This window comes from Myxocyprinus asiaticus, chromosome 8, assembly GCF_019703515.2.
Source record: "Myxocyprinus asiaticus isolate MX2 ecotype Aquarium Trade chromosome 8, UBuf_Myxa_2, whole genome shotgun sequence".
Taxonomy (NCBI): domain Eukaryota; kingdom Metazoa; phylum Chordata; class Actinopteri; order Cypriniformes; family Catostomidae; genus Myxocyprinus; species Myxocyprinus asiaticus.
In genome coordinates this window covers 33295975-33368063 of record NC_059351.1, presented here as the reverse complement: position 1 = coordinate 33368063, position 72089 = coordinate 33295975, and the positions used below count along the sequence as shown (strand labels likewise).

General features: G+C 40.1%; 1 protein-coding gene across 1 annotated transcript; it reads right to left on the bottom strand.

Moving 5' to 3' along the window:
- Positions 1–14802: 14802 nt before the first annotated feature.
- Positions 14803–52345, bottom strand: klf12a (Kruppel-like factor 12a). Its single transcript, XM_051704421.1, has 6 exons — positions 52186–52345; positions 36544–36625; positions 26157–26721; positions 22903–23041; positions 16637–16794; positions 14803–16487 (listed from the first exon to the last, which is right to left on the bottom strand). Exons 2-6 carry the CDS (start codon positions 36607–36609, stop codon positions 16294–16296), a joined length of 1122 nt encoding a protein of 373 aa, XP_051560381.1. The 5' UTR covers positions 36610–36625; positions 52186–52345; the 3' UTR covers positions 14803–16293.
- Positions 52346–72089: the final 19744 nt, after the last annotated feature.

The following is a 72089-nucleotide window of genomic DNA, read 5'->3' as shown; positions in this document are numbered from 1 at the left end:
GACCATCAAGACCATAGTAGGCATGGGCGATACCACTTATATTCTTTTCGATCCGATACCAAGTACTTTTAGGCCAATACTGCCGATATCGTTACCAATACCGATACCTCTATTAAACTGAATCTTTACAAATTATTTGGATAAAATTAATAATATTATTGTTACTTAAATTCTTTATATATTTATGGGCCTAAACAGAAAATTATTAGGCTTCTTTGTTTACCCTTTAAAACTTAGTTAGTATAAGCCAAATATAAAACCTCTAAATTATTATTACTAAAACCAAGTTACCATATGGATACGACAGTAATGCTGTAGTAAAACCTTTGTTAATTGTATCAAAACTTTGGTTACTGCCAAAAGGAAGAAGAAGAAAACTACAGTCGTGGTTACTACAGTCATGGTTAATACAATATTACTACAATAAACCCATGGTAAGTTTTCATAAGGGTATCACTTATTAACGAGGATTACAGATCATTATCAATGTTTTAACAACTCTGAATTTAAATAAACCTGTAAAAATTGTCAAACAAGCCCATTATAATACGTCACGTCTAGGTTTGTCATTACTTGGTGTGAATAACTCCAGATGCTGTTTTTCTGTCATTATCTCAGGAAAACATTGCTCCCTCTTTGAACGAGCGCTATGACTGAAAGGGTGAGCGCTGACTGCTAGTGTATTTTAACATTTCTGTGCGTCAAGATGAGTGGAAGAAAAAATAGTTCCGGTGCCATACAACAGTTCGCTAATATAATTCTTTTTTTCCACTTCGAAGCTTATGAGATCCATTAATATTCATGTTATCTAAGTAATAAAACTTAAAAAAAACTTCAGAATCTATATTTTTATGTGACGATCGATATTCTTGATACCACATCAGTAACGGAAGTATTGATACTTTAGTATTGATCCGCCCATCCCTAGACCATAGGCTGAGGCCGAGATCCAGACTAAGACTTTAAATGTTGAGACCAAGACCCAGACCAAGACACTGAGTAACGAGACCCAGACCCAGACCAAGACCACCTTTATATGGTCTCAAGACATCTTGGGACCAAGACCACAAGATCAAGACCCCACCTCTGGTTCCAAAGATGGCCGACAGTGGACTGGCTTGCTAGAAAGAATTTGGTTAAGATAGAGTAAATTGTGGATCAATGTTGACTCAATATGTGAACTGTTTCAAACAATTCAGTCCAATTTGATGAACTGCTTCAACTCGTTCACTAAAAAGAACCGGTTCAAGAGAACGATTCAATTATGAACTGGATATCACTACAAGAGACACAGACTTCCCAAATAACAGAGGGAAGCCATGATCCAGAAATCCAGAGGAGATTTCAAGAGTGAAAAATCCAGAGACCCAAATCAGATTAAAGGACTCCTGGCATTAAAATGATCCAGAAGCCCAGAGACCCAACTCAGATTACAGAACTCCAGGCAAGAAAAATACAGAAGACCCACCAAAGGAGCCTGAATCAATTGGACAGAATGGACTTAAAACTCCAACTTAAAACTGGACTTAAAATTGGTTGCAGAAGGACTGATCATCCAAAGAGAACTGTAAGATTTATCCACTTTCAGATACTAAGGACAATGATCTCCTCTACACACCTACTGTAGATGGTACACATGGGGCAAAGGATGTGCCCACACACTGAAAAAATTAACATAGACTCACCAAGAAATGCAATACACACGCACTCACACATGCACGCTAAACCCAAGAGAATGTTTATCTTCCATAGTACCAATTTATAGAGGACTCTATGATAAGAGGGCCTGAGGGGATGGAGCAGAAACCCAGTGGCAAGAGGTGGTGCCTAAATGTGACTTTTGGACCATCAAAGTGCTGGCACCCGTTTACTTGCACTATAAAGACCTGACAGAGCTCTGTCTTCTAAAAAACTGTTTTTGTGTTCTGCTGAAGAAAGACAGTCATACACATCTGGGATGGCTTCAGGGTAAGTGAATAATGAGAGAATTTTCATTTTTAGGTGAACTATTCTTTTAAATATCATAGTAACAGATTCATCTTTGTCACAGTAACATCTGGATGATGATAACATGAATGACTTTAAATGATTATAGCATGGAAACAATGGTGGGACACCATGCGCCATCTCAGATAAAGGGGCATGTGACCTTAGTTATAATACAGACGGGTATTTGTCTGAACAATTGGTATCACCACACCATTTGGGTGCCCACACCTGGAACAAAATCGGGTGACTAGACCTTGAGATTGTTATTCTTCTAATTCTAATTACATGAAGAGCACAGCCTCATTTACATGATGGGTGGCATGTTATTTTAGAATGCAGTTAAAATGTTAGGGTTAAGAATGTTCAACATTCAGTCTGACTCCACTGAATCCAGAGTGCTTCATGTACTTTGTTACTGCTACACTACAATAAAGACTTTAGAATCTTCAGCTCAAGACCAAGATGTCCATCCTTCCATCTTGTAATTTTTTCTTACACATGACACAGGTAATTTCGATGCCTGTTTTTACTGTTGTTGAATCCATGCCAGAAGACGGCCATGTCACAACATATAGATTTTTAGGCACCTCAATATCGACTAGTAGCCCTCTTGCTTTCCCCACTGTTGCGAGTGGAATCAACGGTTCTATGCTCAGAGGTACAGAGTCTCCTCACCAAGGATGCAGTATAGATAGAGAGAGGTGTACGATGCTCAAAGTGGACTTTACAGCCGCTACTTCCTAGTCCCCCCCTAGGTTGCGGGCTACGCCCTATTCTGGACTTGAGGCGCTTGCACCATGCTCTTACAATGTTCCCATTCCATTTGTCTCATGTGCACCCTCTGGACTGGATGTGCCAATCGACCTGAAAGACGCATACTTTCATGTTCATGCAGCCCTTCGCCACAAGTCATTCTTGAGATTCGTCTTCGAGGGGACTACTTCTTACCAGTTCAAAGTCCTGCCATTTGGCTTGTCCTTAGCTCCTCACACATTCATGAAATTTGTCGATGCGGCACTCACTCAGCTAAGGTTGAGCAGAGTTCGCATCCTGAAATACCTTGATGACTGGTTGCTTTTAGAGCAGTCAGAGAGAATGGCGTGCAAACACAGGAATCTTCGGCCTTAGTGTCAACTGGGTGAAGAGCACGTTGACCCTTAGTCATCAGATTTCATTCTTAAAAATGAATCTTGACTCAGTGACTATGTAGTCACGTCTAACCGTCGACAACACTCAGTCTATCCTTTGCTGCTTGATGAGCTTCAAGATGGGGAGGGCATTTCTCTGCAATATTTTAAGCAAGCCCTGGGGTTCATGGCCGCTGCGGTGCACAGGTGTGCAGACAGGGTCACGCCCAATGCTGGACTTCTGATGCGAGAGGCATCTCCTATCCACCCCTCATAGAGTCTGTTATCTCTTATTGTGCTATGGTGTGGTTTAATAGTGTAGCCAAGTGGAAAAACTGAATGTAATTTAACTCTAGTCATAAATTGGACGTTGCCCCTTTAAGAACCAGAGTTCTGCGACACCTGCTTTTCAGCACTCTCTTGTGTTCGAGACGTGAGAACATTTGTTGTGCAAGAGAGCTCCTAGTTTTGTTCATCACTGTTTTTTTTTTTTTAAACAGCCGTCAGATAACCCCCCCCCCACACACACACACATTACAACCCACATTTGCTAAATTTTTGGTACCAGGAGCAGGGTATCTGACTGTTGGGGGCCAATAGGTCCATTTTTTGTTCTTTTTGAAATACGGCAGAGGTGAAGATAGGTGCCAGTGAGACACAGTGAACGGCAGAGGTGAAGATAGTTGTCCAATGAACAGGCGTCGGCCAGTGGTGACATGGCAAAGTGACAAGACTGCTGGACGAGAGAGAGAGAGAGTGCACCTGATTTCCGCTGATTCCACAGGGGTACTGTTTGATGAGACACCTATCTAGTGACTGTCTAAAAGAGAACATATTATACAGACATTTGGCAACATATCCTTTTGTTCCAGACAAAAAAAACAAAACAAAAAAAACATTACGGACTGATTAAGAGATTTTTTGCCCACAAGTGAACTTTCACTAGTTTTTACTGAGTCAAACTGAGATAATTTAAAAATTTCAAAATGTCACAGTCTGATGATGATAATCCAGTATTACAAAACACTGATGATGAACATGGTGCAGGTAATAGTATGCATGATGTTCAGGGACAGATTCAATAACTCAACAGAAAGCATGACGAGATCATGGCAGCTATTGACAATTTGAGTTTAGAGCCTACCAGGTCTTATGTTTATGTACCAAGAGAACGTCACATTCAACCATTCAGTGGTGATTTTAGCAAAGATGGGAGATATGTTGATGAGTTTATTGAAGAAGTAGAGAGGGTGTTACATGCTAGAAATCAGACCAACAAGGACCAGTTAGACCTCGTACTATCCTTCCTCAAGGGTGCAGCCTTAGAAGAGGTCAGATCACGATGGGTAATGAACCAAAGTGACCATGTGACCTCTTTGTGTACCTGAGAGAAGCTTTTCAAGAAAAACGCAGTGTCTCTCAGTTATTACAAACATTCTATAGCCATAAACAAATAGAGGGCTAGGATGTTCGTGCTTACTCTCATGCTTTGTCTCAAATTCTGAGTTCTATCCTGAAATGCAATATCAAGTGTGAATTTAGCAATCCGAGATCAAATCATTGAGGGGATTAGGGACGCAGGCCTTAGAAGGGAGCTTCTTAAGCTTGTGAGAGACAAGCTACAGTCAACACTAATTGAAGTGCGAGATGAAGCCCTTATGTGGTCTTTAGAAGATCCTAGATTAGTCAGCAACAGAAGTGTTGTGTCTGAGACAGTAGAAGCTCAGTGTGCTCCTGTTGGTATACCTGAGAAAAACCCTGCTACTCTTGAAGAAGTTTTAAAATTGTAGCAGAACAAGGAAAAGGTATAGCAGAGCTAACACAAGCTGCCGAGAAACTCACTTTGCAGTGCACTGTCAGAACCTGTGGCTCATTGTAATCCCAAGATGCAGAGGTTTACAGATGATGGTCAGCCTAGGGCTGGGTGGTTGTTCTGATTTTTACGATTAATTTGAATTTGCGTTTTTGACACAATTTTTTAATTTTTCTTAAATCGAGAAATCGAGATTTTGCAAAAAAAATATTAATAAGGAAGAGAAAAAGAATTCATAGCGCTTGTCTTAATGCTGCTCTTGATCTGATCAGCTGCACATGTGTGAGCACGCTCTAAATGAATGTGACAAGTTAAAGCTAGGGTGTGCAATCTTTTCCAGAATTTTTTTTTTGTTATACTGGTTGAAAGTCTCTTCACATCCTGATAGCAATCAATAATTTAAGTGGTCTAAATGTAAAAAAAAAACAAATAAATAAATAAATAAATATATATATATATATATATATATATATATATATATATGTATCTTCTGTGGAAGGGACAGGACTAAAAAATGATTGACCAATCATTGCCTTCGGTCCGAATGTAATGATAGGATGTCCTTCCTGTCTGTCAATCTATATTTGCATACCGCTGCGCAACTTGTTCGTGCAGACAATCACACATCATCAGCGTGGTTTCCTTGACGCTGTGCAGCACGAGAATGGAAGGCGAACTGCAGCTACTTTATGTTCCTCCTGAACCAGTAAAAGGAAACAAGAAAAGACTGTTAGAAACTTTTACAATGAAAAAACGTATGGATCAAGAGCGCGCTAAAAGCATAATTAACATTGGCGTTGCTTTGCCATGCTGGAGGCAACTGCGGGACTCAAAGAGTCTGAAAAATGACGCCATGGTTGCTGTTTTTCTTTTAGACAGGTAATTACATGGTTTGATTTGTTTTTTATATATTTTGTTAATGTAATGAAGTATTTAGCTCATGTAGTTTGTGTACCTTTACGAATTATCTCAACGCTAACAGCAGCTATGGTGTAAAATGAAACTATTTTTATGTTTTCAAAGTTATGAAAACACTGCAACATCCACACCTTTGGTGCATGGATTCATAAGGCCACCACCACCAACTGTTTCGACTATTTCCCAAAACAGTGAGTAAAATGTCATGTTTTTACTTGAATAAAAAAAATAAAATGTGTGAGAGGAGGCATGGCTTTGGAGACACCTGTGAAGCAAGGGCGGGCTATATGCTTTCAAAGCTAGCTTGCTAACTGCTAGCCTCTCTGGATTACACACCCTAGTTTTAACAACACGGAGACTGATATTAAAGACAACGGTAATATATTCCCAGTACGATTGTACACAGTGTGATCGTAGCTCAGCTTCGTCCATCATGCAGGTATCCACCGGCTTAAGACCATTACTGGCCTCAGCATGCGCTTGTTGATAAACGATCTCCTTTCTTTTCTTTTTACCTATAATAAAGCGTTAATTACGTGACAGTTATGAGTGCTTAATTTCAAATCATGCAAAGGCTATATATGGGAGAATCAAACATCCGCTGCTCCTTTTGCCATGATGATACAGATAGATTGCTAATTATTGCTTTATTCTGTGACGTGTTTTAAGTGTACTGCATCTATAGCCAACATTTGGCAAGCGATCATTTTGACAAACTTTGCGAGTTGAATAAATTAATTCATATTGCTGCGCTGCTCAGCATGAACCGCTAGAGAGCGCGTCTCTATCTACAGGGGTTTATGAATATAAACACAAATTGTTTGATATATAATGAGTACTTTCTAGATAAACTTTATAATTCATTGATATTGATTTCTAGACAGACTTGGTTTAGATCAAATTAATACCTTCACTAGAAGCTAAGAATTATTTTGCAGTTTTCTTATTCTATTATTTCTGAACATCTGGGTTTATTAGATTTTAATTTATTTTACATTTACACTCTGTTGACAACTTCTCCCTGTGGTGCATTTGGTGCATTTGTAAATTTTTCTTGCGCACCTTTGTTTTTTATAATGAAAAGAACTTCGATTTCTCTAGCCAGGTTGCCTTGCATTCTAATAAAGAACATACAATTTGAATGATGTTAGAGTACATTTAAAAGTTTAAAAAAATAGAATTGTGAATTGTCCATAAGTTTGATAAAAATATTTTTGCCATATCGCCCAGCCCTTGGTCAGCCAATATGTTTCCGATGTAATGTGAAGGACACATAGCTAAGAGGCGTGTGAAGAAAAACAAACAAACTGTCACAGAGAATGTTAAATCATCAGTGCAGCAGAGAAACTTGCACCCTCGCTTGCCATCTAAAAACAGCCCAGCTCAGTGCAACTGAGCAAAGATGGATCGCTCAATTAGCCGTCTTTGATTTTGAGGTGAAATACCACTCAGGATGGCATAATGCAGCTGCTGATTCCCTCTCTAAGCAGCCATCAGCAGGGAAGCCTGCCACTACTGAGGATGCAGAATATGATGACTGCATTGCCATCTGCAATATAATAAACAAATGAACAGCCTTAGAGCCTGACTTAGTGATGGCTGGTGAAAAGTGCTGTTGGGTTAGAAAGATTTGTGCTTTAGTGTGTGGAGTAGAGGAAGGCAGTAACCCTCAAGGAAGTACGCCTACTCTGCTGGGTTATACAACAGCTGAACTGAAGGATTTTCAAATTAAAGATCCCACTCTCGGTTCCTTCAGAACCTTTTGGGAACGTAAACAAAAGCCCACCTCTCGTGAGAGATCTGGTGTATCAAAGTCTGTACTGTCACTGATAAAGCAGTAGAAATGTATTAGAGAGCTAGATGGCTTGCTTTATGGCATTGTGAATGACCAACATTGTGGTGAATGTCAACAGCTGCTCTTAACCTCATGTCTAAAAGAACAGGTCTTTGAAAATGTTCATTACTGTATGGGACATCAGGGCATCAAGCGCACGTTAAACCTTTTGAGGCAAAAATGCTTCTGGGTTGGTATGTATAATGATGTGGAGCAGTGGATTAAAAAAGTGTCAAAGGTGCATCTTAACCAAGATGCCACAGCCAAGGATATAACCTTTTCTGGCTTCAAGGCCCCTTGAAGTAGTGGCAGTAGATTTTACTCTGCTAAACCCGCAACACACCCTATCGGCCTCAGTGCTCAGTGCGAGTGCTTTAACAATGCTTTATGATCTATTATGTACACTCCCTCCTGAAAAGAAAAAGCGTTGGCCAGAACACCTTCCTGAGTTGGTTTATGCTTATAATGTAACACTACATGCAACCACTGAATACACACCACATTACTTGCTGTTTGGAGTCAACCCGCATCTTCCAGTAGATGCACTGCTAGGTCAAGAGCAAACTGTGGAAAATATGACTGGTCAGTGATTCACCAAATCAGATTGAAAGAAGCTCACGAGAAAATCAGGAAATACGCCGAATACAAGGCTGCTGAGAGACTTGACCCTGTGAATGACAAGGTCTATTGCCCTGTGATTGATGTGGGTCAACAGGTATATTTGCGTTACAGACCTTTGTGTAGGAACAAAATACAAGATTCGTGGGGTCCTACTGTATACAGGGTCATAGATGTTCAGGATGCCACGCATACTATTGTGCCCCTTGAGGGTGGTCCTATAAAGAGAGTCCATAGAGTTGACTTGTGCCTTTGTGTGAACTCTGTTCTTGAGGTGACTGAAACCTTTCTCCCACAACACCACAATCGAGGGGAGAATCTGTTTCTGAGCAGGTTGAGGTTGTGCATTCTTATCCTGATTTTGTTGTGTTAGAAGAGGTCATCCTAGTCTGCAAGAGACAGAGAGTGTGAACCCTGAAAACCCTGTGTCAGACGTTGAAGCCCTAATAGGTAAACCTGTACTGATTTCAGAGAACATTGAACAACAAGGTTCGGTACCAGAGAGAGTTGAGTCTAGCAATGACACATCTCCTAGAGTGTCCGGTCCAGAGAGGGTTGAGCCTTACACTGTCATGGCTCCTAGAGTGTCTGAACCAGAGATGAAAAAGCTTGTACCAGCACCAAGAAGAACTAAAAGAGCCAATGCTGGCATACACTTAAACCCATTTAATGAGCCAAAATCAGCATGCAGTGCTGTTTCATTCAGTCCTGAAGTATTCTCTCAGGTGTTAAAAGCCTGGGTAGTGTGTTCTTTAGAGAAGCTGTTAAAGAAGTGAAAAAATATGTATTAAGTCATTGGGGACAATGATTTTTTGCAGGGGAGAATGTAGCCAAGTGGAGAAATTTCATGTAATTTAAATCTAGTCATAAATTGGACGTGACCCCTTTAAGAACCGGAGTTTTGCGACACCTGCTTTTTGGCACTGTCTCGTGTTAGAGACGTGAGAACATACACTGTGCAAGAGAGCTCCCAGTTTTGTTCATCGTTTGAGAATTATTTGGGTAAAAATAAAATTTTACACAAAATACTTATAAATTGCAATAAATATGTGTTCAGAAGAGTCATACAGTATATACAGGGGTTAAATTGGATTTTGGAAGAGGGAGAACTCTAAAATCGGGTTATGTCGCAATGTTTGAAGTACTTACTGAATAGTACAACTATTTGGTCTCTTGGTAGGGCTCATACAGTACATGATCTTATATCAAAATATAGATCTCCTTAAAAATATTTTGTATTGGGGGCCTGGGTAGTTCAGTGCTAAAAGACGCTGGCTACCACCCCTGGAATTCGCTAGTTCGCTAGTTCGAATCCTAGGGTGTGCTGAGTGACTCCAGCCAGGTCTCCTAAGCAACCAAATTGGCCCGGTTGCTAGGGAGGGTAGAGTCACGTGGGGCAAACCCCTCGTGGTCGCTATAATGTGGTTTGTTCTCGGTGGGGCGCGTGGTGAGTTGAGCGTGGATGCCGTGGTGGATGGTGTGAAGCCTCAACACATGCTATGTCTCCTTGGCAACGCGCTCAACAAGCCACGTGATAAGATGCGCAGGTTGCCGGTCTCAGACGTGGAGGCAGCTGAAATTCGTCCTCCGCCACCCAGACTGAGGCGAATCACTACGCAACCACAAGGACTTAAAAGCGCATAGGGAATTGCGCATTCCAAATTGGGTGAAAAAGGGGAAAAATCTAATATATATATATATATATATATATATATATATATATATATATATATATATATATATATATGTATATATGTATATATATTGTATTATATTATTTAAGAATATTGATAATTATGTACAGTCATACTTAAAAATTCAAGTTTATTGAACTTAACGATCATTGATATTTTTGAGTTCGCTGAACTTTTTAAATTAAGTTCATGGAACTTAAGATCCAACTTGAATTGTTAACTAATTTGCCTGAAGCTGAGTAAACTCAAAAATGCTTTGCAGCTGGTTGCCTTACTTTTTTAAGTTTACTCAGCTTTTTTACAGTGTAATAAAATTTTAATAAAATACATGGTTGTCTAAATATGGATTTATTAATAGGCCTGTTTGGGCTGCAATTCTTAGAAGTGTTTTCTTTCAGATGAATCGATTTGACTGGGATTCTATTTTAATGATTTTAATTATCATTATTTGTGTATGTAATTATTCAACTTAATTGTGAAAATTAAGAATTTAACTTTTGATAAAAATCAGACGACAGCTGGGACAAGTTACCTTCTTGCCCATTGGGAGTCATCTTATAAAACCTGCTAAATTTACATCTAATGTTACGATTTAAAAGTAAATGCACATTGTTCTTAATGGGGGAAATAAACACCTCCTGCACAACTACCTTTTACTCAAATTGTTATTCTGATAATATAATTGGTAATGAAAACATTTGCATTAAATTATAAGAGTTTAAAATTCTTCACTGCCTCATGAAGAAGCATTTTCACTATAGTGAATCCCACTGTATATTTGCTAGAAAAACATTTCCAAAATAAAAAAATAAATAAATGCTGAATCAACAAAAATGGAGCACACATCAGTATACAAATAACAGTGAAACCTTTTACAGTGTGTTGGTCGAGTGGTCTTTTGTTCTCAAGTTGTAGGCATATGATATTTTGATCTGATGTCGCTTTGGATGTGATTAATTCCTAATTCAAAACCCTTTCCGCTATTCAGCTTTTTAACAAAACTAAGCAAATCGCTACTGCATATCATTGGATCTAAGAAACGGGTGAGCAGTTGATTCCATATAGACCTTTTTCACAGACTTTGATGACACGTTTCCGCCTTATTTAGCAGCGTAAACCTTGCTAATTTTTATATGATACATTTTTTAAATATTGAGTGTAAATTTATAACATTATGCTTTACCCTGGAATTAGTTTTAAAAAAACAATTACCACAGCTGCGAGGGGGTTTCTATTACAGCTGCTGAGAGAGTGACAGTAAATTTGGCATCTTCTCCCAGTTTTCTGTCTTAATCCACTGTGTGGTGAGCAGGGCGGTGCCGAGCAGCGTCTGGGCAGAGCGAGGCCGGGAAGATAAGTGGCGAATGACTTCCACCGGCGTGCCACACCGGCCTCGCGTTCCAGTGAGGGGAGGTGGGAGTACTTAAGGAGAACAGACAGCGGCAGACGGGAGAGAGATGTACGAAGCTTGTCCGTGTGTTTGAGTGTTTTTTTGATTTGATGCAGCTGGCTGAAAAGCAGTTCGTGTTTTGTTTCTTTGTACGCTGAAAAGTGTCATTAAATGTCTATGTGCTTGTCAAGCCGGTCCCAGATTCCTCCTTACCTTCCTAATTGTTACACACCGCTCTCTATTTTTTTTCCAACTCTGGAAAGTCATTAAAACATAAGAGTGTATTTTTTCTTTGGTCTTGGAGCAAATGGGTAAATGAAAATAATATTTGTTGTGTTTTCCCATTCACTTCCATTCACCGCTGTCAAAGTTTACCCTGTAAATGTTAACTTTTGCGTTCCAAAACCCGGAGTGTGAAAAAGGTCTATTACGTGATTTCTATGAATCAGAGATTGGACCACGGCGCGGTACAGAAGCAGAATGCGCGTCTGTGTGGGGGTGCGCGGTCTGGTGCCGCTCTAGTAAATACTGATTCTACCAGTGTCCGCAACTGACTAGAACGAAGTATAATGAGCTTGAAATATTTTTGAACAAGTTCACTCGCTAAATAGAGATGGAATGTGGGGATCAAACAAAAACTGCATCGGAGAATACAATAAATGGGATGAATTGACAAACAAGCATTTTTTTTTTCTTTTTGGAATCAAAGGTGCCGGAATGCCGTTCCGGACTGTACCTGCCCAATTTAACCCCTGAATATTTACAGATCGAGGATTTGTTATGGGTTATTTTTAAGGGATGCATATGGATTGCATGTGTGGAGTTTGACCACATTTTGTGCACATATGCAAGAACTGGATATGTAAATTTAGAATTAATCATCTTATTTAATTATTTATAGCCCAGGCTGTTTTCCAATTGAGTGAGCGTATGTAATGAAAAAAATTGTTTAACATTTATACATGTCCTTAAAGCCTGGTTAAAAATGTATAAAATGCTTTGAGTGATTTAAGCATGTGTTAAATTCTATAATAGCATTACACTGACCAGTAAAAAACAGGCTGACAAACCTGTTAAAACTACTTCCAAGGTTATTGGAGTGCAACAATCTCAGCTTAATGAAATCTATAAAAAGCGAGTAGAGAGAAAGTGTATTCAATATTCGATTGTTCTGATTATCCACTTTATAAAGAATTTGATCCCCTGCCTTCAGGCCATATATATAGAATGCCTGGGGGAAGAACAAAAAGATTTAGGAACTCATTCCTTCATGTAAGCATTGGCATGTTAAATTAGTTGTAGTTTCTGACTTATTTTAATTTTATTTGTATAAGGTACATACCTTTTTTAAGTTTATTCTGATGAATCCCTATTGCTCTTGACCTGGATATTGATTTCTTTTTTTTATTAACTTGTGTGTATGGATGTTTTTAAAGTTTTTAATGTGACACTTGTGCAAATGAAATTTCCCGTGGAGATTAATAATAAAACTGAACTAAAGAAATAAATGTGCAACGCACATTCCTGGACACCTGAACTGCAGCGCATATCTGCTTTTGTGTCAGGATGTGATGCAAGGAGAATGGAGGCTTCATCCTTAGACAGTTCTAATGATTTGGGAGCTGCTCAAAGAAGCAGAGATCTAGCTTTTTGCGCCCCCGGAAACCACGCATTGTCGCCTTTGGTACTCCATGACCCAGGCTCCACTGGGCTTGGATGCCCTGGCCCACAGATGACCGGTGTAGAGCAAAATCCGTGAAGACAGGGCAACCGTACTATTGTTTACGCTAGAGTGGCCAGAGTGACCAACCTTGGTTTCCAGAGCCAATGGAACTATTGGAATCCCCCTCATGGAGGATTCCACTGAGGAGGGATCTACTCATGCAGACAAGAGGCATAATCTGGCATCCACGTCTAGAAATTGTGGAAGCTTCATGTGAGGCCCCTGAACGGGGCTTGTCTGACACACGTCTGATGAGTGCTCAGCACCATACTTCATTTTAGAGCCCCCTCTTTGAAGCGGCTGTATGCTTTAAATTTTTACTGATTGGTGTTCCTCTTGAGGCGAGGACCCAGTACACTTCTCTGTGCAGTCAATACTTCTATTTTTACAAGAGCGATTGGATTCGGGACTCACCCCATCCACACTTAAGGTGTATGTTGCCACTAATAGGGACTAGATATGACCACCTAGGTGTGTCCAATTTTTGCAAGGAGCAAGACGGCTGAGGCCCCCTCGCCCTGCTACTGTCCCGGTCTGGGAGCTGGTGCTGAATGCACTTACGAGTCACCATTTGAGTCACTTGCCACAGTAAGCTTACATGTACTCTCTTTAAAGACTGTGCTGCTTCTCACTTTGGCTTTTGTAAAGTGTGTTGGGGATCTTCAGGCCTTCTCGGTTAATGACTCTAGTTTAGAGTTTGGACCGAAATTGTTAAAAGCTGTTCTCAAGCCTAAGGAAGGTTATATGCCCAAGGTGCTGGCCACTACCTTCAGGGCTCAGGTTATTACCCTGCAGGCTTTATCCCCTCCTCCTTTCGCATTGAACGAGGCGCACAAGTTCTAGTTCCCTCCTTTCAGGGAATCAGGGTTACAGTTGCAATGGTAAAGTTTTCTTCTCATCTTTTTGGATTTCTGCTTAATGATTTCATGTGGAATAAATATTCTATCATTTTATATCAATGATTATGTCAGAACAATGGTTTGGAGTAGAAGCATAATAAATATATCATTAGAAAGCTTAGACTTTCCTTCTTACTATAAAGCATAAAACTCAAAATGATGGAGCAGGTCACATATGCTCTTTACAGTGACCAGTGTTTAAAAGCCATTATTAACCATTCATGGTGTCATGCTCCATACAAACTGTGGGTGATTACTGTCAAGTAGGCCAGGGAGTGCCCCATATGCCTATAAGTGTCCCCAAAAAGTATTTGGATGCTTACGTCACACTCAAACTTTATGAATAAAAGAAATAAAGACAGCATAAGCAGGCCTTTTTACAAAAACAAGTCTGTGAGGTTTTAAATGAAAAAAATAGTAAAAATAAAAACAAATATATATATATATATATATATATATATATATATATATATATATATATATATAATTTTTTTTTTTTTGGAAAATGTTCTGGTTGTCAAACATCAGTGCAACATGGTCCATAGTTAATGTGGTACCTACACCTGTGGTTACACTGCAGACACCTTTGTGAACGAGAGTAACTGATTTCATATGCAGTATACGGTCCACTATGATTAACTTGGGACAAGTTGCTTATAAGTAATTGCAAAATGGCAAGTTAATTCCCAGAAAAGGTCTAGAATAATTTGTTTTCAAATGCTGCTTGGTTTGATATGGTTTTTGTTATTATATAATGTAATGCATATAAAATGCAGCAAATACATGAACATGCAGAATAACATTATAAACCAAGTTTGCTGAGAGTCAAGATCATCACTGTCACTCTTTCAGTGTTTCTGAACTAAAATGGATTTTTTCCCCCTAAAAATAAATGAATTAAATAAAACATCTCTACACCCATATTTTGTTAACTGTGTTATCAGTGCTTATTACCTATAAACTATGATTCGGTTTTATTCTATAATTAGATGATCACACATTCACATGTATTTGTGCTCTGATGGTTGCCTTTTGAGTCAAGCAAGTCTATTCTGTACATACAGTACAAATTGGTGCTTTTATTCATGCCTTAAACTAACATATACTGTATTTATGTATAAATTCACAGTTAAATCCATATAAAATGAAATGTTTGCCATAACTTCATTTACAGATACATCATTGTAAAAGAGAAATTAAAAGGAATGCCCATTTGACGATCATTTACACTCATGATTATTAGTCACTGGGTTCCCTGTAAAATACTTTACATTTTAGCATCACATATTTATGTACAGAACAAATATATGACATACAATACAAACAAACAAAATTATATACCACATGGTAAAGTCTATAAAATATACAGACATCTGCTACACTAGTTTTGTGCACAAATGATGCAAGGAAAGTTTAAAAGGGTGTGAGAGAACTTCTCTACCTCTCTCCCATTCGACTGACACATGAGAGGACAAAACACTACTTTACAGTAATGGTATGGCCTTCTCCTCACATTCAGTTTACAATTCACAATAAAGTGATAATTAAATTTGGAGCCCATGTTGAGTTTGAAACTACAATGTGAACTTGTAATAAATACATGATTGGGATATTGTAATGTGTTCTGTTTGTTTGCCTTATTTTCTTTGTCTTTGTTTTGTCTTATTGTGATGTTTTCTTTTGTGTGTGTGTGTGTGTGATTGTAAATTATTATTATTATAATTTTTTTATTTTTTTATTTTTTATTTTTTTTTAAGTGACTTTACCAAATGCTGCTTAAAGAATATATTTCAAGAAATAATTCTAAATAGTTAACAGACTGTCATGAATCTGCAAAAACTGCAATTCCACAAGGTTGGCAGATCTCTCAGTAGACCTGAAAAAAGGTTTTTGAGGATCAGATGTCCTCATGACACATGGCTTTTGATACAAGATCCCAGCTCTGACACTTCTGGCCTGAACCAATGTGAAATATTAGATTGACTGAGGCTCCTTCCTTTTATGTTGATGGGAATAAACCTAACATAAAAGTGCCAAATATAAACTGGATGAGGAAAACATAAATGCCAATGAATAATCATAATACATAAAGCTCATATTAAGACCCACCTATTTTTCCCTCACCTCCCTTCTCTCCTCCCTGTCCAATTTCCATGAATGCTCATCTCTTTCATCTAAATATTGTGCAGGGAACAAGTCCAGACCTTTATTTGCATTTAACGCTGGCAGATAGAGACCCGCTCTGTCTGCTTATTTGTCCACTGATCTGTCTTTCATCAATGTTTTTATCACACTATGCATGTCTGAGGTGCATGTCTGCGTCGGTGGAGGGCGAGGTGGTCAGAGCGGGAGAAGCTGCGATCGCAGTCGCTGCATTTAAACGGTTTGACGCCGGTGTGTTTGCGGTAATGGCGTGTCAGCTCGTCAGAGCGAGCAAACTTCCATGTGCAGTTATCCCATGTACACTTGTATGGCTTTTCACCTGAAAAAAGAGAGAAACATAGAAAACCGTCTTTATATAATCAAGACGTGAGTTGTTTGTGAAACAGGAAAAGACAGCAGGACATTTTTAAACATGACAGTATTCAAAGTCTCTGACTATGGTTTGGTTGCCACTGTACACTGACCCACCTGTGTGTGTGCGTCTGTGGGCTTTAAGATGGGAGCTCTTGGTGTAAACCTTGTTGCAGCCATCAAACTCACACCTGTGGATGCGTCTTCTCTTTGAATCAGGAGACTCTGAGGGTCTGGGCCTCCGCAGACTCTCAATACTGAACGGCAACAAGGAGCTGCAATGACAACATATGATTTATAATGTTTTTAAAAGGTGCTGGACATTATTTAAAGGTGGTTTCGTTTAGTATGCCTATGGTGATATCAGCTAAAGTGAGCCATCAGGTAAATTGGGCCATTTAAGGTTAGAGCATGTCTGCTCTTTCATAATCCCCCCCGACAAAAATTCAAATGATGTGATCTGTTGCCACAGTGGTGCTTGATCTGCTAAAAGTGAATTGATTGGTTTAAGGCTGCTAAAGTGGTCGGGGCAAGACTTCAAATGGAGACTGTTTTCAAAAACCGCATGGCAAGGGGTGTGACAAATTGACCATTACTCTCAAGTAATAAACTCTGTAAATGGATAATACTCAAGTTACAGGACATATTTAGTGTTTACGTTTTTAGGTATGTTTTATGAAATTCAATGTTTGGTTTATATCAAATAAAATTCATTATAAGGAAAATGCAATTTCATGTGGTGGCCCTTTTACCTGAAGGTGGTAGATAAAATGGGCCACCGACTTTCAGTTAAAATGGGCTACTTTCCAAATAGACTTTTAATGTATTTTGTTACAGCTCATCTTAATTTTATATTACTCATCAACAAAATCATACATGTATACAACACCATATTCCATTGAAACTCCATACTCTTTATTTTTCCAGACATAATGCCAAGAAGTAAGAAAAGAAAAGGAGAGAGCCGAATAATATATATCAAATTATTATTTTTATAATATTTAATATTATTATTATTATTATTATTATTATTATTATTATTATTTATATACTTATATTATTAATAATATTTAATATAATAATCATAATAAAATATTATGAAAATAATAATTTGAACCAGTGTTCTCTCAGTTTCAGGTTTTCGTGAAATGTAGGCACCTAGTAGCCTGATGTTCTAATGTTTTAGTAGAGTAACTTCTAACGTAATTTTTTGATTGTAATGTTCTAAAGATTGTAACAAATATCCAATTTATAACTTAAGTATTGTTCTAATGTTTTTAGGAGAACAACCTTGTAATTTTGTGATGCTACACATTTATTGCTACACAGTTTAATAAACATACACACATGCACACACACACGTTCACTGTCCTACTATACCTTTGTCATGTAATTTTGTTTTAAAATAAAATTAATAGTTCATTGATTCTTTGGCATGTTAAGTTTGAAATTTTCTGGCCCATTTAACCTGATAAAGTGTCCCATTTTACATGATAATGGTGTGGTTGACTTTTTGGGTGACTTTTGACTGAAAAATTGTTGTGGAGTAAAAACATAATTTTTTTATAACACATAATGTATATAAAATAATAAAGGAGACCTGAAATAACAAAAAGAAAAATTTGATTTTATGCCCACTTAATTTGATAGGTTTTTAGACGATTAACCAAAAAATGGCCCATTTTAGCTGACTTCTCCCTATAAGGGTACAACGGGGCTAAAGGTACACCTTAAGGAAAATTAGCTTTTTATCTGGTTACAAAGTGTATCAAGATTCAAGAACTACATTTATTTGCATTGAATATTGATGGAGCAACATAATTTGTGTGAAAAGAAATAACAACAGAAGTTTGTTTTGGATAAATTTAATAAAAAAAAAAAAAAAAAACAATTGGTGGTGAGGGGGCCTTATACCCAACACCTGGGTCAAAAGGCTCCCTCACTTGGGGTAAAAGCCCCCCAGGGGGTTATATTGATAAAGTGTAGATACCGGGGTAATAGTTATAGGGCACAGTTCGTCAACTTTTGTAAATAATTTTAAGACAGCAAGATTGTTTGAGTAACAAATTAAGATAATGCTTATTCAAAATAACTGCTTCATAAAAGGGTGCATAATTTCCTGTTCATTTCAATCACATTTGACATTTCATTACATCTCAAGTATTCTATAAACAAATTAATCTCCACTGTGATTGGATCAGTCAATGTGAGCCCACTTTGAACATTCTTCATAACAAATCTATTCACCCCACTCAAGAAAAACAATGAGTTTAATAGGAGCCTTTAGCCCCTGCAACAGGGGGGCTTTTTACCCCAAATACTACAACCACTCTAGCGTAAATCAAAGTGTGATTAAATACTTTCACTTATTGGACAGCCCCCCAAATAATATATATATATATATATATATATATATATATATATATATATATATATATATATATATATAATTATAATTATTATTATTATTATTATTATTATTTATTTATTTATTTATTTTTTTGGACAAATAAGGTTGTCTGAGATAAATTAAATCTTTAAAAAAATCTAGTTTAAAAAACGTTTCAAGTTTTTAGAAATGTAATATTTGTGTCCATGATGGTTTCATAAAGTAAAAAAAAAAAAATTATAGCATTTTCTTCACAAATTAATTTAATGAATAAGAAAAATCAAGTGGTGCAACCATCAAGTAAAAGATATTAAAACCCTTTCCTTTCACATTGAATACACATGAGTGTACACAACTTACAATAATCATTACTAAAAAAACAAACAAAAAAAAACATCTCAAATATCACTGATTTTTGAGTTATGAATATAAATTGGTTTTCCTATGGGTTACTCCATTTGACTTGAACAAAATGTGCCTTTTCATAATAATGTCAAAATATCTAATTAACAACAGCAACAGCAATAACAAAAACTTCATACACATTCATAAGGGTCCAAAGGGGTCCTCTTTCTCTGTTTTATGGTTAGTTTTGCCACATGACAATAGAATGACTACCTGCAAGTTTGTTACACAACTATACTTTCATTTGGTGGACAAAACATTTTCAAATATTAATAAATATTTTAAAGCAATTTATTTTCACTGCTTATTTTTTATTTAGTAAATAATAATAACAAATTATTCTAAACTACTTATGGCAAACATTTTTTTTTTTTTTTTTTAACTATGCCAACATTTCTCTCAACACTAACCATAAATATTTAAGACTTTGAGTGGCCACAAGAGGGAGATAATGTTGACAGAACAACTGATGACAGTAGGTTGCACCTTTCTTTAAAATAAAGACACTGACCTTAAGAAGAGAATTATTAATATATTTGGGAAATGAATACATTAAGTGTGAATATTTTGTTACTAGGGAAATCCAATTATCTGTGTTGATTCTCTTTGATTTTTGTGATTTTCTTGATGGTAAAGATTTTACAATTAAGGTCTAGGTAAGACATGGGCCTAAATTAGTTCAAAAGAACTTCCCCCATGAGCATATTATTTTTGTTGAGTAAAGAGCTTTTTAAATCTGCAACAATATTTTTACTTGATTAGTATTGTATATCTGTGTTCCTGCACACACACACACACACACACACACACACACACACACACACACACACACACACACACAGAGATTTTAAACAGCAGGCTACTCAAATAAGTACATAAACACATAATTAATGTCCACATACAAACATTCCTACATTCCTTTGATGACCTGAAGTTCAGCCACTTTAACAAAAGGGAATTTTTACAGGGAATATTTTCTGGGTGGCAGAGCCACTTCCTGTTTCTTTTGGGCCATGGGACAGCAGGGTATGAATTGTGTGTGTACTTTCATGTGCAGGAGAGGGAGTCATGGGGGGTGGGGGGTGTGGTGGCCACCTGTAGCTTTTGGCACTCTTCATTGCTTTTGGGGGCCCAAAGAGGAAAAGAAAGAACGAAAACATCCTAGATGTTCTCTCCTCCCTTAAATGATATCTTCATTTTCTAAAATGCTGTCACTATTTTCCACATTCCATTGTGTGCTTACGTGAAGCTTGGAATTTTAGTCCGAGGTCAGAGGAACTCCAGCTAAAATGTTTTATAGAAAGAATCTGTGTTAGACTGTTGTCAACAAGAAAGAGAAAAAAGAAGCAGGGAGGGAAACTGCAGCTGCCATCAGACTAAACTCAGCACAGTCATTTATGTTCCGTCTTTTGTTTGTATGTTTCCCACTGGAGAAGACCAGAGGGGCTTTCCAGTGGTGCTGACGTGCAAGGCAGCATCACTGTCTGTAGATCAGTTTATAAAGAGAGTATTGAATACATTTAAAAATAAGGTCCATTCACTTTAGCGGATCCTGGGTCAGGGAATACATACACCTGCATCGACCCCTTCACTGTGTACACAACACATTCAACCTGAAGCACACACTCCCTCTGAGACGTGCACACTTACATTTACACCACTCCATTCTGCATCTCAATATAAAACACACTGCCACCTTCATCCTATCCAGACACATTTACACAGCACTTCTAGCTGTTTGCCTCTATCCTTACCTGAACCCAATAATTTCCACAAGAGCCCAGGGGCACGACTGTCAAAACCCAGCCAAGCGCCCCACCTCACTGCTGGACATACTGATTTTAGAGGGGTCCCTGTCAACTACCTGCTCTCTCAAAGGATAATTTTTGCTGTAAAATGTATACATAGGGTAGAGCTACACACACTCAGGGTACGTTTACATGACAACGATGTACTAAAAATGGAAAAGTTTTTCCTTTGTGTTTTTGAAAAGTTTCGCGTACAGACGACAACGTTGTCAAAACAATCCCCACTCACACGGATCTGCGAAAACAACTAAAATGCTGTATTATGCATGCCAGGCCAGTAGTTGGCGATGTCACTTTGTAAAGAAACACTACGCGCCTGCGCACATAAGCATTAAGCAATGAAAAAAGAAGGCTATAAAAGCATCTCTTCTAATGACAAATATAATTAATATAATATAGGCTAACTTGTATAAAAATAATTCTTTTTTGTAAGAATACGTATAGTTGTATGTAAAGTAATGTACTATATCCCCTATGTATGTCTGGTTATAACTATTGTTTTGTTTTGTCTATTATGTCACTGTTGTTCATTAAGCAATACAAAAATATATAAAAGAAAATACCTTTATTACCTTTTTAAGGACTCCAGCTGGTGATCTCATGTTTGTCTGTTTGCCCTAGATGTAAGGACGAAGTTCTCGAAGTTCATGCCTATAGACTGAACACGTAATACGCGTGCGCATGACATCATCGTTTTCACAAATTTGCGTTTTTGTATGTTTACACGGAGATGATAATGGCATCATTTTCAAAAACTTGCACTTTGAAACCCGTTTTCAAAAGTTTGCGTTTTCAGGCCCCAAAACGCCGTTGTCGTGTAAACGAACAGCCAAAACGCATAAAAAGTTTTCCCTTTTTAGTTGAAAACATTGTCGTGTAAACAGCCCCTCACTCACACACTTAGATGTGCTATAATTGTATACACACATATACCCATATTGCAGCTAAGAGACACACTTAAAGGAATAGTTCGCCCAAAATTTAAATTCTCTCATCATTTACTCACCCTCATGCCATCCCAGATGCGTATGACTTTCTTTCATCTGCTGAAATCAAATTAAGATTTTTAGAAGATTGTTTCAGCTCTGTAGGTCCATACAATGCAAGTGAATGGGTGCCAAAATGTTAAAGCTCCAAAAATCACATAAATCAGCATAAAAGTAATCCATAAGACTTCAGTGATTAAATAAATGTCTTCAGAAGTGATATGATAGGTGTGGGTGAGAAACCTTTCACATTCTTCTTCTTGTGCTTTTGGTGATTCACATTTTTCATAAATACCGGCCCCTACTGGATAGGAAGAAGAATTTCTAGCAAAAAACAACTGAAATATTCATCTGTTTTTCACCCACACCTATCATATCACTTCTGAAGATATGGATTAAAATACTGGAGTCTTATGGATTACTTTTATGCTGACTTATGTGATTTTTGGAGCTTAAAAATTTTGGCACACATTCACTTGCATTGTATGGACCTACAGAGCTGAAATATTCGTCTAAAATCTTCATTTGTGTTCTTCAGAAGAAAGTCACACACATCTGGGATGGCATGAGGGTGAGAAAATGATGAGAGAATATTGTAATACTGTAATAATATTTAAAGTATCTACTGTATATTTTTTGTCATCCCGGATTTCACATCATTTTGCGCTGACTGGATATCATCATTTCATTACTGTGTTAAATTTACATCTGAGGATTACTATTATACAAAATAATGATAGAAATGTAGGTTATAGAATGTTAAGGCTTATTGATATTACAGATAAATTGTCATACTCTTGCACAGCACGGGCGATGGTCAGTGCAGTCGAGCCTGTTTCATTGACACTTTCCAAGGTCACGTTGGGCAGGTCATCATCCTCGCTTTCACTCAAAGATCGCCGTGGTGACAGCCCATCTGCGATTCGTTGTATGACTGTATAAAAACATAAGGTTGGTAGAGTTGAAATGTAAGTGTAAAATGTAAGTTAGCTTACAAGCAGAATGATACAGACCCAATCTAATTCAGAATCAGTTGTACATAGTTTTGTATAAATATCCATATTTATCAAGAAAGTTCCTCCATACAATATAAAGCTATCATGTTTGGAATGTTGGTAAAGTGGTTTGGTTTTCTGTCTACTGCTGTTTGATTTTATTGCCTAAAATGGTGACATCTTGATTGCTCTTTTGAAAAACCAATGCTTTGGTTGAAAGTAGAAGATTTAAAATGAATTACATAATATTGAACACTCCATTCTTGGTGGTCAGCTTATTATTTATATATGTTTTTTTTTGTGTTGTTGCATTTGCCAATGCAAATGTCTCTGTTGTATATGTGTCATCCCATGTCCTGCCTTGTTGCCATGGAAACCTCTTGAGAGACTGCAGAGCATAAGGGCACGGACCCTAAAGATAGGGGGCTGGTCTCTGTGTGTGAATCTTGAATGTTTTAATGAACTGAAATTGGATCATCAAAGTGTAAACTGCACAGCTCTAATTATATGTCGACCTGCTTGTTTACACACACACACACACACACACACACACACACACACACACACATACACACACACAGTGTGCTTGTGATGTAGACAACTGCCATTGTCTGATCGGCCGATCTATAATGGCAAGAGCTGAAAATACACTAATACAAGACCTGCAAGAGACTTACATGACATTGGACATCTCTAACCTCTGTGTCTATGCCTCCCCTCAGAGGAAAATAGGATGAAAAAAGGGAAAAAGAATTAAGGGAATGGCTTCCTAGCCACAGAGCCCATTAAGAGCAGCTCTCTTGCCCAGAGGCAGACAGGCTTTCCTAAGCAGGAAAAGGGTTTGCATATTAGTTTGTGCGCACGTGTGTGTGTGTGTGTGTGTGTGTGTGTGTGTGTATGTTTGTGTGTGTGTGTGTGTGTGAAAGAGATAGAGAGATCAGCGGGTAATGGAAGGGATTGATGAATCACCTTATAACTAATCAAAGTGTGATTAAATTTAAAACACTAATATGAGCCTGCAAATCATAAAAGCTGTTTATTTGTCATTTCATCTATCAAGTTCTCTCATTTCATGTCTCTTTAAGCCTCTTGCACAGCTTTCATTGTGTTTCCATCATGCACTCTGTCACTAATAAACCCAGGTGCCCTCGTTTAGCTGAGCTGCGTTTTTGCCATAGTATCTACTTCCTGCGGGGATGTAGGCTGCTGCCTGTTTTGAGAAATATAAAGAGCTAAGCACAATGGAGCAGCACTCATAAGAGCTGAGCTTGTCTAACACATAGCCGGGCTCTGGGCTCTGTCACTGACCCTGCCATGAATATAAAAACTCAAAGACATACTTTTAAACAGCCCTGTCCGCCTACAGAGAGGCAAGGAGAGAGCTGGTGAAAGAAAAAGGGCAAACGTCTTTGTAAAAAGAGGAATTTTGCCACAGAGCTGGAAGGAGTCCTCTCTCTCTCTCTCTCTCTCTCTCTCTCTCTCTCTCTCTCTCTCTCTCTCTCTCTCTCTCTCTCTCTCTGTGATATTGTAAATTGCAACAATCAATCAATACATAGTTATTATAGTTTAGTCTTGTTTTATTATTTTAAAAACATTTGTAATTATTTATTTATTTAGTTAGTTTTCATTTTTTTCTATATTGTTTTTTTCATTTTGTATTTTCATTGTGTCCTTTCAATTTATAGGGGCAGTGGTAGCTCAGTGGTTAAGGCTCTGGGTTACTGATCAGAAGGTCAGGGGTTCAAGCCCCAGCACCGCCAAGATGCCACTGTTGGGCCCTTGAGCAAGGCCCTTGACCCTATCTGCTCCAGGGGTGCCGTATCATGGCTGACCCTGCACTCTGACCCCAGCCTAGCTGGGATATGTGAAAAAGAAGAATTTCACTGTATATGTGCAAATGTATAATGTGTGATGAATAAAGATAAATTAAATTATAAAATTTTACTTTAGTTGTTGTACAATTACTTTAGTCACTCAGTTCACAACTTCTTTTCCCACTGTTTTCTAGTTTTGATTTAATTTTTGTTTTTCAGTTTATTTAGTTTTTATTTTATATTTATTTTAGGGCTGCCAAATTAAATGAGTCAACTGATATCATTTACATATGTTTAACTGTATTCAATTTCTCACATCTGTTTAGTGTTATAGCTATCTAGCAGCATTTACAGTTTTAAAAGGGGGTGGTTGTAAAGGTTTCACTTTCAAATTGAATAATATACTGCTTATCTAAAACTAAAATAAATCACTTTTCATTTCTGTTTTATTCAGTTAGTTTGAGAGTCGTGAAAATGTTTTTTTAATTTAGGTTAAATTTTCTCAATTATTTTAATTTTAGTTTTCATTTCAGTTATCGAAAATCTTTTCGTTTAGTTTTTGTTTTATTTTTCGTTAACAATAATAACACTGAATTCTGAAACCTGGTCTCATAGAATCCAGTTACTATATCTACATTTTTGCTATTTTTATAAGGCTCATTGTACGTATTGTGGCAGTTTCCTGGTGAAACAAACACTAAAGGCGCTACAACAACAAAGACTTTCATTCCCTTTTACACAAATCATGAGTAAAACGGCAGATTATCAGTTCATGAACACTTACTTTTTGTACTGTTCCTCAAACAATGCTATCCTATGACTTCTAAACACTTTTACTATTGCGACTGATAGAGTTTTGCACTTGCATATGCAATGCAAAGGACCGGGGTACTGAGCACGCAAGTCTATATATGAGCCGAAAGTGTTGCAAATGCCAAGGAATGACTGGCTGCATTAGCAATTGCTCTTTTTATCTCATATTTGCTTTTATGACACTATCGGTTAGGTTAGGTCTAGGTTTAAAGTTTAGGTTAGGGAGGTACATTTTCTTTATTTAAATCTCGATAAATCATAAACCTTAAATATCTCATCTCTTTGGGAGACTAACTCCCTGTAAGTGCCACACAGTAGCCATTACACCTAGAAACTTCTATAATTCGTCTCATGTGCCACATAATATCATTAAGCAAAAATGTTCCCCCAGTCAGATAATTGAAGCACATACAGGTCTCTGTCTCACCTTTCCTGTGCATCCTGTTCTCCTCCAGAAGTGGCATCATAAGTCTTCTGTTGCCCAGCGATCCCACCCCAGTGTAGACCAGAGGCATGGGTTGTACCACAACTGGTACTCTACGAGGGTGGAGGTGGATGGGGCTGGAGCAAGGAGGCATCAGCTGGGGTATGTGCAAAAATGATTGCCCCCTGAGACTCCTGGATGGGAGAGATGCCACCACTGGGCCAGAGCTGGATGGAGACATCTTCAAACGTGGAACTGGGGTTATGACAGAAGTAGAGGAAGATGAAGGCAAAGATAATGATGATGATGGTAAAGATGACAGAGACTTGCAGGAGGGAGGGGACCGTGGACAAAATCGTATTGATGATGAGGATGATGAAGGAGATGAGGACAAAGATGACGATGCTGAAAGTGATGGGGAAGTTCTGGCTCTGTTGGTGGACAGGTCCACGGGCTCTGTTTGCGTCTGGAAGGGGTCGGAAAGGAATCGTATGTTGTCTGACTGTGTCCGAAATCTTCGGTTCAACACTAGCACACCCATCTCTGTATAGTCATGGATCACAGGAGACTGAGAAAAAAGACACACAGGATGAAATCAATTGACTATGTCAATTATGTTTTCGGGGAGAGTACTTCAGATTTGCACTTTCCCAGCAAATATTTTCAATGGCCAAAAAGCCACAAATATGATAAATAGATATTTTTAGCAACATTTTTATGTCAGAACAAAAACTTACATTCTTCATTAAAAATTATTTACAAAAAAGGCTATAGTGTAACTCCATGTCAGCTATAAATGCATGTAAACACTTGTTTTGGTAACAGTTGCACATGTGCCGATTTGTTTATTAATTTGTTAAAAAAACAAATGTTTTTAATTTGTTGAAATTATTGTTTCCAAGACTTTCACAAGTCATTCTTGCATTTTCAACAAATCTATATCTTTAAGCACTTTTCCACCATCGGGTTGAACGGTTCTGTTTGCAGAATTGCATCGTTTCCAACCAATCTGCGGTCACTGACACGGTTCCGACTAGAACCGTTACTTACTGTGCTCCATTCGGCTCAATATTGGAAAGTTCTAAAAGTTAGCCAACTAGATTAGATATAGTGCTAAATGTAGTCAAAACATAGTTCTGGTCCAGGGCAAGTGGCAGTTCCCTCAACAGGCCCTAAACTCTCTAACACTGGCCCCAGGCCAGCGGGCCATCCTTACTGCTGAACCCTGAATGTAGATTTATTCATTTGGCAGACGCTCTATACAAAGTGACTCACAGTGCATTCTGGTATACATTTTATCAACATGTGTGTTCCCTAGGAATCTAATCGAATGCCCATGACCATGTCATTGTTAAGGCCCCTGCACACTTCCTACAAAATGGAAGAACTAAAGGGAGTGACATCATTTAGAACAAAATCTGTGTTTTTGAGTTTGTTTCAGTAGTTCGTAGCAGCTTGCGGGGCCAAATTTGAGGAAAAAATTTTACCGGCTGCTAAACACCTTATTACTGCCATTGGTCCACATCATTGGTAGGTGTGACCCGGAGCTCTAGCTACTTTGAGACCAGTGTTCAGTCAGTTAAGACAGAGACTATTTAGCAGAGACGGGCCACTTCTATTAAAATGAATGGGAGAAATTGGAACCCCAACCACGAAGATCTAGTGCCCAATGGTCAACGGATGTAGAAAGGAAGTCCCACCTTACAGATAAAAAAAGACAATCACCTTTTAGATACAGACATGGCCTGTCAATCATCTCGAGAAGCATATGCGCAATAGCTATACAAGTCAGGAAAATTGTGTTTTTTTAAAGTAAGAGGTAAAGAATAACAATTTATGATACCAGCACTGTCAGATTTTACCGCTGATTTGAAATCTGTTCTTTGATCATAATCTTGACCAACCGTTTTTGAGATTTTGGTGTTCCCCCATTTAAACAGATAAGAGCTGCACTGTCATGACTAACAGTAAAAAGTCTCCTGGGAGCATTCCAAAGATAGCCGCCAGTGACTTGCTAGAAAGACCTTGGTTAAGATTTGTCAATATGAACACACCGGCGTGCAGAGTTATTAGCAAGCTAGTGCAAAATTACCTACAGTACATCTGTAAGAAATTTGCATAGAGACATTTTCCAATAACATGTTATGTGATTTTTTTGTTTTGTTTAATTAGTCTACAAAAGTAATTAAATCTACTCAAATTCTCTCAAGTGCCCATTCACTCTTTTGTGTTGTTGCTTCACCAATATGCCTTCTGCAGCGAAAGACATTCACACATCTGCCGAAAGTATGGTTTGCCTATCATCATTCTTTTGTCTGTATTCTGCCCATTAACACTCTTTTATAAATCCTTCTTTGCAGTATTATCAATGTCATCATAAATGACAAAAACAGAATGTAATCGGTACATATTATGGCCTCATATAGGATGTTAGCACATTAGCTCCATGAATTTAGAATGTAAGCAAGACATATCACACATTATCTACTGCATATATGTTACTTTAAATCATCATCGAGTAGTTAAAACAGCTTCTTTTACTTTTTCTTTTACTCGTGTTAATTCTACTCGTAAAATCAGGCATGAAGTCATTGATAACACATTGTAATGTAATATTAATTAGTCCTCTAAATGCCTCCCACAACAGTGTGGCCAGTGTCTGAATGTTTGCAAACAGTATGTCGTAGCTCAGCTGTTTCAAACTTATTTTTACCTCTGGACAAGGAACAAGGAAGAACTTCTCCATAAGTGTGCAGGGGCCTTAAGTGCCATGCTTTACCTTGACCTAAAGGAACCCTATGCACAAAACTATTGTATGTATAACCTTTACATTAAGGGTACCTTTGAGCTTTATATTTGAGGAAAACACATCACAAAAGGTGCAGAGAAAAAGGTAAAGCAAAAAACAGGCTTTTAGACATTTACTGACTCAGCTGTTTTTTGGAATTAACATCTGTAAATCGACAAAACATCCCATGTCTGAAGCACTCACTCAGGCTCAATGAAACCATGGACAAAAAGTGGTCCGCTAGCAGCATTATTTCTAGCCAAAAATTTTCCCTCTGTTTTTTACTGTGGTTGACTTGGAGGCTGTTCAGCCAAAATGGAACATGTTTAGAAACTTCATCTCTACCCCGTTTCTCTCTCTCCAAACTCATGCTTTACCTTTCCCACCTCCCTGTCCCTCTCCTCCCACACAGCCCTTATCCAACCCCTCGTACAGGGGGCTACCAGTCATTATGACTAATTTTCTGAATCCAAATAACTTCTGGTGAAGACGGTTTTAATAGGGGGTGAGCAATATGTTTCCAAAAAAAAGGGGCTTGGCGTTGAGCCCACTCAAACAAGAAGCACATTTCTGCGTCTGTGCTGCCTGTTGATTTAACGCACTTCAAAGCTGGGCTGCGTGGCCCACGCACATCCTGCACTCGACCTCTCCTGTCAAAAACATGGCAGTGACAACTGTTAAAACAGCTAGAGCAGGGTGCAAAATGTAGGATAGTGTGTGCAGGCTAGGCTAACCTGTGCATGAAAAACGAGAGCAAGAGAATTAGGGGTTGGGATAGGCACGTGCATACTGTATATTTATATGGCCAGGCTTGTAAATCTGACAAATATCCCGAAGACTCCAAGCATGGGACATCTTAATCGACACCTCTTGGAAAAGCTTTTATCAGTATGGCAAAAGCAAAGTGAAGCATATTCACATACTGTGTCAACTCGGTGTCATGCACCTTTTAAAAAGAAATTTTTTAGGGTGCACTAATGGCTGTCCTGGCTCACTTCGTGCTACTCAAAATGAGATGACACATGATCCCAAAGAAAAAATATACTTCTTAAGAACTCCTGAGTTCTTAAGAAACTGAGTTCTTTTAATATGTTTAAAACTAGTTGGTCTAAATATTGTAAATTTGATAAACATTTAAGGGGATATGTGTTCAAATCCATAACAAATTTAAAACTTCACTTTAAACCAAGCACAATTAAACACGACAGCCAGTGATCACCATGCATTTCCATTATATGATATTTTGATAATTCCTTTAGTTCCACGAGAAGAAAGACATACGGGTTTCGAATGTCATGAGGGTGGGTAGATAACAGAATATGGCAGAAAAGGTGCAACTTTTACTAGAAATTGTACTGACCCAATATAGACTTGTGAATTTTTGAACAGCATTGCAGACAAACGTCATGGTTACTTGTGTAACCTCCGTTCCCTGATGGAGGGAACGAGATGTTGTGTCAATGTAGTGACACTAGGGGTCACTCTTGGGAGCCCGAGACACCTCTGGTCTTTGATAAAAGGCCAATGAAAATTGGCGAGTGGTATTTGCATGCCACTCCCCCGGACATACGGGTATAAAAGGAGCTGGTATGCAACCACTCATTCAGGTTTTATGCTGAGGAGCCGAGACAAAGTCTGGACATTTCAGCAGGTAGTTCAGTGTGGTGGCAGGAGGGACACAACATCTCATTCCCTCCATCAGGGAATGGAGGTTACACAAGTAATCATGACTTTCCCTATCTGTCACTCACTCGACGTTGTGTCTATGTAATGACACTAGGGGTCCCTATACGAAATGCCACAAATGGCTGAACTGTGTTACGTGAACTGGCAGTGTGTGGTGGGCAGACCACTGTGTGCCTCATAGCCAGCACACCAGGTCGACACGTAACCTCCCCCAACATAGTTATGAGTGTCGAACGGCCCTTTGGGGACAAGTCAACTACCCAAAAGATAGAGACAGGCTAACCCAGTCGTGGCCTCTTTTCCCCTTCTCTTTTTCCACTCCCTAAAATAGAAGGGGGATTATCCAATTGGGCCGCCAGGTCTAGTCGGGGGGTGTCCCTCACAAGGGGAAGACACCATGGAGACCACACCTCTTTCCGACCATGTGGAGAGTCTTCAAGGTAGATCCTACCCAACGGGGGAGGAGTTACTACAAACATGGAGACTGGGGCAGAGGGGCTCTGCCCAAGGAAGACACAGTTTGCCAACAGGGAAACGAATTAGCGGAAGATATACATCGCATGGGGTTAGCCTTACAGGGAACCGCCACATGCGGAGCACCTACCCCAGAACAGGACTCTTAGTTAGCACGTGTACTGGGCTGGCAGCGAGTCTCTCTGAAAACTCGACTGCCACAGGGCTCGGAGGAAGTCAACCAGGGAACAAAGTTTGTGAACACTACTGGGAATTAATGGCGCACGTCTTCAGCTCAAAAGGAGGTGGAAGGCGCTATGTGCAAGTGATACACCCGGCCGGCTATCCCGGGCTTATCCGCTTGTATTGCGTGCCACTACCTGGGACAAAACCGGTTCCACCCGGAGGTTGTAGAACCTTGCAAAGGTGTTGGGTGTTGCCCAGCCTGCTGCTCTGCAAATGTCTGTTAGAGAGGCACCCCTGGCCAGGACCCAGGAGGCTGCTACACCCCTGGTAGAATGGGCTCGTAGCCCTATCGGGGGTGGCATGTCCTGGGTGTGATATGCCATAGTTATGGCGTCAATGAGCCAGTGGGCGATCCTCTGCTTGGAGATAGTGCTTCCTTTCCACTGTGCACCAAAGCAGACAAAGAGCTGCTTAGAGATCCTAAAGCTCTGCGTGCGATCCAAATAGATGTGTAAAACGTGCACCGGACACAGCAACGACCAGGCTGGGTCTGCCACCTCCTGGGGCAGCGCTTGCAGGTTCACCACCTGGTCCCTAAAAGGGGTCGTGGGAAACTTGGGCACATAGCCCGGTCGGGGTCTCAGCATCACGTGAGAGTAGCCCAGACTGAACTCCAGGCACATTTCGCTGACAGAGAACGCTTGCAGGTCTCCTACCCTCTTGATGGAAGTGAACGCAGTCAGGAGGGCAGTCTTCAAGGAGATTGCCTTAAGCTCGGCTGACTGCAAATGCTCAAAGGGGGCTCTCTGTAGACCCTGAAGAACTACAGAGAGGTTCCATGAGGGAACGAGGCACAGTCTGGAGCAATTCAGCCTCCTGGTGCCTCTTAGGAACCTGATGATCAGGTTGTGCTTCCCTAAGGACTTACCGTCGACTGCATTGTGGTGTACTGCTATGGCGGCAACGTACACCTTCAAGTGGAAGGGGACAGCCTCCCTTCCAACCTCTCCTGCAGGAAGGAAAGCACTGATCTGACTGCACATCTCTGGGGGTCTTCCCTTCGGGAAGAACACCACTTAGTGAACAGACGCCACTTAAAGGCATACAGGCGCCTCGTAGAGGGAGCCCTAGCCTGAGTGATCATGTCTACCACTGCAGGTAGACTCACTGAGGGAAGCGCATATTTGCGCAGGCCAGGGAGCCAGCTTTGTGCCAGCACGTCTATGCCGAGGGGGGCCTCGGTCAGGGCGTACCAGAGCGGGCAGTGGGAGGATTCTTGGGAGGCGAACAGGTCCACCTGTGCCTGTCCGAATCGACTCCAAATCAGCTGGACCACCTGAGGGTGGAGTCTCCACTCTCCCCTGAGGGTAACCTTCCGTGACAGCGCGTCCGCTATAGTGTTGAGGTTGCCCGGGATGTGAGTGGCTCGCAGCGACTTGAAGTGCTGCTGACTCCAGAGGAGGAGACAGCGGGCGAGTTGTGACATACAACGAGAGCGCAGTCACAGGCCCGTCCACAGGCCGGCGCTGCATGCCCATTGCAATCAGTGCCCCAGCCCGTTTTGGAGGCATCCGTCATGACCACGATGCACCTGGAGACCAGTTCTAGGGGAACACCTGCCCGTAGAAATGAGAGGTCGGTCCAAGGGCTGAAAAGACGGTGACAGACCGGCGTGATGACCACATGATGTGTCCCGTGGTGCCATGCCCATCTCAGGACTCGAGTCTGAAGCCAGTGCTGAAGCGGTCTCATATGCATCAACCCGAGTGGGGTGGCTACCGCTGAGGATGCCATATGCCCCAGGAGCCTCTGAAAAAGTTTCAGTGGAAACGCTGTTTTCTGTTTGAACGCCTTCAAACAGGCCAGCACCAACTGGGTGCGCTCGTTCGTAAGGTGCGCTGTCAAAAAGACTGAGTCCAGCTAAAAACCAAGACAAGAGATGCTCTGAACTGGGAGGAGCTTGCTCTTTTCCCAGTTAACCCGAAGCCCTAGTCGGCTGAGGTGTGAGAGCACCAAGTCCCTGTGTGCGCACAACATGTCCTGAGAGTGAGCTAGGATTAGCCAGTTGTCGAGATAGTTGAGAATGCGAATGCCCACCTCCCTTAACGGGGCAAGGGCTGCCTCTGCGACCTTCATGAAGATGCGAGGAGACAGGGACAGGCCGAAAGGGAGGACTTTTTACTGATACGCCTGACCCTCGAATGCAAACCGCAGGAAGGGTCTGTGTCGAGGAAGGATCGAGACGTGGAAGTATGCGTCCTTCAGGTCTACTGCCACGAACCAATCTTGATGCCGGACGCTCGCCAGAATGCGTTTTTGCATCAGCATCTTGAACTGGAGTCTGTGTAAGGCCCGGTTCAGTACTCACAGGTCCAAGATTGGCCGCAACCCACTGCCTTTCTTCAGTACGATGAAGTAGGGGCTGTAAAACCCCTTCTTCATCTCGGCCGGAGGGACAGGTTCTATCGCGCCCTTCCGTAGGAGGGTAGCGATTTCCACGCACAAGGTAGGAGCGTTTTTGTCCTTGACCAAGGTGAAGTGGATACCGCTGAACCTGGGCGGGTACCTGGCGAACTGAATCGCATAGCCGAGTCGGACGGTCCGGATCAGCCATCGCGACGGATTGGAAAGCGCAAGTTCCGAGCAAGGGGGACCAAGGGGACAACGTTGTCGGACGTACCGGCAGGTGGGGCCTCGCGGTGGGGTGGAGCTCGAGGTGCCACACCACGTCGTGGCCGTGCTGAGTCTAGAGACATCGAAGCACTTACCTGGCTCCTTGTGACCACCCCCAGAACAGCCTGGGACGGGGAGGAAGAGGCCTGTCCTTGTAACTCGTGGAGACTGCCACATCGGGGGCGGCTGTGTGCCACAGCTGGGCACTCAGGGGCGGGAAGACCACCGCTGGAGCGCCAATCCTGCAAGGAAAAACCCGTGGACGGTAGTCGTGATGACGACCGTGCGCACCGGGTATGTGACCCAGGGAAAAAGGGTACTGTTGGGTACCACAGCCACTTGGGCATGCGGCGAAATCAAACAAAAAGGAAACAAAAGATTTTCCACCCGGCCCTCCACCGGGGGATGGAGTGGTCTTCTTACCAGCTCCAGGTGAGTGGGCTTCGTTGTCCATGGGTCACCTGTCTCACGGGCGCTTTGACGACCTCTGTGGGTTCTTAGCAGCCGACTGTGAGACGGGTGGCGTCTGCTTCCTCTGGTGGGCTCCACGCCGGGGCTGGGCTGCGGCAGAGCCGGTGCAGTCACCGCAGGGGGACGCCCTTGGCGACGAGCAGACGGGGTGCGGAATCTTGAGGATGTGCCGGATAGCCTCCGTCTGCTGCTTCACCGCCGAGAACTGCTGGGCAAAGCCCTCAATGGTGTCGCCGAATAGGCCAGCCTGGGATATGGGGGCAGCAAGAAACTGTGTCTTGTCAGCCTTACCCATCTCAACCAGGTCGAGCCAAAGGTGGTGCTCCTGGACCACTAATGTGGCCATTGTCTGCCCGAGAGACCGCGCTGTGACCTTCATCGCTCGGAGAGCGAGGTCTGTCGCCGAGTGCAGTTCCTGCATCAAATCCGGGGCGGAACTACCCTCGTGCAGTTCTTTCAACGCCTTGGCTTGGTGGACCTGCAGGAGAGCCATGGCGTGCAGGGCAGAGGCGGCTTGTCCAGCAGCGCTGTAGGCTTTAGCTGTCAGGGACGACGTGGACCTACAGGGCTTGGACGAGAGCTTAGGGCGTCCGCACCAGGTGGCGGCGCTCTGCGGGCATAGGTGCACCACAAGCGCTTAAACACTGGGGGAATCGCCGTGTAGCCCCTGGCCGCCCCGCCATCGAAGGTAGTGAGGGCGGGGGAACTGCGGAATTAGGGCTGGGCAGTAAAAGGTGCCTCCCACAATTTCGTCAGCTCCTCGTGCACTTCCGGGAAGAAAGGCACTGGAGAGGGGCGTGGCTGCTTTGAGTGGCGCCGCGAGCCCAGGAACCAATCATCAAGCCGCGAGGGTTCAGGGGAGAGTGGAGGGTTCCACTCTAACCCGACGCTCATGGCCGCCCCGGAAAGCATGTCCGTCATTTCAGCATCAGCCTGTGACTGGGCAATCGTCCCCGAGGGCAGGAGCCTAGCTGAGGCTTCTGCGTCTGACTAGACAAGCCCGCTCTACGATGCTGCGCTCGAGAGCTCATCATCTTTGCGGGCTCCGAACAAGAGGCCAGACTCTCCGTGAGACGAGCCGGCGGACTCATCTGGAAGCCCGACTGGGGCAGACGAGAGTGCTGGGAAATGGGAGGTCCACGGGGGATACCCGGCAGAGGCGATCCCATTGGGTTCCCCCAATCGCCCCCAGTGCTAGCCACGCTGGCCTCATACCCGTAGGTTGGAGGACCGAGGCGGGGATCCGCTGGGGTGGCTTGCTTTCTTACGAAAGCAAGCCGCAACCACAACGTTGCCATGGTCATGTTCTTGCAGTGAGAACATGAACCATCCACAAACGCTGCCTCCGTGTGGGTCGCGCCCAGACACGAAAGACAGCGATCATGACCATCCGAAGTTGAGAGATAACGACCGCAACCAGGAATAACAACAATCGGAAAGGCATCTTTAAAAAGACGTGTCTTTAAAAAGACATTTCATGTGTGCCGCTCTTTTAGAGAAATATACTCTTTTAGAGGAAAAAGCTCTTTCAGAAAATATACTCTCTTTTCTGCCGAAGCGCCCAGGGGCGTTCTCTTCAGTGCACCAGTGCAGAGGAGGGAGAAGCCGCTGAAATGCGCCGTCAGATCCAGCAGAGGTGAATGAACAGTAGAAATTCAGCTCAGTGAGCATGACCGTTCGGCTCCGAAGAGAAAAGCTGAATAAGTGGTTGCATACCAGCTCTTTTTATACCCGTATGTCCGGGGGAGTGGCATGCAAATACCACTTGCCAATTTTCATTGGCCTTTTATCAAAGACCAGAGGTGTTCTGGGCTCCCAAGAGTGACCCCTAGTGTCACTACATTGACACAACGTCGAGTGAGTGACAGATAGGGAACACCTTTTTACTTACAATAACTAAGCACCTTTATTATTAAAGACATAAATATTTATTTGGAAGTTGCATTCAAAATCCACATGGTTAAAAATTCTGAGGGGGCAGTTGGAATGTACCAAGACACCTCTGTCAACATGTATCATATTTTGCTCACAAGTGAGGTGCAGCAAAGAGAAACAGGACTTATCACGTGCCAAACACTTGAGTTTTAAAAGCCCCTAGTGACTACACCAGTGTGGTAAACTTTGACCTCTTACCTGCCTCTGTGACTCCGTAGGCTCAATTTTGACTGGCAGGGATGGCATTCCATCCAGCATCAGCATCCTGATAGCACTATTTCTGTGAAAGATGACAGAAAAATAGTGTTTGACTTCAATAACATCAAGTGTTGATTTACAGTGTGTTGTTCTGCAGATAATTAGCTGCATTAAGGAACAAAGGAATCCAATGTGTTGGATTGTAGCTGTGATGACACCACAGGCAAACAGCTTTCAATCATTGATTCATGTCACTGATCATGTAGGAAGTTGTGCTTAGTGACAGACCAATACACAGACTGTGTGAGGTTAACAATAAACATATGTTAGAGAGCAGACCAGAGGGTTTATTAATGCACTAATATATCATTATAAGAAGTGTTTTACTATCAGAGATATTTTAAAATCATGTTTTTCTTTTTTCAAGATCAGAACATATGCTTTGAGTTTTACATTTATCAGTTTATTTTGAAATTGATCTATAAGATAAATATCACATTCTGTTTACATCCCTAAGAGTGAACACACTAGGCAGCTCAAAAGACCTCTGACTCTATTGGCTGCTCAATTTTTTGTTATGATAATCAATAATAATGTAACATAATAATGTAATATATATTTTTGATTGCTCAGAATTGTAGTCTCTGTTTTAGAGTTACGTTGTAAATTACAATACAGAAATGGCAAGTTGTCAGCAGCTGAGTAAGGCCCATGTATCTAAATTCAGTTCAGATATCATTAAACATGACAACAGATAGTTTTAGTGAGCAAAAATGTATCATTAGGATTTATCACAGATTTTAGAGTGCTGTATTGTGTTTGTGATTTTGTGTGTGCGTGTGCGTGTGTGTGCATGAGTTTGTGTGGGTGTTTATTTGAGAATTTAAACCTTGCAACAGTAAATTAAATAGTGAAATGTTGATGTGATAAATGTCATATGAATAAATTGCCTCCAAATTCCAGAAGGCAGAAAATGAGTGAAACATGTACATTTGCAGAAATGACTAGAATTCAACTGGACATGATGTTATATTTAGCACTATATTGTACTCTACAAATATCACTGAAAAAAAGGGATAACCAGAGCCATTCTAGGGTCAGTGGACATTCGGGGCTAGCCCAGACCTCTGGATACGGGGCCATCCTTTGATGAAATATCGAAATATAGGCTCATACGCTTTACATTAAATGTTACATCTGTGAGATGTCCTTTATGTATAAAATATTTAAATATTAATGAAAATACAACTAAAAGGTCCCACTAACGTTTGTCTCAGCTTTAGATATGCTGGAAGATCAGAAATTGTGTTTTTTTTTTTTCTCCACAATTTGAATGCCCAGTTCCCAATGTGCTCTAAGTCCTCGTGGTGGCGTAGTGACTCACCTCAATTTGGGTGGCGGAGGATGAATCTCAGTTGCCTCCGCATCTGAGACCGTCAACCCATGCACCTTATCACGTGGCTTGTTGAGCGCGTTACCGCGGAGACATAGCGCTTGTGGAGGCTTCACGCCATCCACCGCTGCATCCACGCACAACTCACCACGTGCCCCACCAAGATCAAACCACATTATAGTGACCACGAGGAGGTTACCCCATGTGACTCTACCCTCCCTAACAACCAGGCCAATTTGGTTGCTTAGGAGACCTGGCTGGAGTCACTCAGCACACCCTGGATTCGAACTCGCGACTCCAGGGGTGGTAGTCAGAATCTTTACTCACTGAGCTACCCAGGTCCTGAAATTGTGTGCTTTTAACACTGTTCTGAAAACGCTGATTAAAAAAAAAAAACACTAGGCTATATTGTCCCTTTCACCTTGCCGTATTTAGTTAAGAAGAGAGCAGGCTGTGAGTAGGCTAAAACAGGTGCTTATGACAAAAAAGTTTCTAGTTTTTCCATAGTTTGTGATGTTCATGACATTGTGTCCAGTGTTGGCTAAGTTACTAAAAAAAGTATTCCACTACAAATTACTAAATACTTCTCTAAAATTATATCATATTACTTTACTGATTACTTCATTGAAAAAGTAATCACATTAATAATTACTTTTAAGTTACTTTCTAAAAAACTTTTTTTGTTTTTCCGCTCAACAAATAAAACAAAAGATGTCTATTTTCTCCTTGGTCATTGTCGCACACTCTTCAGCTGTCACAGAAAGGCTAACAGACATACATATGAACATATGAATTCACATTTCAATTAAATTACACATAAATAATATTTCTTTTTTAAATATTTGTATCCCAAATATGTACTCAAAAGTAATAAATTATTGAAAGTCAGTAACAGTAAACTGATAACAAGAATTTAAAATGTAATGTATTACACTACTTTTTGTGCATAAAAGTAATTCGATTACAGTAACTAATTACTTTGTAATCCAATTACATCCATCACTGATTCGTGTCTTCATAAAAGAGTTTTGCAAAAAATGCAAATGTCCTGTCTCGGGTCATAAATTTAGCAAATTCCTTGAGCACATCTGTACCTATATATTACTCTTTGTTTTCAGGGTTATATATCTTTAGGTTTGGTGTTTACTGCATCTAACGGGATGGGCCATATCAACACAGTTCCCAATATCTCACCAAGACAAGAATGCTGACCAGACACAGCCACAATCGCGGGTCACGACTCACGAGAGCTCGTCTTGCAAGCGCACATGCACGTGAGCTGGAAAGCAACTGCCAACATAATAGCGTGTGTACTTTGTACTTTGATTATGGTGTGGTGGTTATTTGGTGTTATCGATATTGAAGAAAGAAAGGTATAATTTATGTATATACTACTTTATAAAATATTAAAATATAATATGTTTGTATCAACGTGATCTACTAACATCACTACAAGAAAAAATTCGGGTTCAAGCCCCAGAAGCCCAGCCCTAGTGACGCCCAAGTAACCTGCAATTGTTATCTCAAGGATCTATTTCTACTTGATCTAACACATAACAATTACTTTCATTGGTGTACTCTAATATGTCGGTTTGATTTATTCAGATTACATCAATTTTTTGCCTTGAATAAAACCAGTTAAAGAAATATTCTGGGTTCAATACAAGCTCAATCAACAGCATTTGTGTCATAATGCTGATTACAAAAAAAAAAATAAATAAAATAAATAAATAAATATATATATATATATATATATACTGTATATTTCCACTCATCCCTCCTTTTCTTAAGGGGCTTACAATGGAAGTGAATGGACCATTTCCTGGATAGTTTAAAGACAGAAATGTGTACAGTTATAATTGTATAAAACTTTTAAATTCAATTTTCTGTTTAAACTTGTTTATTACTTGAGCTGTGAAGTTGTTTACATTTTAGATCATTTTGGTCATTTTAGGGTTTTCAGTGTTAGTGTCATGGCCATGAAGTTCAGAGAAAAGGTTAGTAAGATTTAATCACACTAAAATCATGTTTACAAGCATATTGTTTACATCTTGTGGCTATAGTTTTTAAACAGTGAGGATTTTAACGTTTACGGTTTGACTCTTCACTTCCATTATAAGTGCCTAACTGTTACACAGATTTTTGCTTTTTTTTTTTTTTTTTTAAGGAGTGAAAAGTTAACATTTATTTTTGTGGTATGGTACAATTGCTGTTGGATTGAGTGTGACTTGTATTGAACCCAACATATTCCTATAATATAAATGTTACCACATAAACCACTTTTAGGTTACCTAACAAAACATTTGTTTTTACAGTGTAATGCATACTAAACTTCTGCTTCATTAATGCTATTATGAAATATATCTGGTCATGTCACCATTGCACAATCCTTTACTGGAAGGTAATCACATTTGAGCAAATTATTAAAACAATATTAATCTAATCTTACAGGCCATCATTCCAACATTGTGAATTTTCACTAAAACATTAATTTCAGGAATGAAACACAGTAATCCATGTGCTCACATACTTGCATAAAGAGCATTCATAAGTGTTGCAAAAGTCTGAATGGTCCCCGGTCATTGGATGCCACAGGGTTAGTCCTGCTCTAATAGCTCAGCAGCACTATTAAGTGAAGGAGGTGAATTATATCTGGAAATCACCTGATTTCTTCCTGTTACTGCAGCACTTGCAGATTCATTAGAGGCTGCAAACTGTTGATTGTTTTAGCTTCTGTTGACCTGGTTAGTTTACCTCTGTACGTGTGTGTATGACTGTAATCCCTGGCAGACAGGAAGTGAGAGGAAACGGGTGGGGTCCCAATGGGCTGTGCCCACTTAAAATCCCTGCTCCTGAATGCTGTGTACATCCATGCGAATGCCAGTGTGTTTCGAGACCGAGAACGCCCAAACCCACTTTAATGGCACCAATCTGAGGACACTACACTTACTGATACACCCTGTGAATGTGCTTATAAAGAGGAATCCCACTTTAAAGCATTGCTGCACACCACACCCAGGTGCGGCTAATCAGCACCCCACTTGACATATGACTATACAGTGGAGGGCAAGATGTGTTACACAGACGTGTGTATATAGTATTTAACACCTCATACTATATAACACCTCATACAACATCTATGAGGCTTAGAGTTTTGTTCTAAGATACAGCCATTAGAATGGTTTGGTTGCTTGGCCTTTGTGGTATTTGACATTTCCCTTACACTTGGTCTAAATTATGTGGTAAACTGACAAATTTGTATTTGGAGAAATTTTTCCAAGCACTTAAAAGATTTTCTTTGGCATCTTTGATATAGTGGCCATAGTGTCAGAAATCCTAGGAAAGGTCATCCTCACTCATAATGAGACACAGCATGCCACTAAAGATGGATATCCAGATGTCCAAACAATTGCTCTGTTACAAAACTAGGAACTGCAAACCTAGAAAACATTTTAAGGCATCACAGGAGAGCTCCTGACACAAGACTGTTGAAAAAGGCAGGTAGCACCCATATGCTGCCTTCTACCTCGTTTGGCCAAGATCTAAGGCAGCATCATATATCAACAAGATCACATGGGAAATTGTTTCTAAATGTTCATGACAGTACCCTGAAATCAACCCCATTCTGCTGAAATAATGACAAGCGCCATCCCCATCAGACATTTTTGCATCAATTCAGTTGTCTACTTTCCGTCTGGTGCTACTCTCCAAGACACAGGTCCCATGGAAACCAGGAAGTATTCACAAAAACAATAATGAGTTTAAACCAGAGTTTGCATTTTCCCTTTAAAATAAATGTTTTACTTTACTGACGGTTAGGTTTAGGGTTGAGGTTTGGTTTGGGTTAATAAAATATGCATTCCTGTTGACTGTATTTTGTAATTTACAACTACGAATACAACTCACTTTTGCTGCCACACTGTGGACATTTCACCGCAAACTGGAGCTCACATGTGCCCATATGCTCAAAAACACTTCCAGCTTCAACCACAGGGGGCAGTGGTTCAAATTTTGGTAAGCACAGACCAATTCCAACAGCAGAACTTTTGACATACTTTACGAATTCGGAGTGAGATCAGTCTGCGCATGTATCCTTCACTGAGATGGCAACCCCAGAATCCATTGCAACGAGCTCAGTATAGAAAAGAAAAAAATCCATGATGGTGGATGAAGCAAGATCAATTTTGACTATAAATAAACTCAGCAAAAAAGAAATGTCCTCTCACTTACAACTGCTTTTATTTTCAGCAAACTTAACATGTGTAAATATTTGTATGAACATAAAAAGATTCGACAACTAAGACATAAACTGAACAAGTTTCACAGACATGTGACTAAAAGAAATGGAATAATGTATCCCTGAACAAAGGGGGGGGGGGGGGTCAAAATCAAAGGTAACAGTCAGTATCTGGTGGACTCATGGACTGCACCAGATTTGCCAGTTCTTTCTGTGAGATGTTACCCCACTCTTCCACCAAGGCACTTGCAAGTTACCGGACATTTCTGGGGGAATGGCCCTAGCCCTCACCCTCCGATCCAACAAGTCCCAGACGTGCTCAATGGGATTGAGATCTGGGCTCTTCGCTGGGCATGGCAGAACACTGACATTCCTGTCTTGCAGGGAATCATGCACAGAACGAGCAGTATGGCTGGTGGCATTGTCATGCTGGAGGGTCATGTCAGGATGAGCCTGCAGGAAGGGTACCACATGAGGGAGGAGGTTGTCTTCCCTGTAACACACAGCATTGAGATTGCCTGCAATGACATCAGTCCGATGATGCTGTGACACACCGCACCAGACCATGACGGACCCTCCACCTCCAAATCGATCCAGCTCCGGAGTACAGGCCTCAGTGTAACGCTCATTCCTTCGATGATAAATGCGAATCTGACCATCACCCCTGGTGAGACAAAACCGTGACTTGTCAGTGAAGAGCACTTTTTGCCAGTCCTGTCTGGTCCAGCGAAGGTGGGTTTGTGCCCATAGGCAACGTTGTTTCCAATGTCTGGTAAGGACCTGCCTTACAACAGCCACCAGCCTCTCTCAACCTATTGCGGACAGTCTGAGCACTGATGGAGGGACTGTGTGTTCCTGGTGTAAGTCGGGCTGTTGTTGTTGCCATCCTGTACCTGTCCCGCAGGTGTGATATTCGGATGTATCGATCCTGCACAGGTGTTGTTACATGTGGTCTGCCACTGCGAGGACGATCAGCTGCCATTCCTGTCTCCCTGTAGCACTGTCTTAGGTGTCTCACAGTTCCGACATTGCAATTTATTGCCCTGGCCACATCTGCAGTCCTCATGCCTCCATGCAGCATGCCTAAGGCACGTTCACGCAGATGAGCAGGGACCCTGGGCATCTTTCTTTTGGTGTATTTCAGAGTCAGTAGAAAGGTCTCTTTAGTGTCCTAAGTTTTTATAACTGTGACCTTAACTGCCTACCATCTGTAAGCTGTTAGTGTCTTAACGACCGTTCCACAGGTGCATGTTCATTAATTATTTATGGTTCATTGAACAAGCAGGGAAAATATTGTTTAAACCCTTTACAATAAAGATCTGTAAAGTTATTTGGATTTTTATATTATACTATCAATAAAAATTACAAATAAATAAATACATAATTTTACTCAATATTTGTGAGTTCTATATATTTTTATGATTATTAGAATATTGTTTTGTTAACTTTTACACATGCTAACATCAAACTATTGGAACTAATAGTGAGCTGATTCTCCTGTGCGCTTCTCTTGAGGAGCTCTATTTGGTGTCCTATGAAGTTTCTGCCAATGTAGAGCATTCCAGTTTAGTCACTTATGGAGTTCCAATCCTGGAAGTATGCTTCCTAGTCAGGCAGCTGTCTGTATAGGCAGCAGACATCAAGGCAGCTTACTAGATATTAGAACTTTGCATTTTGGTTCAGACCTGATCATATTTGCTATCTTATGATGGTTTCCCCTCAGCTTTCTTCTTTGTCCAGAAATAGACCTAATGTGGATTTGAGAATGCTATCACCGGAGGTCTAACAAAGCAAGTCATCCTTAGCACATTCTTTGCAATGATTCAACATTTTTGTGTAGATGTTGGGCAGTTTCATCAGAATGTAACCTTGGGTCATTGCTTCCTTCCCGCTGCCATGCTACTGATAACCAGCCTTACCCACAAAGCCTCTTGTACAAACATCTCCTTCATCTCCACTCTTCCCTTTTCTCCTTCCTCCGCAGGACAGATAACACACACATCTGGGTCTTCACTCATAAAACCTTAGGACACAGATCCAAGATAAAACTTTTCCTCTTTAAAATTGATCTTATTAACTGTTTGCTGAAAAGTTGAGCAGATCCAGCAACAGTGTTTGGATCCATCACCAAGACGCAGACTTCTTCTGGATTCTCCTGCTTTGTGTAATTGTCTCTTGCCAGAAAGCACTGTGTGACTTCAGACTTTCCATTTCAACAGAGCTCATTTTCCTTGGCAGGACAACATCTGTCGGATAGAGCCAGGACATTGTCAAACCTCCAAGAGAGAAAAAGTGAGAGAAGAGAAAAGAGGAGTGTGTGTGTGTGTGTGTGTGTGTGTGTGTGTTGTTGTTGTTGTTGTTGTTGTGAGGAGTTCTTCAGGACAATTTTGCTATTACATTATTTGAAGAAACTAAAGTGGATTTTTAAAGAATGAATTGGCCAGGCCCTTTAATACAAACAATGCCAGGAACAGCTTCGGCCACAAATGTAAACATTCAATTTTTCCAAACTGACCTCTCCTTGATCTGAACAGTTCATCTGAACATATCTCGCCATTGAACTGACTTGATGTTCTCTTTGTTCCTATTATTGATTTCTCTTTGCCAATCAATATTGAAGAGTTCTAAATGGCAGAAGAGTTCAGTATCTTTGAGTCAGTAAATATTAAAGGACACATGATACAACTGAGGGACCTTTTGGCTGGCCATTTCACTCGTACCTAGTGGTGATCCATTGTCAGCAGTTGTAAAAAGATTTTGGAATTATGACTACAATAATAAACATTAAGGACAAGATTTTGATGTATGAAAGCCTTGAATGCTCTTCATGGATGGAATGGTCTTCTCTCTCAGCTTTACAATCAATGCTTTGTGTGAGGATTCATCTGCTCCTCACATTCTTCAAAAAAAATCAAAAAAAAAAATAAATAAATAAACACTACAGAACATCTCCTGGAGGTTTCTCAAATTTAGTTCTGAAATCAGGCTTCTGTATTTTCCACTTGCCTTCAGAGAGAAGTAGGACTGAACACACTAACTTTCACATCTGTTATTGATTTGAGGGGGACCTGGAACCCCACAGTTTAAATCTATCAGTGTGAACCGAACATAGGTTAGTATTTACTGACCTCATGTGGGACCTTCTTGCCTCTTGCCATTCAGGTGACAGCAGGTCAAGACATATTGTCTATAAATGGAATGTCTATAGATGTCTATAACATTTATTGGAAAACTGGAATATAATCCAACGACCATCTTTTCCGTTCCTTGATAAAATGTACTTCAGACTGACATACTGTATACAAGTGCACTCTGAAGAGTGAAAGTGTCTCAAGATGTTTTTCCTACCATGCAAACTACTCAACGAAACCTTGAGATGCAGTGTACATTTTTTCGTTCCTGTCTTCCTGTCTGTAATTTCTTCTTCATCTTCTCTTTTTTTGACACTATGCTGCATGTTGTAAGACTATCCAGAGTTCTGCAGCATTTGTAACAACTCTATTATTGCAGGTATGAGACCAGTTTTAGTGCTCCTTTTACTATGGTGAATAGTAAAAACTTGCAACCGAGTCTGGTCTCTGATTAGGCCAAACATATGACAAATGGCCTCCTGGTCACAGCTTGGACTAGTTTGCTGTGCTCTCTTCCATGAAGACAGCAGGCCAGAAACATCTGAAGCTCTCTTTCTGGTATTCCTCTGGATAGGGTGAGACAGATGTGTGTAATTTGACTTGAACTATTGAACCACATGCCGTCAAACTGTTTATTATCAGAGGTCTGGCACACACCAGGTTGCACAATATCTGAAGGTCATGTTATTAGGCAATATTGCACAATGCTGCAGCATCAATTGTGAGGAGTTTGTGAAAAATGTGTTACTTGAAAATGATTGCTCCAAACAAACAGGGGCACAGGAAAATGTGTATGAACCATCATTCCCAAATGAGCAATACATACACAATAATACACTGACAAACAATTCCGATATATACACAGTGACTGTGTGTTGAGTTGCTTCCTGTTTTACCATTAAGGGGCAGCCTCTCAAAGTGGGCCTGGTCTAAATCATAATTAATGGTCTTCTCTGAAGTTTAGAGTTCATTGTGCTCAGCTGAGCAGTTCATTGTGCACTTTATAGGGTGTTCTGTCTTGCAGTCTTCACAATACTGATCAATACTTGCTTTCGAAAGGGAACAATATAGATACAGAAGCGAATCAAAAACATTCTCAACAGTATTGGAGTGGCAGCCTGATCACACAGTGAAATCGGAAAAAGTAGGTCGACTTTTCTTTAGCAAAAATCAGTACATGCTGACCGAACCTTAAAACACTGCCCCCAGTGGCCAAAGTGGTAAGTGTTGTAGGGTGTATATTCACATGTGAGCTCTTTTTATGTCCAGGAGAGGTCACCAAAATCTAGTTGTGAAGCAAGTTCCTTTCATCTGTACAGGATGTAATATAATGGAGAGGAATGCATATTTTATGGACTCTAATCCCCAACCCAAACCTAAACAGTAATAATGAAATATTAGTGAACATGATAAATTCCTGGATTCAATGTGGATACGAACCTGGGTCTCTCACCCTGCTTATACAACGCGCTTCCTGCCTCCTCCTCCACGTGACGCGTGACCTTACCAACGAGCTTACGTCATCCCTCTCATGAGCGCATGTCACAGAGATGTACAGAAGTGAACATTTGTTGTTAAAAAGTATATAAGTATTGTTTTGTTTCTCAGAATAATCAATTGTTTGCATTCAGAAGAACTTTATTTGTCAACTGGAGTCGTGTGGATAATTTTGATGCACCCTAAATATGCATTTTGGACCATCAAAAAATGGAGGACATTCACTTGCATTGTTTAGAGGAGGAGGCCTGAAATGAAATCCTAAAAGTCTTAAATTCTGTTTTGATGAAGAAAGAAACTCAGATACATCTTGAATGGCCTGAGGGTGAGTAAATTATCAGCAAATTTTCATTTTTGGGTGAACTATTCCTTAAAGTAGTTAAAAAAATATTATCTACATTATTTCAGGCTTTTGATGTTTTTCGCTCTTGATTTTTATGTATTTTCTCTGAACTGGTTTAAAATTGTGTTTATTCTTCAGACAAAGGAACCGTAATTACAAACAAACAGTCATTGTACTAAATTAGATTCAAGATGTTTAATGCAATAAGTTTAATATAGTAAAATTTTTGTTAATAATCTAATGAATAATAAAGCCGTTTTCACTGTTTTTAACTAAATAAACACTAAGAAGACATTTTCATTAATATGCACCAATATACAGTACATGTAACAGTACATTTTAATAACAGTATTAACCAATATACCTACATTTGGAAAGGTGAACATTTCTGAGTGATGACCCAAACAAATAATTGAATCAGAGTTTTGAATCGAGAATCATTTAATTAACTGATTCAAGGATGAACTGATTCACGGATGAACTGAATCACGGAAATGAATCAAACTTACCAGTTCGATCACCATTTTTGCTACAGAAATTGTAATGAGAGATGCTATTAAAACATCTTAAAGCTCTCATACTCACAAGTTGCAGAATAAGGATGGATCACAAAATTAGTCTAATGTCATGGTCTTTATAGGGTGATATAACATGTCCTTTAAAATCACCATGATATTCCCTTTGTTGCTTAATTTTATTTTGCCAGCAAAATCATCACAAGCTTACAGTGAGTATTTGATATATCGCCTTTCCCTGAAAACCACCCAATAAGGTGCTTGAAAGTCTTGCCTGTTCACAGCTGGAAGAGATCTGCTCACATTCCCATTAGGCTGTGCGGACTGGGGAGGCGGGGTGGGACTGGGGTGGGGGGGGTGGGGGTGGCAGTGATAGCCCTCCCCAGCTGTCCTCAGCATTGTGGGAAAGCCTGAGCCTCTTCTAGAGCGGTGCCAGGAAAGATTCCACCCCTAAAGAGCAGCGTGAGTGCCAGTAACCAAGCATGCTAACTAGCGTGACCGCTAACCACCCAGAGACTGAACATCATACAAAGACAAACCTAAAACTAAAGTGAGAAGGGGAGCAGAAGAACGCAGAGAGAGAGAGAGAACTGGGGAGAGGAGAAAGGAAACAATGTGATGACTAGAGATTACAAAACAGATAATGACAACTAAAAACAATATAGTTTCCTACATATCAACATTCATTTTTCTTTTCACATACTCTGGAGCACAACTAACAAGTTTTTGCACCTGAACAATATTACCCCTCTTCTCTGAGTGTTATGATGCCCCTGCTCGTAATGAGCAAGACAGCTGTGTTTGTTCTCCAGCAGTGCATGGTCACAGGGCTGGGTAAGAACTGTTTTTCCTTTTCTGCCCTCTGTGAGGCTGGAAAACTCACAGATGCAATGCAAGGCTGGGGAAAATAAAAAATAAAATGCTCTGAGAGAGCAAGACTAAGAGTTTAAAAAAGAAGAGAAGAAGTACATTATCACAGAGTTTAGCTCCTGCAAAATAATGCACCCTGAGAAATGGGGCTGAACACAGCTGTCTAGTTATGACAGATCTCTAACCAGTAACAGATCCCACATGAAGGTCTCTCGCTCCTCCTCGCTTCCTTCACTTTTGGAGGTCGGGCCCCACCAGGACTGGCCATGGGGTCAGATGTCAAAGTTCAGTCAAAGTGTTCGCAGGAAGTGCATCCGCTTTGGGCTCTGGTTCTATCCCTTTTCAGAGCTCTGGTTAATGGCCTAGGTAGTCACCAAGGAGAGCTGCTGTTTCCCGTACTGTACAGGAACCACCCTGCCACTTCACTCTTTGCAGGCTGGTGACTCACCAAGGAGGTTTGGTTCCTCTGATTTCTATTCTCTGTGTGCACATGTGTGTGTGTATGTAAGTGCATGTCTGCATGTAATCATCTAGGTTTCTATATCAAAAAGAGCTGCATTTCACTGAAAGTCAGTTTGAACACAAAATATTGAGCTAATCTTTGACCATCTTTGTGGTGCCTGATTGAAGTTAAATTTCCATTAAGCTGGCTTCAGTTCCAACCCTGCTAATATATGTAAAAAACAGCTTAACCAACCTAAACTGGTTTGCTAGTCTTAGCTGGTTTCCCAAAAATATGACCTGGTTTTAGAGGTTTTTTTTGCACTTGTCAGTTGCTCAAGCCAGGAGACCAGCTGAAGACCAGCTTGGTGAGGCTGGGAGACCACCTACACTGTCAGATAAATGTGAAAAATTGTACCATTAGAAGTACAACACCATGTCACTAGGGCAGTGTACCACCCATACCATTTTTTACACCTTAAGTTACTAATACACTACCAGTCAAAAGTTTTGAAACACTTGACTGAAATGTTTATCATGAACTTAAAAATCTTTTGATCTGAAGGCATATGCTTAATGTTTGAAATTAGTTTTGTAGACAAAAATATAATTGTGCCACCATATTAATTTATTTCATTATAAAACTAAAATTTAATTTTAAATTTAGTTTTTGAAATTGATGACTTGGACCAAATAATAAAGAAAAGCAGCCAATAATTGCCCAATATAGATGGGAACTCCTTCAATACTGTTTAAAAAGCATCCCAGGGTGATACCTCAAGAAGTTGGCTGAGAAAATGTCAAGAGTACATGTCTGCAAATTCTAGGCAAAGGGTGACTACTTTGAAGATGCTAAAATATAACACAGTTTTGATTTATTTTGGATTTTTTTTAGTCACAACATAATTCCCATAGTTCCATTTATGTTATTCCATAGTTTTGATGACTTTACTACTATTCTAAAATGTGAATATATATATATATATATATATGATAAAGAATGAGTAAGTGTTTCAAAACTTTTGACCGGTAGTGTATGTACCCTTTAAAGACAGACAAGGTTCAAACACATGCCAAATTACATGTAAAGTGTACAGTGTGTGTACATTTGAGAGTACTGCCCTGGTCTCAAGCTTTTGTACCCCTAAAGGTATACTGTTTGCAGAGTTTTTCTGATAGTGCAGACCATTTAAATTTAGCTAAGACCAACACAACCATCTAAGCCTGGTTTAAGCTGGGGTTTTATTTTCAACAGCAAAGACTATGCCAATTTAGTCTTGAATATATACTGACTGGACATATTCAAATGAACATGGTGCACCATAGCTGAATATAGTCTCAAATCCACAATTACATTTATATAGATGCTGTCTAAGGAATTCCCATTTCAAATACAATACTGATTGCAGAATCTTGCAACACAAAACTGTCCACACCTGATTCACACCCCCTCAAACTATCGATTTAGATCATGTTTGCACAAAGCCCACACATTCATCCTTAAGCACCTTTCCAGCTCTCTCTTTCGCCCACTTTGTGAACCTACAGGCCATTGACACCCCCCAAGAGGAGAACTTGCCAGAGCTAGCTAGCTCACTGGGCCATCCAATGGCCAAAGTGAGGGGAATGTTTGCTTATTTTATTGATGCTAAAATGCTTCCAAAAACAAGAGACCCAGTGACCCCCGAACTTCCTCACCCTGCAACTGCAGCATGAAGCTCATCCGGTGTAGACACGGCAGACACCAGACACCAATAGACACTCTGGGGGAACTCTCTCAGTTACAGTTTCTGTTCTGTGGTGCAGAGGATGCTGTATATTTTTAGCTGCTTAAAAAATGTGATTAACTAGTGCTGCGGTTTCTTGAAGGATTTCTAATTCTTTTTAGAGCTTTGAAGGTTTGATTGACTTGGGTGGTGATACCTTGTCACATATTTTACATGGAAGACCTCTGGCAGATGGGAAGAGGCAAAACCATCCATGCCAATCAGGCTAACAGATACAACAGCCCCAGAAGAGCTTTAGTACCTTACTGGTTTAAGACAAAGCTACTGTTCTTGAGCCTGATCATTGTTTACTCAGTATTTCAGTACAGTATATGCCATACTGCATTTATCATGTATTGTTGTTTAAAAAAGATGTCAGAGAGAGAGAGAGAGAGAGAGAGAGAGAGAGAGAGATTAATTACTTAGAGATAATTGTTTGTTAATTACTATGTTCCAACCATCCACAGTTTAAATCTGTTGATTTATGTTATACACATGTTTCTACTCTGTTTGATTTGATTATAACTTGTGCTTTGGCAACATTGTAACATACAGTCATACCAATAAAGCAACTGAAATTTAAAAAATTGAATTGAGAGAGAGAGAGAGAGAGAGAGAGAGAGAGAGAGAGAGAGAGAGAGAGAGAGAGAGAACAGTAGAGTGCAATACCAGTCTTTTGTAAGTGCTTAATGTACCCACCAGAAAAATAGAGCTCTAAAAGTGGTATATTATAGGTATAGACAGTATATGTAAGTGTTCAGTAAACTGTTTTAATTGACTATGAGAAGCATTGTACACCTTGGACTGCTAAAGCACCCCTTAATAGGACCTTATTGTCTTAAAAACAGGAAGAGACCCTATAGAATAAAAACTAAACACAAGACATCAATAGTACTGTAAACAAATTCTATTAAATTATAAATAATGCATTCCAGTAATATGATTAATTGTAAATGGGGTTTTATGAGGGATGTACTGAGAATTCAGCCCAAACTACTGAGGTCATAAAGTCAGTAGGCACATATTTTAAAATTATGCTAATATTTCAGCAATCATATCAACAAAAGTTGAAAAAAGCCTCCAGAAAATAGCCTACTTCTGCCATTATAGCAATAGCCATAACACTATTAAAGTTGAGCACTATTACTTCTTTCATATATTTCTTATCACTGTTTATGACAGAGATTACTTTTTTCTAAAGAGGCTTTACTGTTTACCCTTACAGTTATGTTTACACTGACAAGATGGAATGTTCAGCTTATATTAGCATTTGTAATAATATTCATATTTCACTTTATTTATCAGTAAAGCGGTCAAAAAACTTTAATTTATATTGTCAGGTCTAACTAGCAGCACAATGACAGCTGACAGGTCCATAGTCTAACAAACTAACAATCTAACACACAGGAGTCATAAACTGAAAGAAAAAGCATATTGGACAGTACTGACCTTGTTAATTAACCTCAGTAATTGAGAGCGAGAATCACTATCCTTAGAGCGTCTCCCTCTTTCTCTCACGTTTCTACCTTGTCGTCCTCTGTCGCACTTTCTGATGTTACCCCCTTCTCTTTTTCTTCCCTCCTCCGTGTTTCTCAGGAGGAAATGAATGGATGGCTCACACGGTGCTGTTCTACTCACAGAGCTCAGGTCACATGACCAGGCTGAATGAAGAGAGGGGGTGGACCCTCAGGCTGCCAGGCTAGAGGACAAGGAGTGTGTGTGTGAGTGGGTGTATGTACTGTACGACCATGTGTGAGAGAGAAGATGCCAGACTATAAAAAAGTTGTAGGTGTTTATATGTGTCAGTAAAGTTGCTTTATTTAAACTTCTCTGGTGGAGAGAGTGGCAAATTAAGTAGAAAAGTAAACAGCAGATTGATGAGAGAAGCCTTGAAAAAACACTATAAAAAACAGAGCCTGAAAGAAATGGAGAAGCATCTAAATGATGGAGAAAAGGTTGGAGGGTTGTTAGTGAGCACACCATATTGTCATGATGCTAGCAAGGAGCATTACTTTGTGGTTCATAAGCTATTTTGCTTATATGGCAAAAATTGTCCCCCTCAGTAAACCACCACTGGTCAACTGCTGGGCCAATCAGCAGAGCTGCAGCATGTCAATGACCTGCCCACTGAAACAGTATGTGTCCTGGTCACCAATTACTGATACACCCATGGCACACAGGTGTGTGGGTCATGTTTTGCCTACATTGTAGGTACCATTTAACAGTCCCTGTGTGTGTGTGTGTGTGTGTGTGTGTGTGTGTGTGTGGGCAGGTTTAAGTGGTTTATGAGGACTTTTTTTTAGGTTACAAACTGGTAATTACAAGGGTATTATGCTATACATGTGGTTTATGAGGACATTTCTAGTGTCCCCATAATTCAAATCACTTAAAAAACATACTAAATGATGTTTTATTGAAAATGTAAAAATGCAGAAAGTTTTTTTGTGAGGGTTAGGTTTAGGGGTAGGGTTAGGAGATAGAATCTATAGTTCCTACAGTATAAAAATCATTATTTCTATGGAGAGTCTTCATAATGATAGCTGCACCAACATGTGGGTGTGTGTGTGTGTGGGCAGGTTTATGTGGATTGCAAGGACTTTTTTTAAGGTTATAAACTGGTAATTACAAGGGTATTATGCTATAAATGTGGTTTATGAGGACATTTCTAATGTCCCCATAACTCAAATCGCTTAAAAAACATACTAAACCATGTTTTATTGAAAATGTAAAAATGCAGAAAGTTTTTTGTGAGGGTTAGGTTTAGGGGTAGGGTTAGGGTTAGGGGATAGAATCTATAGTTCGTACAGTATACAAATCATTATGTCTATGGAGAGTCCTCATAATGATAGCTGCACTAACGTGTGTGTGTGTGTGTCTGTGTAAAATACAGAATAAATATTTATTGAGATAATGCAGATCTGAAGATCTTAGATTATACTGGAGAAAAAAATGTGAAAAAAAATGAAAACATAAAATGGAAATAAATCGCTTCCACCCTGTGTTAATGTGCAGCCAACATGTCCATCCAGAGCAAGCACTGTAGCCCTCCATAGCATATGTGTGTGTGTATGTGGCTAATTGAGGAAGTCTGGGGGATGTGTGTGACCCTCCTTGGAGGCCACTCATCAGTTGCCATAGCGACCTGCTCTCCCACCTTGTGTTGGTCCTGTGCTTTTGTGGAGGTGTGAGAGGAGGTGGAGGACTCTCTCTATCTGTCTCCCTCTTTTCACCCCCTCTCTCTGAGACACTGTCTCTCCAAGCTGTTAAAAGCTTCTTTCTAATCCAGCTATTTGGTTGTCTTCGTTAAGTCGTACAGGAAGTTGCAGTAATGAGGAATGTGCTGTTGTTTACATGTAAAAAATGATATTACAACACCAGTTCCGAAATAGTTGGGACAGTATGGAAAATGCTAATAAAAACAAAAAGGAGTGATTTACTAAATTCGATTTACCTTGTGCTCTATTGAAAGCACTACAACACATTTTTTATGTTTTACCATAAATATTGAATATTGAATTTAAATATTGAATTATTGAATTATTTATTCATTTGTTTGTTTGAGAATATACAGTACACTCATTTCAAATCAGATGACTGTAAAACATTCCAAAAAAGTTGGGACAGTTAAGTGCTTACCAGAACCTGCATTCTCTGCTTACACAGCTACGAACTTGTAATCCGGGCAGTATGTGGTTTGGCGTTGTCCTGGTGGAAAGGGATGCAGGGACATCCCTGGAAAAGACCGCGTATGGATAGCAGCATATTTTGCTCCAAAATGTGTACATATCTTTTTACATTAATGATGCCCTCACAGATGTGCAAGTTACCCATGCCATGGGTACTGACACACCCCCATACCATGAGAGACACTGGCTTTTGGACCTGAAGCTGATAACAGCTTTTCTCTTTGGCCTGGAGCACAAGATGGTATAGGGCTTTAGTGGTTGTTTAGATTAGTGTTACTATCAGAAATAATTAATAATTATTTCTTTAGTCATTAATTAATATTTAAATTAATAAATTTAATCTAACTCATTAAAACCTCATATGGGGCTCCAGTAAATGTAGTGTGCTACAATTAGGAGCAAGTTTGGTTATTAGCAATAATTAATAATTATCAAAGATAATTATTAATTATTAAAATCAATAGAACATTGATGAGAATCAATGTTAGCTTTTTTTAATCCTTTAAATCAACAATTATCAAAGATAATCGTTAATTGTTAACATCGATAGTATGTTAACAATGATAGTACGTATGATAGTACGTCAATGAAGTGACTTGGCACCTCTCTGTAACATCTAAATGAAAGCGTTAGGAGTTAAATAACAACAACAGCAGATTTTAAGCAGACTATAGTAAACTTACCAACCCCTAATTCACTCTTAAGAGCACTTTCACACCACACTGGCTTATGTTTGGCAAGTTTTGAGAAGTAAATATTCAAACAGAACCAAACTTTAAAGTAATGATTCAAGTTATTACTTTGGATTCTTATGCATACACACTGTGACAGAACTGGCACGTAGGATTCCTCACATGGGGCACCAATTATTATGTAGAGCTTTAATGGTTGTTTAGATCAGTGTTACTATCAGAAATAATTAATAATTATTTCTTTAGTTATTAATTAATATTTAAATTAATTAATTGAATCTAACTCTTTAAAACCTCATATGGGGCTCCAGTAAATGTAGTGTGCTATGTTTAGGAGCAAGTTTGGTTATTAGCAATAATTAATAATTATCAAAGATAATTATTAATTATTAAAATCAATAGAACATTGATAAAAATCAATGTTAGCTTTTTTAATCCTTTAAATCAACAATTATCAAAGATAATTGTTAATTGTTAACATCGATGAAACATTAATTAAAATTAACACTAGCTTATTGATCCTTCAAATTCAACAATCATCAAAGATAATTATCAATTATCAAAAATCAGTAGAATATTAATAAGGATTAACATTGACGGGGCACGACCCTGAAATCAGGGACTAATAACCAGATAGTCTCAATATTAGATTGTTTTCGTAGGAAAATCGACATCCGAAGAATATCGATTTTCGGGAAAAAAAAACAATGAATGAAGGTGTAAATCCGAGCACTGACATCCTGTCAGCATGACACAGTCATATGCAAAACAAACCAAAACACTTCTCTTTGTAATATAAACAAAGTTTATTTATGCAGTAATATCAATTAATAATCAATACAATGCAGTCAATAAACTTCCGACTTACAACTACAAACTAAACAGTGATATGATTAGATATGGAAATAAAAATAATCCTATAACACATAAGGTGTGTGTGTGTGTGTGTGGGTGGGTGTGTGGTTAGTACGAGAGAGAGAGAGAATTAAGTGACAGCCCTAAAGCCGATTTCGCGATAGTGGGAGAGAAAGCAGCTGTTAGTTTATCACTCAGAGACGCGGTGGACGGCTTGTAAAAGTCCCGCGTTATTTGACTCTTTAATGGATGAACTCAGTTGCTGTCTCACCCGCGATGGCGAAATTGCACAACAATCCAATTTGGTTGGACCACAATACAGCAAAACAAATTTGTGATAATTAATACCCTGAGTATTAATAATGAGCGGACATGGCGGTCCGTAAACTGTACAAGCAAAAAACCTTGAAACACAAGAATAACACACTATAATATTCTGTCTCTGCCCAGACGTAAACCTCTTACTTGAATCGCAGGAGGACACAGGTAGAATGTGTTTTCCTCCATCCTTTAACTCTGACCCGGTTCCTTGAGGCTCGGGTGATGACGGGAGGCCGTTTCCTCGCTCTGTCGGTGGGCGGTATGGCTGTTGATTCTCGGCGGGCTGGCGGAGAACTCAGAAATGTCGACTTGATTGAAGATGGAAGAGAAATCTTTAATCTCTTCACTTCTGTAGGCAAACGGATGAAGATGCGAATTGCTCGGCGGTCTCCTTCGGATCCGTTAGAGTGTTCGATTGAACACAGAGTAATCTCAACTCGTCCAGCAAGATGGAGATTGTATGGCCACAGTTTCAAGTCGGACGTTACTTCCTTGTGCCACGAGGTTGCACCTGAGAGCAGCGATAAACTACGTCTATACTCGGTGAACAAAGTTGCTGGAAGCAAATCCCGAAAGCATTTCAGAGGTATTTCAACTCCTGATGATGTCATGGTTTGAGGTGCGTTCTGTTGTGTGCCTCATCCAATAGGAGTTGAGAGTTCGATCCTTTAGTGAGCAAGGCTTCATGGGATTTGTAGTCTGTTTTGGACTCCCTTTGTTTGATTTTGGCGTGATTTTTATCAGTATAATTTACGACTTGGAACGTGGGGGCTTGAGTTAGGTTTTTATGACTGTGTTAGGCCTGGCTTTGTCTTCTATCTGAATACATGAGGCCCAACAATGGTTGTTATTTCCAAAAAATTTGAAACTTTTCGGACTACAAAACACGATTCAACTGTTCTACTTTCCATCTCAGGTGAGACTGAGTCCAGAGAAGTAGGTCGAGGTTCTGGACAGTGTTGATGTATGGATTCTGCTTTGCATAGTAAAGCCTTAACTTGCATATGTGGATGCAGCGGTGAATGGTGTTGGCTGACAAAGGTTTACCGAAGTATTCCCGAGCACATGTCATGACATTTATTACAGACGAATGATAGTGATATGATATGAGAATATGTACATTCAGATGTGGTTTTCAAGCAGGACCAACGCCAAACCACATACTGCCCAGATTACAAACGCATGGTTGCATAAGCAGTGAGTGTGGGTGGCCTGCTTGCAGTCCTGACCTGTCTTCATTTGAGAATGTGTGGTGCATTCTGAAGTGCAAAAAATGGCAACAAAGGCCCTGTAAATCTGTGCAGCTGAAGACCTGCATAAAGGATGAATGGGGGAAAATTCTGCTTGCTGAACTTCAACTTGTGTCTTCAGTGCCCAAACGCTTTAGTGTTATTACAAGAAATGTTGATGTTACATAGTGGTAAACACACGATTGTTCTTACTTTGTTGGAGTGTGTTGCAATCAACTGATTTGAAATAAGTGTATTAAAAAAAAAAAAAATTCACAAGGTAAAACATCGAATAATCACTCCTTTTTTGTTTTATTAGCATTTTCCATACTGTCCCAACTTTTTTCTGAATTAGGGTTATACTTCTCACATTATTAATGATGTAAGGACAATACTGAACAAAGGCAGCTTAACAGGTTCTGAGATAAAGTAAGTAGGCCAAGTATTCAGATGGTCATGTGATCTTTACATGGCGGCCCCCAAAATGCAACCCAGCTCTATGCAAATAAAACAGCTTGAATAGAGTCATCATATCATGTGAGTGAACATAATTTTTCTGAAGTACTATTCGTTTCTTTAGGGGTAAAACTTTGTTTTATGAGGAACAATTACTGAATGCTTCTTTAAATGGAAGTTTTGTTAGTGGTTTAAACAGAAGCTTCACTGGAATGGTCATTCATCAAACAATCTGGCAGGAATTTTTTTTTCCTGACATTCTGAAGGGTAAGTGAAAGGAGATTGACAGGAAAATAGCTGCTTTTTGTTCAGGCATTTAGACAGTGTTAATTTTTCATCAATCAAGCTGCATCAAGACAGATGATTGGACTGTTGACTTTGGCTCGATATTCGCTAGCACTTAAAATGGATTTCCAAGGGCTTATGTTCACTAAGCTCGGAGATATCAAGAGAAAATTTAAAAAGAATAGTGTGGAAAATATCAGTAATACTTAATCATTGTCTTGGATTACTAAGCTTCTGCAGAAGCTAGTATGGTGACTTGTAAAAGTAAATTTGCCTGCTTGTGTTAGTGTTAATGCAAGCAAAAAGCAGTGAAGTGATGTCAATCAAGTCATATTGAGTGAATTATTTGAAAATAGTTTATAGAACATAACTACATAGTTCTCAAGATCGAGAAATAAACTAAAAGTGATTCGAAGAGGTTGGCAATCACTGTGTATTTGAAGTGCAAGCCAAGAGCCAGTGGAACATGATGCTAATGTAAAGCCCAGGGCAAGTACATGCCTGACTGCTAAAACACCTGCCCTAAACCCTTATACACAGCTTTAATAAAGAGGAAAATACCACAACAGCCCAGCTAATGTGTGTAAAAAGTGTCATGAAAGTAGTCCATATGACTTGTGTGACATATACTGTAAGTCTTCTGAGGGCATACAATTGCATTATGAACGTTATGATGAAAAGACTGAAATTTAAGTCAATATTCATTCTAAATTCAAATCATTGCTCATTGGTTCTTGTGTCATGACGTCATGAAGTTTGATCAAAAGTCACACAAGATCCAACGAGGTTCGAACATTAGGGTGAGTAAATGTTCACAGAATTTTCATTTTTGGGTGAACTATTCCTTTAACCGAGACAAAAAATATAGAGTAGGAATTGATTGGATTGTGACAAGTGGGTGTTCTATGGCAGAACGGAGCCAGACTTGAATGCTGGTTTACGAAAACAATGCCTTCAAAGAAAATTTGCTATTTATTAACATTATCCAACAGACCACACAGCTTAACTCACATTAGCCAAACAGTAGTCATTTTAGAGAAAGAGTTATTTACGCTTGATAAAATATTACAGAGATTTTTTAGGCAGATGCTATTTGCACCCTGGTGCAAATAATGGTATATGCTATTTACACCCCAGTGCAAATAGTGGCAGATATTATTTTCACCCCAACCCTGGTGCAAATAATGGTAGATACCAATTGCACCCTGGTGCAAATAGTGTCAGATACTATTTGCACCCATATTTAAAAACTGACACTATATGGGCATCACTACAGTGTTTATTGTGTTTATTTAGAGTCCCACAGACACATTACATTAACCCCTACCCCTAAACCTAACCCTAACCCTAACCCTAACCTTACCTTAGAAAAAAACACCTTTGTTTTACAACAGTAACCATAGTTTCATCATGGTATTTTTTTGTAAATTTACAGTAACCACAAAATTAGCAATGCTTACTATATAACCACCATATTACTGTAGTACTTACTGTATTAACATCATGGTTAACCCTTTCATATGCACTGTCACACATATGTGACAGTTAATAACTGAGCCCCACAGAGTAGCATCACACATATATGTTTCTGCAACAGGCAGTTACGTTACAAGCAGCCAGATTCAAATCGGCTTTCGTGCCAACACAGGCTATGCTGGTCAAGCTCTGTAGTTTATATTCGCTCAAACAGTTACTCATAGTCTTTTAAACCACAGAAGAAGTTTATTTTATATACATACATCCAACTCGTCACCAAAGTACCATGATAAAAAGTTTACATCTTGTATATGCACAGTCAATACATCAAAAGCGATCTTCCTCCGATGCGTGCTGCCATTTGTTTACATTAGTAGCGGTTGTCATTCCTCAAACAAACAGCTACTCAAAGAGTCTTTTTAAGCACATAATATGTTTATTTTATGTAACAAACAGCCTAATTGTCAACAAAGTACCACGATAACAGTTCACAACTTGTATATGCACAGCCATATATACAAATGCGATCTTCCCATGCACACAGCCACATTTACTTATTAGGTGCAGATGTGGTTTTCATTCACACAAACAGCAACTCAAACAGTCTTTTAAGGCATATAATAATTTTTTTTTTTTCTTTTCTGAAACAGACAGCCAAACTATCACAAAAGCTCCACGACAACAGTTTAAACTCATATACTCACAGTGAAAACATGATGATCAAGCATGATTATCCGATGCACGCAGCCAAGTCTGTTTACATTAGGGCTTTTCACACACACACACACACACACACACACACACACACACACAAACACACACACACAATGAGACGTCCAACTGCATATAGGCAAACCGGACTGCTGATATTATTTGTTCCTTTCTACTTCTTTTAAATAAATAAAACAAATACAGTACAGCAGACGTAACCCATTTGTTCACATGTTTACTATATTATATATTATATGCAGTATTAAGTGTTTTTTTGTATGACAAGAAATAAAAAATAAAAAAAATACTCATCCATACTTTGTCCCCCTCTACCGGCTGTGCAGCAAAAATAACTCACTCCAGGGGGCACTGTAGGGGAATTAAGACCCTACTTATGAAAAGGTTAATTGCAATTAAACTATGGTTTCTGCCAAAAAAAAAAACAAAAAAAACAAAAAAAAAAACATGGTTACTACAATATTGCTATAGTAATACAGTGATGCAGTCTACACACAAGTGATACCGAGCTGCTGGAAAGAGTGCGATTGACAGACCCCGCTTCTGGATCAAACCCTTCTATGAACATTCACCATGACCAAATCACTGCGATGAAATCAACATTTATATTCATTTTTATCTACTAATTTAAGTAGTATTAAAGGAAATATTAAGAGTGGAAACAGGAAATCGGATGGGAAAAAGAGTAGGACAAAAGGCGGATTTGAACCGTGGTCGCTAGAACAACCGTACACATTTACACTGTCTTTACAGCCCATGCCACTGCAGTGATACCTATTGTCTAGTTTGACATATATTCATGTGGTTTCACCAGGGGTGCAAATAGCTACATTGTGTGACAGATGCTGTTTAAACCAGGGTGCAAATCGTCACTCTGTTTTTTAATTATTATTTGGAACATGCACTGTATCATTGACAATAAGACTGTAGCATGCATTAATAAAGTAAATAGGGTCAATTTCTATTTCATGTTGATTTTGATCGATTGATCTAGAATTGATCATTAAAATGGAGAAAGTAGACATTGAACAAGGGTCTCATTTGTCTCAATCAGTTTGCTTGTACACACACTGTATATAGATAATATTGTGCATATGAGGATTTGTGTCTGACTTCCAGTTGGACCTTGCTATAAAGGATAACTGAGTAACAGGTATGAATTGAACCCTGTCTCCTAAAACAAACACATATGCATGCAAGCACGCAACACTAAACTAAATAAACTTTTATATTGTTTCAGCTGAAGGGCCCTAAATATCTTCACTAAAGTACACTGAACCAGACTGTGTGAGAACAAGTGGTAGATCATGGTCACGTTGAAGTCAGAAGTTTACACACACTTAGGTTGAAGTCAATAAAACTAATGTTTTAACCACTCCACAGATTTAATATTAGCAAACTATCATTTTGGCTAAGTCGTTTAGGACAGTAATTTTTCCAACAATTGTTTACAGACAGATTTTTTTCATTTTTAATTGACTATATCACAATTCCAGTGGGTCGGAAGTTTACATACATTAAGTTAACTGTTCCTTTAAGCAGCTTGGAAAATTCCAGAAAGTTATGTCAAGTAGACAATTAGCCAATTAGCTTCTGATAGGAGGTGTACTGAATTAGAGGTGTACCTGTGGATGTATTTTAAGGCCTACCTTCAAACTCAGTGCCTCTTTGCTTGACATCATGGGAAAATCTAAATAAATCAGCCAAGACCTCAGAAAGAAATTGTGGACCTCCACAAGTCTGGTTCATCCTTGGGAGCAATATCCAAATGCCTGAAGGTACCACGTTCATCTGTACAAACAATAGTATGCAAGTATAAACACCATGGGACCACGCAGCCATCATACCGCTCAGGAAGGAGACGAATTCTGTCTCCAAGAGATGAACGTATTTTGGTGTGAAAAGTGCAAATAAATCCCAGAACAATAGCAAAGGACCTTGCGAAGATGCTGGAGGAAACAGGTTGACAAGTATCTATATCCACAGTAAAACGAGTCCTATATTGACATAACCTGAAAGGCTGCTCAGCAAGGAAGAAGCCACTGCTCCATAACCACCATAAAAGCCAGACTATAGTTTGCAAGTGCACATGGGGAGATCTTACATTTACAAGATCTTACTTTTTGGAGAAATGTCCTCTGGACTAATGAAACAAAAACTGAACTCTTTGGCCATAATGACCATCGTTATGTTTGGAGGAAAAAGGGTGAGGCTTGCAAGCCAAAGAACACCATCCCAACCATGAAGCATGGGGGTGGCAGCATCATGTTGTGGGGGTGCTTTGATGAAGGAGGGACTGGTGCACTTCACAAAATAGATGGCATCATGAGGAAGGAAAATTATGTGGATATATTGTCCTCTGCACTTCTATAACAGTCTGGTTTGGTTCAGCTACGAAATCGGATATCAGAAGACTACAAAGGACAGTTCGGACTGCTGAGAGGATTATTGGTTGCCCCCTGCCCTCCCTTCAACAACCATACACTTCCAGAGTGAGGAAAAAGGCTGGAAAAACCACTTTGGACCCCACTCACCCTGCCCACTACCTTTTTGAACTGTTGCCTTCTGGCCGACGCGTCAGAGCTCTGAGCACCAGAACTGTCAGGCACAGGAACAGTTTTTTCCCCCAGGCTATCCTTCTCATGAACAGTTAAAACTGCCCCTTTGAGCAATAGTTAATGTGCAATACACAGCTTAGTCTTTTTATATTATCCAACACATCCTACCTCTTCTGCCATTACATTCCCTTGCACTGTATATGTATGTGTATATATATATATATATATACACATACATATACATATATATACATACATATACATACATACACACACACATACACATATGTAGTACAAATCTAAATACAAATATATATATATATGTGTATATGTATGCGTATATATATATATATATATATGTATGTGTATGTATGTGTGTGTGTGTGTGTGTATATATATATATATATATATATATATATAGTCTATTGTGTATTCTATATATACTTTTTTCTATTCAATATTTATCTATTTTTTATTCAATTTTAATTATTTTTTAAAAGTCTTGTTGCTGTTTTTGTATTGTTGTGTACTGGAAGCTCCTGTCACCAAGACATATTCCTTGTATGTGTAAGCATACTTGGCAATAAATCTCATTCTGATCCTGATTCTGATATTGAAGCAACATTTCAAGACATCAACTAAGAAGTTAAAGCTCGGTCGCAAATGGGTCTTCCAAATGGACAATGACCCCAAGCATACCTTCAAAGTTGTGGCAAAATGGCTTAAGGACAACAAAGTCAAGGTATTGGAGTGTCCATCACAAAGCCCTTACCTCAGTCCGATAGAACATTTGTGGGCAGAACTGAAAAAGCGTGTGCGAGCAAGGAGGCCTACAAACCTGACTCAGTTACACCAGTTCTGTCTGGAGGAATGGGCCAAAATTCCAGCAACTTATTGTGAGAAGCTTGTGGAAGGCTACCCAATAGAGTTAGGGTACTCGAGTTCGTACTCAGATTCAAGTCTGAGTCACGAGTCCAGTTTTAATGGACTTGGAATTGTCACGGACTCGGATGCATTTTTACTTGGACTTGACTCGGACTCAAGCCTTTGGGACTCGGGATTTTTTTCTGAGTCCAGCCGAGTCGATGGCAATTGATTTGGATGCAATGAACAAAATAAATAAATAAAAATAACAAAACAGAAATAAATGGCCACTCTCTCTGCAAGCAGTTGTAGCACACCCTGATGTCGTAGATGTAGCAGTGTTTGTTTCACCGTGTTGAGCAAACACACCTGCAGAGTGGCACACTCAGTCAACCAGTACACTTGAATGTTACAACAGAGACTGCTGTATAACATAGATTATAGAGGTGGCTGGCACAACGTACACATAAAGACAGGTATGTAGCCAAAGTACAAGAAACTACAAGGCAGTTTCACATAGCATAGGACCTGACAACTGGTAAAACTGCACACTGCGTTTGTGCAGCCAACACGGTGCACGCATCGCGATTTCGTTATGGTTAAGAACTTAATTAAGTCAAGTCACCCACATCATGTCTCTCACAATTTACTAAAACAACATATAAAAATAAATATTCTGAAAAATATTATTAATATAGGGCTATTAAGTCTTTTTAGGTATAATATATCCACACATGTAGGCATCTGTAGTCTCTTGTGGTCCACGCAGTGTTGTCAAATTAAACTGGTCCTTGATGAATTAACTTTTTAAATAGTCAGGAAAAATGGGAGTTCACGTGACGCCATGCGAGAGACAGACGTGTGAGACACGAGCTCTGCGAACTTTGCTAGTTTTTTAATTATTTTCATGTTGTGATCCGGTGAGATTTGATACACCCAGTTACATACTTGCTCTTTGAGGTAAATATGGCAAAGAAGTCAAACTTCTCAGACTCTGGAGACATTAAAAGACACTTACGTGTTCAAGGTGAGGTCTCTGACGGGACTGCGAGACGGGGACTCGATTTGGATGGCACGTCGGGAGAAGATATTCAGCGTCAGTTGTCCAACATGTCGGTGATGTTGACAAAGGTTCTTGCTGACTTGGAGGATCTCGCTATAACATGTCCATCGATTACGGCGATGGAAATAAAATTCTCTGAGTTGTTTACAAGAGTGACAGAAGTTGAAAAACGAATCGATTATTTTGAGTCATCGGAAAGGGAATTATCCGCTAATCCACCCGCGTCCAAAACAGATTTGGAATTAATTTAGGAAAACTGGAATATTTCGAAAATATGAGCCGAAGGAATAACAGGAATTGTTGGAATTCCTGAGCATGAAGAGGGCAGAGATATGGTGAAATTCCTAGACGAGCTTTTCCCGAGTCTGCTCGACATAACAGGCCACAAGCTGGAAATCAAGCGAGCTCACAGAGTCCTGGCTCACAGATCTGCTGAGGGAGACAGGTCCCGATCGATTCTGGACAGATTTCTGAAATCATCTGATAAAGATCTCGTGCGACAGGCGAAGAGTAAAGGGAAGCTTTCTTGGAAGAACCATAATATTTTCTTTTTCCCGGACTTTGAGAATTCCACAAGAGAGAAACGCGATCAGTTCAAGGAATGATAGAAACACTTACACCAACAAAAGATCGCCTTTGCATTGATGTTTCCGGCCAAATTGAGAATAGAAACGAAGAATGGTCGCAAAGTATTTACTTGTCCAAAACAGGCACTCTCCTTTATAAATACATTGGAGTGAGTAAGCCATTTGATGTTTCTTATATTAGTGGACTGACTCGCGGTTCAGGTACGCTATAATCTGAGGAAGCTGGGTGCCATTTTTGTTACTTTTTGCGCTGGCTCCGCCTAGTGGCTGGAGTTTGTTTTATGGCATAACTCCAAGAAACTTTTGCACTGACTGAAGATTTTTTTTTCCCGGCCAGATTGAGAATGGACGCTTTGGATGACCACAAAATATCTACATGCTCACATAAAGGACGTCTTTTATAAAGTTGACGGTCTGAGTAAGTTATGGTGTTTTTTTTATTTTTTTTGCGCGGCCTCCGAGTTAGTTTGGCTCTTGATCATCCGAGGAACCGGGATGCCGGTTTTGTTTTTCACGCTGGCTCTGCCTAACGGCTGAAGCTTGTTTTGTGGAATTACACTACTTCGGGACAGTTTTGGTTAAATATATTTGTTCTTTGTGATTATGCCTCCTAGTAGAATGATTACCTCATTTGCAGCACTCATAACAGCTGGCTCACTGATCATTTGTTTGTCTGTCCGAGGAATCTGAACGGCTTTATATCAGCTGGAGTTTATTTTGTGGAGAAACACACCTTCGAGACAGTTTTGTGAATGAATCTACATGTTTTTTCTGTTATTCTGCCTGTTGGCTGGGGTCTGTTTTACAAAGTATTTTCTGTTATGTAATTGTGCCTCACAAAATTTGAGCAGAAACACCGGACTTGAATAATCCGATGGCAAAGTTGTCACGGGGGTTCTCGCATGCGTACATGGACTCTTTGAGTTTTAAGGGATTGACGCCAGTTGGCACTGTCGTGCGTGGGATTAATGCACACGTTTTTCTTTTTTCTGTTTGTTTTGTTCAGGGGGAAGTTCGGGGTTTGATTGTTTCACTAATGGGGAATGTGGTCTGTGTAATCTTGTTTTTGACACACTCATTTTTTTTATTTTTTATTATATCAATATGTCAAATGTTAATGTGAATGGGTTATCTCTCTCCACATGGAATGTGAATGGGTTGGGGCACCCCATAAAAAGAAGGAAGGTTATTTCTGTTCTTAAGCGCAAGAAATATGAAATAGTGTTTCTTCAAGAAACACATCTTTCCCCGCAGGAAGTTGAAAAATTTGGGAAGATATGGGGTGGACATGTTTTCTTTAGTGCTGGCTCAAGTAAGAGCAAGGGAGTTATTATATTGATAAATAAACATCTACAATTCAAACTTAAACAGATTAAAGATAAATTAGGAAGAGTCATTATTGTTTTAGGAGAAATTCAGGGGCAAAGGTTGATTTTGGCAAATATTTACGCACCTAACGCTGATGATCAAGGCTTTTTTATAGATCTTGAAGGGATGTTGCAAGCTGCTGGCACCCCTCATGATATAATATTGGGAGGAAACTTTCATCTTTTGATGGACTCAGTCCTTGATCATAGTGAAGCAAAAGTGTGCAAACTCCCTAGAGCAACATTGATGCTTCACAATATCTGTAAAAATCTTGGTCTTGTAGATATCTGGAGACTTTGGAACCCATCTGGTAGGGATTATAAATTTTCTTCATCAGTTCATAAGATTTACTCTAGAATAGATTTTTTTTTTTTTTTATATCTAGGTCCCTCATTGCACCTGTTGTTGATTGCTCAATTGGAAATATCTTAGTCTTAGATCATGCCCTGGTGAACTTAGAGATATTGTATAACGTTGTTGGCTGCGGCAATGACGAAGACGATGATGAAGATGAGAACCCAAGTGCAGTTTATTAATAAACGTGAAACACCCTAACTACAAACATGAACAATCATAAACTTGAAACTTGGCTTGACATAAACATGAACTAGACAAACTTAGCTTGCCAGGAACAACATACCAAACACATAACATCACATTCAATACTTAACAACTAGACAATGAAAACATGAGGGCTTAAATACAAGACATGGGAGAACATAAACCAATGAACAAACAGAACTCATAACAAGCTAATTAAACAATAACCCAATGAAAACATGACACAATAACATGGAGGGAAAACAGAAATCACATGACAAGGGAAACAGGAACACATGACATGAACCAGGAACTAGAATTTCAAAATAAAAGACATGAATCAACACAATACACATGACATATCCCCCCCACTAAGGGGTGGCTCCCGACACCCCAACACATAAACAAAACACGTAAAACATGACATAAATTCAAAGTTCTGTAGGGAGCGGGGGGGGGGGGAGTGTCTTGAGGCGTGGGGCGTGGCGTGGCGAGAAAGGGCGAGGGGCATGGTACCAGGGCAAAGTCCGTGGGGGGTGAAGCCATGAGAGGCTCGAGGGGCGGAGCCATGGAAGGTGGAGCCGTGAGAGGCTCGAGGGGCGGAGCCATAGAACGTGGTGCCTGGAGAGTAGCTGAAGACTCGAAGGGCCAGGGTGGAGCCGATGGCAGGGAGGACCAAGGCGGTGCTGGAGGCTCGGAGGAGCAAGGCGGAGCTGAGGGATCAGAAGACTGAGGTGGAGCCAGTCTGACTGAGGACCAAGGTGGAGCCGTAGGGAAGGAGGTCCCCGGTGAAGCTGACAGATCGGAAGGACGAGGCGCAGCCAGAAGATCGGAGAGCCAAAGCGGAGCCAGGTGACTGACAGACCAAGGAGGAACCAGAGGGACGAGGGACCCCGGCACAGCCGACAGACTGAAGGACCGTAGTGGAGCCGAGGGAACACCGAGCTGAGGCAATGTCGAGGGACCGACAGGCCAAGGCGAAGTCCAGGGCTCGGAGGGTCCAGGCAGGGTCGGAGGGCCGAAAGTTCCCCTTGCCTGCTCAGGAGAACTAAGGGTGGGTATAAGGGTGGGAACCATCTCCAGGTCCCACTGCTCAGGTGTGGCTGTGACGTGGCATGGAGCAGGCTGAGGCGTTGCTGTGACGTGGCATGGAGCAGGCTGAGGCGTTGCTGTGACGTGGCATGGAGCAGGCTGAGGCGTTGCTGTGACGTGGCACTCTGGCTCGGCGGCGGCCATGACGTGGAACTCAGGCTCGGAGGCGGCCATGACGTGGAACTCAGGCTCGGCGGCGGCCATGACGTGGAACTCAGGCTCGGCGGCGGCCATGACGTGGAACTCTGACTCGGCGGCGGCCTCCCCCACAGTGAATGGGGAACCAATGAACCGTAGGGCGAGGTCGATATATTGAGCCAGGCTGAGGGAACTGCGACCGCCAGGCATCAAAAAAGAAATGGACTCATTCAGTCCAAATCTAAAACAGTCATACCAAACAACATACCATCACATTCAATACTTGACAACTAGACAATGAAAACACGAGGGCTTAAATACAAGACATGGGAGAACATAAACCAATGAACAAACAGAACTCATAACAAGCTAATTAAACAATAACCCAATGAAAACATGACACAAGAACATGGAGGGAAAACAGAAATCACATGACAAGGGAAACAGGAACACATGACATGAACCAGGAACTAGAATTTCAAAATAAAAGACATGAATCAACACAATACACATGATATAGTGCCACATACAGAGAAAAGGAAATCATATAGTTGGTGCTTTAATGTATCCCTTTTGCAAAATCCTGATTTCCAACAAATGTTAAAGACTGAAATCAATGTTTACATGGAGACCAACTGGTCCTCAGTATCCTCTGTGGGCGTGGCTTGGGAGGCACTTAAGGCAGTTCTTAGGGGTTGGATCATACAGTATGCCTCATTTATCAAAAAAATCCAAAGCACGAGAACTTGTGGAGTTGGAAGGAAATATTAAAAGTGCCGAGGCAGAGCTGAAGCGCCGTACGTCATCTGATGGTCTCAGAGAATTGACCCGATTTAAATATATATATAATACTATTTTGTCGCAGAAAGTGGAGTTTTGGTTATTCAGGGCAAGACAGTCATACTTTGAGTCAGGGGACAAAGCAGGGAAGCTTTTGGCTAGATATATAAAGCAGAGAGAGTCTTTCTATCATTCCCTCAGTGAAATCTGCTGGTGGTGAAATATTTACCTCAGCCATTGATATTAATAATGTTTTTAAAGAATTCTATCTTGATCTCTATAGTTCCACGTCTTCGTGTACTGATGAAGATATTAGAAACTTTGTGGAACCATTAGAACTCCCTAAACTGACGAATGAGCAAAAAAACACTCTTGATTCTGAGATAAACTTGGAGGAACTTGACGAGGTAATTAAGTCCTTACCTACAGGCAAGGCTCCGGGGCCAGATGGTTTTGCCACTGAATTTTTTAGATATTATGTTACAGAACTGGCTCCACTTTTGTTAGAAGTTTATACTGAATGGAAAGAATGGAAAGCTTCCACCAACCATGACACAAGCCCAGATCAGTCTGATTCTTAAAAAGGACAAAGATCCAAGCGAGTGTAAAAGTTACCGTCCAATTTCCCTGATCCAGCTAGATGTTAAAATTCTGGCTAAAATTTTGGCCAACCGATTAAGTAAAGTTATGACATCTCTTATACATATAGATCAGGTGGGGTTTATTCGGGGCCGCATCTCTTCTGATAACATTAGGCGTTTCATCAATATCATGTGGTCAGTGGTGAACAATCAGTCTCCGGTCGCTGCCATCTCACTTGATGCCGAAAAGGCGTTTGATATGGTAGAATGGGATTATCTTTTTAAGATTTTGGAAATGTATGGGTTTGGAAGTATGTTTATTGGTTGGATCAAGTTACTGTATAGACACCCTGTAGCAGCTGTACAAACAAATGGATTAATTTCAGATTATTTTACTCTGGATAGAGGCACCCATTCCCCATTATTGTTCTATCTTGCCCTGGAACCATTAGCAGCTGCGATAAGAAAAGATGATGATTTTCCAGGGGTGATTGCGGGAGGTGTGGCGCATAAACTTCTGCTTTATGCAGATGATATTTTATTATTCGTCTCCGACCCCACTGATCTATGCCTTGCCTCCACAGAATTATTAATTCCTTTTCCAAGTTCTCAGGATACGAAGTCAACTGGTCTAAATCCGAAGCTTTGGCTTTGACAGCGTACTGTCCAGTAATGGCCTTCCAGCCAGGCGCCTTCCAGTGGCCCAAACAGGGCATTAAGTATTTGGGCATTTTATTCCCAACAAATTTGTCTGATTTAGTCAAAGTTAGTTTTGACCCTTTAATAAAATGGTTTTCGAGTGATGTAGTCAGGTGGACTTCATTACATTTATCGATGATTGGGAAGGTTAATGTTATTAAAATGAACTGTATTCCAAAATGTATCTACTTGCTACAGTCTCTCCTGGTAGATGTCCCCCTCTCTTATTTCAAGCAATTTGATTGCATAGCGAAGTCTTTCATTTGGAGTGGTAAGCGCCCCAGACTACATTTCAATAAATTACATAGGCCGATTGACAAAGGTGGGCTAGGTCTACCCAAGATTCTGTTTTATTATTATGCATTCGGTCTCAGACATTTGGCTCATTGGTTGCTTCCACCTGAAAGAGCCCCTCCCTGGTTCTGCATTGAACAAGAACTTCTTGCCCCTATTTTGCCATTGCACAGCCTTTCCATCAAACTGAATAGAGAAGTTAAATCACACCCCATTATTTCACATGTACACTCAGTATGGACAAAAGTGTCCAGAGTGTTTAATTCAGATATTTATCTAAATGTTGCCTCGAGCCTATGGCTAAACCCCAAACTATGCATTAATAAGTCCCCTTTTTGTTGGTCTGAGTGGATTGTGAGGGGGGGTTAATACACTCTGTGATCTTTACGAGAGTGGTGTGATGAGATCGTTTGAAAATCTGGTTCAATATTTTGGGATCCCCAGATCTCAGTTTTTTAGGTATCTTCAGTTACGCCATTTGCTCTGTATTATTTTTGGGAGTAGCATACACCCCCCTAAAGCAGCAGATACTCTAGGAGAGGTGATTTCTGCTTTTGGAAAGGGCCATGAGGCATCAGTGTATTACTCCTTATTAATTCAGAGTCTGGGGGACGGAGTCTCAACCACTCTCAAGAGATTAATGGAGAAAGATTTAAACCTGGAATTGGAGGAGAGAGAATGAGCTAGGATTTTTAAAAACATAAAAACTGCATCGAGAGATGCAAGGGTGCGCCTTATACAATTCAAGATTTTACATCGGTTCTATTGGACCCCCTCTAAATTGTATAGGCTTGGTCTTAAAGACACACCCACCTGCTGGTGATGCCAATCAGAGGAAGGAGACATGGCCAATGTTTTTTGGTGGTCGCTGAGATTCAGGAATTTTGGTTGAAGGTACAGAGTGTTCTGTGTGACGTGTTGGGCATTCAGATTTCGTTTTGCCCCAGACTCTGTGTTTTGGGTGATGGGGCGGTCATCAACGTAGGTGATAAATACATAAAAAATTGGGTCCTCACCAGTGCGATGATAGGCAGGCAGATTGTTTAAGGGGCTGGAAGTC

Excerpts from the sequence above, each read along its gene's own strand:
- klf12a (XM_051704421.1), bottom strand. The coding sequence starts at position 36,609 with ATGCTGATGCTGGATGGAATGCCATCCCTGCCAGTCAAAATTGAGCCT. Across the intron at positions 26,722-36,543 it reads CTACGGAGTCACAGAGGCAG|TCTCCTGTGATCCATGACTA; the intron begins GTAAGAGGTCAA and ends CTTTTTTCTCAG. Across the intron at positions 23,042-26,156 it reads GAACAGGATGCACAGGAAAG|TCATACAACGAATCGCAGAT; the intron begins GTGAGACAGAGA and ends GTTTTTATACAG.